The 65,206-nt window shown below is 54.3% G+C and overlaps 1 protein-coding gene across 2 annotated transcripts; it reads right to left on the bottom strand.

Annotated features, from left to right (window-relative positions):
* Window positions 1-5,218: 5,218 nt before the first annotated feature.
* Window positions 5,219-39,525, bottom strand: LOC119954624 (histone-lysine N-methyltransferase SETD1B-like). 2 transcript variants are annotated; one of them, XM_038779950.1, is made up of 5 exons: window positions 39,437-39,525; window positions 35,449-35,795; window positions 24,077-24,195; window positions 14,127-14,376; window positions 5,219-7,451 (listed from the first exon to the last, which is right to left on the bottom strand). In XM_038779950.1, the coding sequence occupies exons 3-5, from the start codon at window positions 24,188-24,190 to the stop codon at window positions 5,269-5,271; spliced, it is 2,547 nt and encodes an 848-aa protein (XP_038635878.1). In that variant the 5' UTR covers window positions 24,191-24,195; window positions 35,449-35,795; window positions 39,437-39,525; the 3' UTR covers window positions 5,219-5,268. The 2 variants fall into 2 exon arrangements, with proteins under 2 accessions (XP_038635878.1, XP_038635879.1); XM_038779951.1 differs by having other exon boundaries at window positions 35,449-35,757.
* Between the last annotated feature and the right edge of the window lie 25,681 nt (window positions 39,526-65,206).

The raw sequence follows: 65,206 nt of genomic DNA, 5'->3' as shown, positions 1-65,206 counted from the left end.
CACACAACACTATGGGAAAATTTTGTATACTAAGGGCAATTTATCAGGGCCAATCCACCTAACCTGCACATCTTTGGACTGTGGGAGGAAACCGGAGCACCCGGAGGAAACCCACGCACACACGGGAAGGATGTGCAGACTCCGCACAGACAGTGACCCAAGCCGGAATCGAACCTGGGACCCTGGAGCTGTGAAGCCATTGTGCTATCCACAATGCTACCGTGCTGCCCTGGTACCACTCCTGTTGACAGTGAGGACGAAAAGATCATTGCCAATGGCTCTGCAATTTCATCTCTTGCTTCCCATAGAATCCTTGGATATATCCCGTCAGGCCCGGGGGACTTGTCTATCCTCAAGTTTTTCAAAATGCCCAACACATCTTCCTTCCTAACAAGTATCTCCTCGAGCTTACCAGTCTGTTTCACACTCCAACAATATGGCCCCTCTCGTTTGTAAATATTGAAGAAAAGTACTCGTTCAAGATCTCTCCTATCTCTTCAGACTCAATACACAATCTCCCGCTACTGTCCTTGGTCGGACCTACCCTCGCTCTAGTCATTCTCATATTTCTCACATATGTGTAAAAGGCCTTGGGGTTTTCCTTGATTCTACCCGCCAAAGATTTTTCATGCCCTCTCTTAGCTCTCCTAATCCCTTTCTTCAGTTCCCTCCTGGCTATCTTGTATCCCTCCAGCGCCCTGTCTGAACCTTGTTTCCTCAGCCTTACATAAGTCTCCTTCTTCCTCTTAACAAGACATTCAACCTCTCTTGTCAACCATGGTTCCCTCACTCGACCATCTCTTCCCTGCTTGACAGTGATATACATATCAAAGACACGTAGTACCTGTTCCTTGAACAAGTTCCACATTTCACTTGTGTCCTTTCCTGACAGCCTATGTTCCCAACTTATGCACTTCAATTCTTGTCTGACAACATTGTATTTACCCTTCCCCCAATTGTAAACCTTGCCCTGTTGCATGCACCTATCCTTCTCCATTACTAAAGTGAAAGTCACAGAATTGTGGTCACTATCTCCAAAATGCTCCCCCACTAACAAATCTATCACCTGCCCTGGTTCATTACCAAGTACTAAATCCAATATGGCCTCCCCTCTGGTCGGACAATCTACATACTGTTAGAAAAGCTTCCTGGACACACTGCACAAACACCACCCCATCCAAACTATTTGATCTAAAGAGTTTCCACTCAATGTTTGGGAAGTTGAAGTCACCCATGACTACTACCCTGTGACTTCTGCACCTTTCCAAAATCTGTTTCCCAATCTGTTCCTCCACATCTCTGCTGCTATTGGGGGGCCTATAGAAAACTCCCAACAAGGTGACTGCTCCTTTCCTATTTCTGACTTCAACCCATACTACCTCAGTAGACAGATCCTCCTCAAACTGCCTTTCTGCAGCTGTTATACTATCTCTAATTAACAATGCCACCCCCCCCCCCACCTCTTTTACCATCCTCCCTAATCTTGTTGAAACATCTATAACCAGGGACCTCCAACAACCATTTCTGCCCCTCTTCTATCCAAGTTTCCATGATGGCCACCACATCATAGTCCCAAGTACCGATCCATGCCTTAAGTTCACCCCCCTTATTCCTGATGCTTCTTGCGTTGAAGTATACACACTTCAACCCATCCCCTTGCCTGCAAGTGCTCTCCTTTGTCAGTTTTACCTTCCCCACTCTATCACTACACGCTTTGGCGTCCTGAATATCGGCTTCCTTAGTTGCTGGACTACAAATCCGTTTCCCATTCCCCTGCCAAATTAGTTTAAACCCTCCCGAAGAGTACTAGAAAAGCTCCCTCCCAGGATATTGGTGCCCCTCTGGTTCAGATGCAAACCATCCTGCTTGTACAGGTCCCACCTTCCCCAGAATGCGCTCCAATTATCCAAATACCTGAAGCCCTCCCTCCTACACCATTCCTGCAGCCACGTGTTCAACTGCACTCTCTCCCTATTCCTAGCCTCGCTATCACGTGGCACCGGCAACAAACCAGAGATGACAACTCTGTCTGTCCTGGCCTTTAACTTCCAGCCTAACTCCCTAAACCCGTTTATTACCTCCGCACCCCTTTTCCTACCTACGTCGATGGTACCAATGTGCACCACGACTTCTGGCTGCTCACCCTCCCCCTTCAGGATCCTGAAGACACGATCCGAGACATCCCTGGCCCTGGCACCCGGGAGGCAACATACCTTCCGGGAGTCTCGCTCGCGACCACAGAATCTCCTATCCATTCCCCTAACCATTGAGTCTCCTATTACTATTGCTTTTCTATGCTCCCCCCTTCCCTTCTGAGCCCCAGAGCCAGACTCAGTGCCAGAGACCTGGCCGCTGGGGCCTTCCCCCGGTAGGTCATCCCCCCAACAGCATCCAAAACGGTATACTTGTTTTGAAGGGGAATGGCCACGAGGGATCCCTGCACTGTCTGCCTGTTAGTTTTCTTTCTCCTGACTGTAACCCAGCTACTCTTGTCCAGTACCTTGGGTGTGGCTACCTCCCTGTAACTCTTCTCGATAACCCCCTCTGCCTCCTGGATGATCTGAAGTTCATCGAGCTCCAGCTCCAGTTCCCTAACACGGTCTCTGAGGAGCTGGAGTTGGGTGCACTTCCCGCAGGTATAGTCAGCGGGGACACCGGTGATATCCCTCACCACCCACATCCTCCAGGAGGAGAATGCAACTGCTCTAGCCTCCATCCCCTCTGACCTTACAGAATATAGCTGCCCCGTGGACCAACTGGAACTCCGCCCTCCGACCCTGCTCCCAGTCAGCTGCAGTCTCTGTAAACTCCCGACTCCCTTCTCGCTCTTTGAGGAAATGAAATGGAAGGAGCTCCTTACTCCCTCCTCACCTAACTCCCTCAGTCACCAAACTCTCACTATCGCACTCAAATGCGCCAAAGTCCTGGCCAGGTTATAATTTCCGTGGGTCGCAATGTGGGGCAGGAGCCGGGTCTGGATCGGCAGAGCCGAGTCCGGAGCATAACGGAGGGGGACGAACCCGAGGAGATCGTTTGCTCACCCCCCCCCACCCTTCCCCCTCCTCCCTCTCCACCCCGCTCTCCCGGCTGGGCAACCTACAACACGTGGCACCATCTGCGGGGGGGGGAGGGGGGGGGGGGCTGGGGGTGGTGTTGCTAGTGGGTAAGGAGGGGTCGGCCATTTTCGACACGGAGAAACATCTCAGCTTGGAAGATGGCCGATCTTCGGTATTCCCGAGCTAGGCAGGGCTTGTGCAGGTTAGGTGGATTGGCCACTGGGGGATTTGTAGAAATGTGAGCTGTAAAACCGGCTAATCTTTTGAATACTGTCCACGACTGTGTCGAATGTTACTGCAAGTACTCTTACTGATATGCGGGTACACTCAGCGAGTTTGAAACAATCTCGTAACTGAGACCAGACGTGACGTAGGGAGTTTGAACGTTGGATAAAAGTCGTGGGAAAGATAATTAATACATTTGGGATAATTGATTGTCTAATTAATCAATCGCCTGTTAAGTGACTGACACTTTCCTGAATGAATAAGGGAGTCTCAGCTGAGAATTAGAACCAATGAAACTAAGGGGCTAAACACAGATAAGGATTCCCTTCAGAATGTGATCAGTTTAACTGATTAGAGAGAGGAACTTTCGCCGTCGGAGAATCCGTGAAGCATTCGTAGAAATTATTTTTCAGGCCCTTTGTTGAAATGACTTTTTAATTTTGTAAATCTGAAGTCACTTTTATCTTGAAGTTATTGCTTTTGCTCGTTGGTGTCTCAAGGACATTTAAAAGCAAGCAGGAAAAAGTATTTCCAGTTACTTCCGTGTGAATGTACCAAAATGTGTTCTCAAAGAAATAAACATTACTTTACCCTCATTCAACAGGACTGAGAACTTATCTATGAGCGAGAGAGAAGGCGAATCTTGTGCTGCTACGATCAATTGTCCCTTAGTGCCCAGGGATGTCCAGGTTAGGTGGATTGGCCATGATCAATTGTCTCTTAGTGCCCAGGGATGTCCAGGTTAGGTGGATTGGCCATGATCAATTATCCCTTAGTGCCCAGGGATGTCCAGGTTAGGTGGATTGGCCATGATCAATTGTCCCTTAGTGCCCAGGGATGTCCAGGTTAGGTGGACTGGCCGTGATCAATTGTCCCTTAGTGCCCAGGGATGTACAGGTTAGGTGGATTGGCCATGGTCAATTGTCCCTTAGTGTCCAGGGATGTACAGGTTAGGTGGATTGGCCATGATCAATTGTCCCTTAGTGCCCAGGGATGTACAGGTTAGGTGGATTGGCCATGGTCAATTGTCCCTTAGTGCCCAGGGATGTACAGGTTAGGTGGATTGGCCATGATGAATTGTCCCTTAGTGCCCAGGGATGTACAGGTTAGGTGGATTGGCCGTGATCAATTGTCCCTTAGTGCCCAGGGATGTACAGGTTAGGTGGATTGGCCACGATCAATTGTCCCTTAGTGCCCAGGGATGTACAGGTTAGGTGGATTGACCGTGGTCAATTGTCCCTTAGTGCCCAGGGATGTACAGGTTAGGTGGAATGGCCATGATCAATTGTCCCTTAGTGCCCAGGGATGTACAGGTTAGGTGGATTGGCCGTGATCAATTGTCCCTTAGTGCCCAGGGATGTACAGGTTAGGTTTGAAGGTTCGGTCCAGAGAGAACGGGCCGAGTGGCCTCCTTCTGCAGTGCGGTGATCCCATGGATCGGACGGTCAGCGTTGAGTACATGTGGGGGGGTGGGGGGGTGGGCGAGGGGGAGATCCCGGGAGTACGTGTGGTTGGGGGCGGGGGGGGGGGGGGGGGGGGGGGGGGGGAAGGGGGCGAGATCCCAGGAGTACATGTGAGGGCGAGGGGAATATTCCGGGAGTACGTGAGGGGCGAGGGGGATATTCTGGGAGTACGTGAGGGGCGAGGGGGATATTCCGGGAGTACGTGCGAGGGCGAGATTCCGGGATTCCATGCAAAACGAGTCAGTGGGAAAAGTAAAGTTTTTTAATCGTCAATTCAGATCCGACCTCGGGTGTGGCGTCGAGAGGGGAGGGGTGGGTGCGCTGTGGCGGAGGTGGGGGGGCGGGGGGGGTGGCCATGGGGTGATTGGATCTCCACAGCCGCTCCCCTGCCCGCACACCCACAAATACACCCTCCGCTGCGGCCCTCACCCCCCCCCCACCCCACCACCGCCCCCCCCACCCCCACCCCCACCCCCTCCCACCGCCTCAGCCCGCCACCCCTCCGCACCGGATAGCACGGGTTCCTATTTCTTCCTCTTGCGCCACTCCCACCAGCGTTTGCGGAGTAACTGGCGGGCGGCCTCCAGGCCCGAGAAGTAGAAGAGGGCCCAGAACTCGCGGTCGGAGGCTGGCACCCAGAGCAGGCGGGAGTCAGGCACTGCCAGGCGCAGGCCGGCGGGCGAGCTGTCCGCGGTGGCCAGGCTGGGCGAGGCCGAGAGGAGATCGATCAGGGCCTGTTCCTCAGGCTCCGGTTGCAGGATGGCCGAGAGGCCTGCCGCCCAGGGCGAGGGCGAGCTGGCCGGCCGAGGGGGGGAGGAGGGACGGCGAGACCGGGCCCGGCAAGGCGGCCCGCCCCGGGGGGGGCCGGTGGGGGGCGGCCGGGCGCCGGGGTGAGGGCGGGAAGCGGCAGGGGGAGGGGTGGCTGGCAACTGGCTCTTGCCTGCGTCGCCGGCGTGGAGCAGCAGCAATCCCGGCCGGTGGGCCAGGGCCTGGAAGTGCTCGAAGACCCAGAGGGAGGTGTTGGCGCGGCTCAGGGCAGTGGGATCGAGCGGTGCGCGGTGCCGCGGGGCGGGCGGTAGCTGGTCGGCCTTCACTGCGTCGCCTCGGGCCCGGGGTAGGCCGAACGGGCCCGAAGCCTGGGGCTCGCCACCCGGGCTGTGGCCCTGGCGCATCCCCTTTTCCTTCTCGTCCGCACTCGCGGTGCTCTCCTCCTCATCCTCCTCCTCGTCATCCTCGTCCTCCTCGTCCTCCTCGTCCTCCTCGTTGTCCTCGTCCTCCTCCTCCTCCTCGGTTTGGTCGCAGTCGCGCGAGTAGGCCGCCGGGCTGGAGTTGGAGAGCGCGGGCTGCGAGGACATGTCTGACTCCCTCGAGGTGACCTCCACGAGGCTGACGTCTGCGCCGTCCTCCCTCTGTCCGTCCTCCGGACCCAGGTCTGAGTCTCCGCCAAGGGTGGGTAGGTTCCCGTCCGACACCGGAGCCGCCGTTGCCTGGGAGACCGGGTTCCGGGACTGCTGGGAGTCGCCGGTCGCCGGAGAGAGTGACGTGCTTTCTTCTGCGTGGCTGCCCTGTTCCTCGCCTCCTGCCGACGTTGAGCTTCCAGAAGCTTCCTCCTCCTCCTCCTCCTCCTCCTCTGCTGGCTCCGAAGGCTCCTCCAGCTGCCTGACGGCCAGCGGGTCCCCGCCTTTCAGAGCTGCTGCTGCTGCTGCTGTAGCCGTCGCCATGGTGACGCACCGGCCTGCTGCCATTGTGACCCAGGAAGCTTCCATAACAGCCCTCCTCCTCCTCCTCCTCCCCTCCTCCTCCTCCCCCTCCCGCCCCAGAGCGAGTGGCAGGTCCCAATCGAGGGGCCAGCGGAGGGAGTCGAAGGCCCTCGGCGGTCGGGGGCGAGGGTCGTCGCTCTCGGGCCTGCTGCTGAGGTCTGAGGAGTCGTAGGAGATGGAGGAGGAGGAGGAGGAACAGAGGGGGCAGGAGGGAGCGGGGGAGAAGGGGGAGTGAGGTGGCAAGCATGCAGGCACCACCGAGGGACTGCCATCAGGGCGAGGAAGAGAGGGGGAGTCCATCTCGACTCCAGGGGACTCCACCCTGCTCCTTGGCAACTCCAGTAACTGGGCCAGACCGAGGGAGGAAACGTCGGACGCCGGGCTCTTCAGGGCCGCCGAGGGGCTGGACGGTGTCCCTGAGGGGGCTCCACATTGGGGGCTGGGGGCTGAGTGGATGCTGGGGGGCGAGAGAGTCCTGGGGTTGCTGCAAAGCACCCCACACCCGGGCGAGGCTTCTTGACTAGGCCGCAGGCCTGGATCATCTGGAGCTCCGCAGGGGTCACCCTGGGGCCACGGCACTGCGGTGCGGTGGGTTTCCCCGGAGGGAAGGCAGCTGGTCCACAGGGGGTACCTGGGGATCGGGATTGCTGGGGTCAAAGGGCAGGCCAGGCCTTTCTCCTGCTGCACGGTGGTCAGTGTCAGCGTCAGGCTCCGCAACTCTGGCCGAAGGGCTTTCAATTCAATGGTGGTGGTGCGCACAGATGGAGCTCCGGGCTGCGGAAGGGGGAGCGGACCGAGGAGCGGGCAGCAGGGGGCCTGGCTGACGGCAACGCCAGACGGTGGTCGGAGGGGGGAACCAGGGGGATCCGATGGCTTGGGCCTCGTAGACTGGACTTCCTTAGGGGTGGATTCAAAGAGATCGATATTGGGTTCTTCCAAGTCTGCATCTAGAGGCAAGATAGATCGGATTAGGCAACTCAGGAATATCATCAGCTATCTATCTACCTGCACCATTCACAGCAATTAACCTCATGTCTCCCCGTATCGCTCAATCCCCACCTACCCACCTTCTCCCCGTATCCCTCAATCCCAACCTACCCACCTTCTCCACGTATCCCTCAATCCCCCACCTACCCACCTTCTCCACGTATCCCTCAATCCCCCACCTACCCACCTTCTCCCCGTATCCCTCAATCCCCACCTACCCACCTCCTCCCCGTATCCCTCAATCCCCCACCTACCCACCTTCTCCCCGTATCCCTCAATCCCCACCTTCTCCCCGTATCCCTCAATCCCCACCTTCTCCCCGTATCGCTCAATCCCCACCTTCTCCCCGTATCACTCAATCCCCACCTTCTCCCCGTATCCCTCAATCCCCACCTTCTCCCCGTATCGCTCAATCCCCACCTTCTCCCCGTATCGCTCAATCCCCACCTTCTCCCCGTATCACTCAATCCCCACCTTCTCCCCGTATCGCTCAATCCCCACCTTCTCCCCGTATCCCTCAATCCCCCACCTACCCACCTTCTCCCCGTATCCCTCAATCCCCACATACCCAACTTCTCTCCGTATCCCTCAATCCCCCACCTACCCACCTTCTCCCCGTATCCCTCAATCCCCCACCTACCCACCTTCTCCCCGTATCCCTCAATCCCCCACCTACCCACCTTCTCCCCGTATCCCTCAATCCCCACCTACCCACCTCCTCCCCGTATCCCTCAATCCCCCACCTACCCACCTTCTCCCCGTATCCCTCAATCCCCACCTTCTCCCCGTATCCCTCAATCCCCACCTTCTCCCCGTATCGCTCAATCCCCACCTTCTCCCCGTATCACTCAATCCCCACCTTCTCCCCGTATCCCTCAATCCCCACCTTCTCCCCGTATCGCTCAATCCCCACCTTCTCCCCGTAGTCGCTCAATCCCCACCTTCTCCCCGTATCACTCAATCCCCACCTTCTCCCCGTATCGCTCAATCCCCACCTTCTCCCCGTATCCCTCAATCCCCCACCTACCCACCTTCTCCCCGTATCCCTCAATCCCCACAGACCCAACTTCTCTCCGTATCCCTCAATCCCCCACCTACCCACCTTCTCCCCGTATCCCTCAATCCCCCACCTACCCACTTTCTCCCCGTATCCCTCAATCCCACACCTACCCACCTTCTCCCCGTATCCCTCAATCCCCCACATACCCACCTTCTCCCCGTATCCCTCAATCTCCCACCTACCCACCTTCTCCCCGTATCCCTCAATCCCCCACCTACCCACCTTCTCCCCGTATCCCTCAACCCCCACCTACCCACCTTCTCCCCGTATCCCTCAATCCCCACCTACCCAACTTCTCTCCGTATCCCTCAATCCCCCACCTCCTCCCCGTATCCCTCATTCCCCACCTACCCACCTTCTCCCCGTATCCGTCAATCCCCCACATACCCACCTCCTCACCATCTCCCTCAACACCCCACCTACCCACCTTCTCCCTGTATCCCTCAATCCCCCACCTACCCACCTTCTCCCCGTATCCCTCAATCCCCCACCTACCCACCTTCTCCCCGTATCCCTCAATCCCTCACCTACCCACCTTCTCCCCGTATCCCTCAATCCCCCACCTACCCACCTTCTCCCCGTATCCCTCAATCCCCCACCTACCCAACTTCTCCCCATCTCCCTCATTCCCCCAGCTACCCACCTTCTCCCCGTATCCCACAATCCCCCACCTACCCACCTTCTCCCCGTATCCCTCAATCCCCCACCTACCCACCTCCTCCCCGTATCCCTCAACCCCCATCTACCCACCTTCTCCCCGCATCCCTCAATCCCCCACCTACCCACCTTCTCCCTGTATCCCTCATTCCCCCACCTACCCACCTTCTCCCCGTATCCCTCAATCCCCCACCTACCCAGCTTCTCCTCGTATCCCTCAATCCCCACCTACCCACCTTCTCCCCGTATCCCTCAATCCCCACTACCCACCTTCCGGTATCCCTCAATCTCCCACCTACCCACATTCTCCGCGAATCCCTCAATTCCCACCTACCCACCTTCTCCCCATATCCCTCAATCCCCCACCTACCCACCTTCTCCCCGTACCCTCAATCCCCCACCTACCCGCCTTCTCCCCGTATCGCTCAATCCCCACCTTCTCTCCGTATCCCTCAATCCCCCACCTACCCACCTTCTCCCCGTATCCCTCAGTCCTCCACCTACCCACCTTCTCCCCATATCCCTCAATCCCCCACCTACCCACCTTCTCCCCGTACCCTCAATCCCCCACCTACCCGCCTTCTCCCCGTATCCCTCAATCCCCCACCTACCCACCTTCTCCCCGTATCCCTAAATCCCCCACCTACCCACATTTTCCCCGTATACCTCAATCCCCCACCTACCCAACTCCTCCCCGCATCCCTCAATCCCCACCTACCCACCTTCTCCCCGTATCCCTCAATCCCCCACCTACCCACCTTCTCCCCGTATCCCTCAATCCCCACCTTCTCCCCGTATCGCTCAATCCCCACCTTCTCCCCGTATCGCTCAATCCCACCTTCTCCCCGTATCACTCAATCCCCACCTTCTCCCCGTATCGCTCAATCCCCACCTTCTCCCCGTATCCCTCAATCCCCCACCTACCCACCTTCTCCCCGTATCCCTCAATCCCCACATACCCAACTTCTCTCCGTATCCCTCAATCCCCCACCTACCCACCTTCTCCCCGTATCCCTCAATCCCCCACCTACCCACCTTCTCCCCGTATCCCTCAATCCCCCACCTACCCACCTTCTCCCCGTATCCCTCAATCCCCACCTACCCACCTCCTCCCCGTATCCCTCAATCCCCCACCTACCCACCTTCTCCCCGTATCCCTCAATCCCCACCTTCTCCCCGTATCGCTCAATCCCCACCTTCTCCCCGTATCGCTCAATCCCCACCTTCTCCCCGTATCACTCAATCCCCACCTTCTCCCCGTATCCCTCAATCCCCACCTTCTCCCCGTATCGCTCAATCCCCACCTTCTCCCCGTATCGCTCAATCCCCACCTTCTCCCCGTATCACTCAATTCCCACCTTCTCCCCGTATCGCTCAATCCCCACCTTCTCCCCGTATCCCTCAATCCCCCACCTACCCACCTTCTCCCCGTATCCCTCAATCCCCACATACCCAACTTCTCTCCGTATCCCTCAATCCCCCACCTACCCACCTTCTCCCCGTATCCCTCAATCCCCCACCTACCCACCTTCTCCCCGTATTCCTCAACCCCCACCTACCCACCTTCTCCCCGTATCCCTCAATCCCCCACCTACCCACTTTCTCCCCGTATCCCTCAATCCCACATCTACCCACCTTCTCCCCGTATCCCTCAATCCCCCACATACCCACCTTCTCCCCGTATCCCTCAATCTCCCACCTACCCACCTTCTCCCCGTATCCCTCAATCCCCCACCTACCCACCTTCTCCCCGTATTCCTCAACCCCCACCTACCCACCTTCTCCCCGTATCCCTCAATCCCCACCTACCCAACTTCTCTCCGTATCCCTCAATCCCCCACCTCCTCCCCGTATCCCTCATTCCCCACCTACCCACCTTCTCCCCGTATCCGTCAATCCCCCACATACCCACCTCCTCACCATCTCCCTCAACACCCCACCTACCCACCTTCTCCCTGTATCCCTCAATCCCCCACCTACCCACCTTCTCCCCGTATCCCTCAATCCCCCACCTACCCACCTTCTCCCCGTATCCCTCAATCCCTCACCTACTCACCTTCTCCCCGTATCCCTCAATCCCCCACCTACCCACCTTCTCCCCGTATCCCTCAATCCCCCACCTACCCAACTTCTCCCCATCTCCCTCATTCCCCCAGCTACCCACCTTCTCCCCGTATCCCACAATCCCCCACCTACCCACCTTCTCCCCGTATCCCTCAATCCCCCACCTACCCACCTCCTCCCCGTATCCCTCAACCCCCATCTACCCACCTTCTCCGCGCATCCCTCAATCCCCCACCTACCCACCTTCTCCCTGTATCCCTCATTCCCCCACCTACCCACCTTCTCCCCGTATCCCTCAATCCCCCACCTACCCAGCTTCTCCTCGTATCCCTCAATCCCCACCTACCCACCTTCTCCCCGTATCCCTCAATCCCCACCTACCCACCTTCCGGTATCCCTCAATCTCCCACCTACCCACATTCTCCGCGAATCCCTCAATTCCCACCTACCCACCTTCTCCCCATATCCCTCAATCCCCCACCTACCCACCTTCTCCCCGTACCCTCAATCCCCCACCTACCCGCCTTCTCCCCGTATCGCTCAATCCCCACCTTCTCTCCGTATCCCTCAATCCCCCACCTACCCACCTTCTCCCCGTATCCCTCAGTCCTCCACCTACCCACCTTCTCCCCATATCCCTCAATCCCCCACCTACCCACCTTCTCCCCGTACCCTCAATCCCCCACCTACCCGCCTTCTCCCCGTATCCCTCAATCCCCCACCTACCCACCTTCTCCCCGTATCCCTAAATCCCCCACCTACCCACATTTTCCCCGTATCCCTCAATCCCCCACCTACCCAACTCCTCCCCGCATCCCTCAATCCCCACCTACCCACCTTCTCCCCGTATCCCTCAATCCCCCACCTACCCACCTTCTCCCCGTATCCCTCAATCCCCCACCTACCCAACTTCTCCCCATCTCCCTCATTCCCCCAGCTACCCACCTTCTCCCCGTATCCCACAATCCCCCACCTACCCACCTTCTCCCCGTATCCCTCAATCCCCCACCTACCCACCTCCTCCCCGTATCCCTCAACCCCCATCTACCCACCTTCTCCGCGCATCCCTCAATCCCCCACCTACCCACCTTCTCCCTGTCTCCCTCAATCCCCCACCTACCCACCTTCTTCCCATATCCCTCAATCCCCCACCTACCCACCTTCTCCCCGTATCCCTCAATCCCCCACCTACCTACTTTCTCCCCGTATCCCTCAATCCCCACCTACCCACCTTCCCCCCGAATCCCTCAATCCCACACCTACCCACCGTCTCCCTGTGTCTCTCAATCCCCCACCTACCCACCTTCTCCCCGTCTCCCTCAATCCCCCACCTTCTCTCCGTCTCCCTCAATCCCCACCGACCCACCTTCTCCCCGTGTCCCTCAATCTCCCACCTACCCACCTTCTCCCCGTATACCTCAATCCCTCACCTACTCACCTTCTCCCCGTATCCCTCAATCCCCACCTACTCACCTTCTCCCCGTATCCCTCAATCCCCCACCTACCCACCTTCTCACTGATCCATCAATCCCCACCTAACCACATCCTCCCCATATTGCTCGGAATTGTAATTCTGTCAATATTATCGAGTGATATGAACCAGCAGAGGCCATTCGGTAACTCTGTTCTCTGCTGCTATTCTGTCAGATTATTGATTGTTAGATTCGGAACCGGGTCCACCAGTAACACAAATCTCCCAGATTCAGTTTGAATAATACTCCAGATTCAGTCTGCGGGCATTTGGAATTAATTGGCCAGAGACTTAATTTGCTCACTCTCCACAGTGCTCCCAGTGTGGTCTAACTGAGGGATATGGAGACCAGAACTGTGCACAGTGCTCCCAGTGTGGTCTAACTGAGGGATATGGAGACCAGAACTGTGCACAGTGCTCCCAGTGTGGTCTAACTGAGGGATATGGAGACCAGAACTGTGCACAGTGCTCCCAGTGTGGTCTAACTGAGGGATATGGAGACCAGAACTGTGCAAAGTGCTCCCAGTGTGGTCTAACCGAGGGATATGGAGACCAGAACTGTGCAAAGTGCTCCCAGTGTGGTCTGAGGGATATGGAGACCAGAACTGTGCACAGTGCTCCCAGTGTAGTCTAACTGAGGGATAAAGGGACCAGAACTGTGCACAGTGCTCCCAGTGTGGTCTAACTGAGGGATATAGGGACCAGAACTGTGCACAGTGCTCCCAGTGTGGTCTGAGGGATATGGAGACCAGAACTGTGCACGGTGCTCCCAGTGTGGTCTAACCAAGGGATATGGAGACCAGAACTGTGCACAGTGCTCCCAGTGTGGTCTAACTGAGGGATATGGAGACCAGAACTGTGCACAGTGCTCCCATGGTCTAACTGAAGGATATGGAGACCAGAACTGTGCACAGTGCTCCCAGTGTGGTCTAACTGAGGGATATGGAGACCAGAACTGTGCACAGTGCTCCCATGGTCTAACTGAAGGATATGGAGACCAGAACTGTGCACAGTGCTCCCAGTGTGGTGTAACTGAGGGATATGGAGACCAGAACTGTGCACAGTGCTCCCATGGTCTAACTGAAGAATATGGAGACCAGAACTGTGCACAGTGCTCCCAGTGTGGTCTAACTGAGGGATATGGAGACCAGAACTGTGCACAGTGCTCCCAGTGTGGTCTAACCGAGGGATATGGAGACCAGAACTGTACACGGTGCTCCCAGTGTGGTCTAACTGAGGGATATGGAGACCAGAACTGTGCACAGTGCTCCCAGTGTTGTCCAGGTAATATTCCACACAATGCTCCGAGGGGTATATGGTGACTGCATTAACTCTTCCGGCATTACTTCTGTCAGGCCCAACCAACAACCCAAGCACCCATACCATGGAGGATGCCGTCTTGCACAGGTCGCTGGGCACCGGGTGAGGTCTGTGCATCGGAGAATCGCTGAGGTCCGGTTTCCTTCTCTTCGGAGTGAAGGGAGAGAGTCTGGGTGCAGACGGACTTGTTCCCCCCCAGCTCCCGGATTGCCAGGCCATAGAGTTCCAAAAGACCGTACTGTGTCCAGTCCTCCGACAAGGGCAGCTCGAGGTGGAAGAGCTGGGAGTCACACTCGTTGGCATCATCGGAATCCTGGAGGGAAGAGAAAATTGGAGGGAACACCCAACAAACCATTAACGTGGCAATCATCACTCACAACCTGACCACTCACAACCAGCTGTTCGGAAACTGCAGAGGGAGCTTTACTCTGTATCTAACCCCGTGCAGTAGCTGTCCTGGGAGTGTTTGATGGGGACAGTGTAGAGGGAGCTTTACTCTGTATCTAACCCCGTGCTGTACCTGTCCTGGGAGTGTTTGATGGGGACAGTGTAGAGGGAGATTTACTCTGTATCTTACCCCGTGCTGTACCTGTCCTGGGAGTGTTTGATGGGGACAGTGTAGAGGGAGCTTTACTCTGTATCTAACCCCGTGCTGTAGCTGTCCTGGGAGTGTTTGATGGGGACAGTGTAGAGGGAACTTTACTCTGTATCTAACCCCGTGCTGTACCTGTCCTGGGAGTGTTTGATGGGGACAGTGTAGAGGGAGCTTTACTCTGTATCTAACCCCGTGCTGTACCTGCCCTGGGAGTGTTTGATGGGGACAGTGTAGAGGGAGCTTTACTCTGTATCTAACCCCGTGCTGTAGCTGTCCTGGGAGTGTTTGATGGGGACAGTATAGAGAGAGCTTTACTCTGTATCTAAACCCGTGCTGTACCTGTCCTGGGAGTGTTTGATGGGGACAGTGTGGAGGGAGGTTTACTCTGTATCTAACCCCGTGCTGTACCTGTCCTGGGAGTGTTTGATGGGGACAGTGTAGAGGGAGCTTTACTCTGTATATAACCCCGTGCTGTACCTGTCCTGAGAGTGTTTGATGGGCACAGTGTGAGGGAGCTTTACTCTGTATCTCACCCCGTGCTGTACCTGTCCTGGGAGTGTTTGATGGGGACAGTGTGAGGGAGCTTTACTCTGTATCTAACCCCGTGCTGTACCTGTCCTGGGAGTATTTGATGGGGGCAGTGTAGAGGGAGCTTTACTCTGTATCCAACCCTGTGCTGTACCTGTCCTGGGAGTGTTTGATGGAACAGTGTGAGGGAGCTTTACTCTGTATCTAACCCGTGCTGTACCTGTCCTGGGAGTGTTTGATGGGGGCAGTGTAGAGGGAGCTTTACTCTGTATCTAACCCCGTGCTGTACCTGTCCTGGGAGTGTTTGATGGGGACAGTGTAGAGGGAGCTTTACTCTGTATCTAACCCCATGCTGTACCTGTCCTGGGAGTGTTTGATGGGGATAGTGTAGAGGGAGCTTTACTCTGCATCTAACCCCGTGCTGTACCTGTTCTGGGAGTGTTTGGTGGGGACAGTGTGGAGGGATCTTTACTCTGTATCTAACCCCGTGCTGTACCTATCCTGGGAGTGTTTGATGGGGACAGTGTAGAGGGAGCTTTACTCTGTATCTAACCCCGTGCTGTACCTGTCCTGAGAGTGTTTGAAGGGGACAGTGTAGAGGGAGCTTTACTCTGTATCTAACCCCGTGCTGTACCTGTCCTGGGAGTGTTTGACGGGGACAGTGTAGAGGGAGCTTTACTCTGTATCTAACCCCGTGCTGTACCTGTCCTGGGAGTGTTTGATGGGGACAATGTGGAGGGAGCTTTACTCTGTATCTCACCCCGTGCTGTACCTGTCCTGGGAGTGTTTGATGGGGACAGTGTGAGGGAGCTTTACTCTGTATCTAACCCCGTGCTGTACCTGTCCTGGGAGTGTTTGATGGGGACAGTGTAGAGGGAGCTTTACTCTGTATCTAACCCCGTGCTGTACCTGTCCTGGGAGTGTTTGATGGGGACAATGTGGAGGGAGCTTTACTCTGTATCTAACCCCGTGCTGAGAAAATGCTGGAAAATCTCAGCAAGTCTGGCAGCATCTGTAGGGAGGTAACCGAGCTAACGTTTCTAGTCCGATGACTCTTTGTCAAAGCTAACAGACAGACAAAGTGGGAAATATTTATACTGTGGAGTGAGAATGAAAGATGAGCCATAGCCACAGAAACCCAGGGAAACTTGGTGCTAATGGCCACAGATACCAAAGGGAAAGAGTGTTAATGGCAGTCCTCAGAGAGAACAAAGGATGTGAAAGGTCAAACAGCAGAGAAACTAACATCAGAGGGTAAACTGTAGGTGTGGGTGGGGGGGGGGGGGGGGGGAAGAAAAGGGGAGAAAGGGTAAGGAATGGTGGATAAGATTGGAGGGGGGGGGTGTAAATATATATTAAGAAAGACATGAAAGAAAGAAATGATAAGAGCCAATTAAAATAAAATAGGATGAAAACAAATGAGTCCTTTTGGGGTAGAGCTAATCATCTGAAGTTGTTGAATTTGATGTTCAGGCCGGAAGGCTGTAGTGTGCCTAACCGGAAGATGAGATGTTGTTCCTCCAGTTTGCGCTGTGCTTCACTGGAACATTGCAGCTGGCCAAGAACAGACATGTGGGCATGGGAGCAGGGTCTTGTGTTAAAATGGCAAGCAACAGGAAGGTCAGGGTCCTGAATGCGCACAGACCGAAGATGCTCAGCAAAGCGATCACCCAGTCTGCGTTTGGTCTCTCCGATATAGAGGAGACCATATTGGGAGCAGCGAATGTAATAGGCCAGATTGGAAGAGATGCAAGGGAAACGCTGCTTAACCTGGAATGAGTGTTTTGGGTCTGGGATGTTAAGCATGAAAGAGGTAAAGGGGCAGGTGTTACACCTTCTGCGATAGCATGGGAAGGTGCCATGGGTGATGGGAGAGGTACTGGGTATGGTGGAGGAGTGGACTAGATTGTCTCGGAGGGAACGGTCTCTGCGGAATGCTGACAGAGGGAGTGAAGGGAGGATGTGTTTGGTGGTGGCATCACGCTGGAGTTGGCGAAAATGGCGGAGGATTATGCTTTGCTTACGGAGGCTGGTGGGATGAAATGTGAGAACGAGGGGGACTCTATCCTTGTTCTGGGAGGGAGTGGAGGGGGTGAGGGTAGTGGCACAGGAGATGGACCGCACACTGTTGAGGGCCCTGTCAACGACTGGAGGTGGTAAATCACGGTTGAGGAAGAAGGAACACATTTTTGAAGCACCATTTTGGAAATTAGCAGCAATCGGAACTCTACCCGGGTCCCCTCCCACAACTCCTTCACCGATACATTGATGACTATTTTGGTGCCGCTTCATGCTCTCGCCCAGACCTGGAAAAATTCATCATCTTCGCTTCCAGTTTCCACCCATCCATCACTTTCACCTGGACAATCTCAGACACTTCCCGTCCTTTCCTTGATCTTTCTGTCTCCATTTCTGGCAATAGACTATCTACTAATACCCACTACAAGCCCACTGACTCCCACAGCTATCTGGACTACAGCTCTTCGCCCCCTACACCCTGTAAGGACTCCATCCCTTTCTCCCAACTCCTTCTCCTCCGTCGCATTTGTTCCGACGAAGCCACTTTCCAAAATGGTGCCTCGAAAATGTGTTCCTTCTTCCTCCACCGTGATTTCCCACCTACAGTCATTGACAGGGCCCTCAACAGTGTGCGGTCCATCTCCCCCGCCACTACCCTCGCCCCCTCCCAGAACAAGGATAGAGTCCCCCTCGTTCTCACATTTCATCCCACCAGCCTCCATATGCAAATCATAATCCTCCGCCATTTTCGCCAACTCCAGCGTGATGTCACCACCAAACACATCCTCCCTTCACTCCCTCTGTCAGAATTCCGCAGAGACCATTCCCTCCGAGACAAACTAGTCCACTCCTCCACCATACCCAGTACCTCTCCCATCACCCATGGCACCTTCCCATGCAATCGCAGAAGGTGTAACACCTGCCCCTTTACCTCTTTCATGCTTAACATTCCAGGCCCAAAACACTCATTCCAGGTTAAGCAGCGTTTCACTTGCATCTCTTCCAATCTGGTCTACTGCATTCGCTGCTCCCAATGTGGTCTCCTCTATATCGGAGAGACCAAACGCAGACTGGGTGATCGCTTTGCTGAGCATCTTCGGTCTGTGCGCATTCAGGACCCTGACCTTCCTGTTGCCATTTTAACACAAGACCCTGCTCCCATGCCCACATGTCTGTTCTTGGCCAGCTGCAATGTTCCAGAGAATTGCAACGCGAACTGGAGGAACAACATCTCATCTTCCGGTTAGGCTCGCTACAGCCTTCCGGCCTGAACATCAAATTCAACAACTTCAGCCCCACCTCAACCCATTTGTTTTCATCCCATTTCATTTTAACCGTCTTTTACCATTTCTTTCTTTCTTGTCTTTCTTAATATATATTAAACGCCCCCAATCTTATCCACCATTCCTTACCCTTTCTCCTCTTTTCTTCCCCCCCCCCCCACCCCCCCCCCCCCCCCCCCCCCCCCCCCACCCACACCTACAGTTTACCCTCTGATGTTAGTTTCTCTGCTGTTTGACCTTTCACATCTTTTGTCCTCTCTGGGGACTGCCATTAACACACTTTCCCCTTTGGTATCTGTGGCCATTAGCACCCAGTTACCCTGGGTTCCTGTGGCTCTGACTCATCTTTCATTCTCACTCCACAGTATGAATATTTCCCACGTTGTCTGTCTGTTAGCTTTGACAAAGAGTCATCGGACTCGAAACGTTAGCTCGTTTCTCTCCCTACAGATGCTGCCAGACTTGCTGAGATTTTCCAGCATTTTCCCTTACGTTTCAGATTCCAGCATCCGCAATAATTTGCTTTTATTTATTATTATTTATGTAGTTGGAGCTTTACTCTGTATCTAACCCCGTGCTGTACCTGTCCTGGGAGTGTTTGATGGGGACAGTGTAGAGGGAGCTTTACTCTGTATCTAACCCCGTGCTGTACCTGTCCTGGGAGTGTTTGATGGGGACAGTGTAGAGGGAGCTTTACTCTGTATCTAACCCAGTGCTGTACCTGTCCTGGGAGTGTTTGATGGGGACAGTGTAGAGGGAGTTTTACTCTGTATCTAACCCGGTGCTGTACCTGTCCTGGGAGGGTTTGATGGGGACAGTGTACAGGGAGCTTTACTCTGTATCTAACCCCGTGCTGTCCCTGTCCTGGGAGTGTTTGATGGGGACAGTGTAGAGGGAGCTTTACTCTGTATCTAACCCCATGCTGTACCTGTCCTGGGAGTGTTTGATGGGGACAGTGTAGAGGGAGCTTTACTCTGTATCCAACCCTCTGCTGTACCTGTCCTGGGAGTGTTTGATGGGGACAGTGTAGAGGGAGCTTTACTCTGTATCTAACCCCGTGCTGTACCTGTCCTGGGAGTGTTTGATGGGGACAGTGTAGAGGGAGCTTTACTCTGTATCTAACCCCGTTCTGTACCTGTCCTGGGAGTGTTTGATGGGGACAGTGTAGAGGGAGCTTTACTCTGTATCTAACCCCGTGCTGTACCTGTCCTGGGAGTGTTTGATGGGGACAGTGTAGAGGGAGCTTTACTCTGTATCTAACCCCGTGCTGTACCTGTCCTGGGAGTGTTCGATGGGGACAGTGTAGAGGGAGCTTTACTCTGTATCTAACCCGGTGCTGTACCTGTCCTGGGAGTGTTTGATGGGGACTGTGTAGAGGGAGCTTTACTCTGTATTGAACCCCGTGCTGTACCTGTCCTGGGAGTGTTTGATGGGGATAGTGTAGAGGGAGCTTTACTCTGTATCTAACCCCGTGCTGTACCTGTCGTGGGAGTGTTTGATGGGGACAGTGTAGAGGGAGCTGTGTGTGTAACCTCTGTCCTTTGCTGAGGTAATCGGTGTGCGATGAGGGTGATGCTGCAGATTTGGTATACGTGGTGTACAAAATGCATTATCGGCAGTGACATTGAGCTAAACAATGGAAATTGGGACAGTGTGGACATTAATACGGAATATTCCGAGTGTCGGAAAACAGAGAGGAGTGCTTAAGGGAAGATATTTGACCTGGAAGTTTCAATAAGCGGTATTCCCCGGGGTCTGAGTTGGGACCCTTTTGGTTGAGATGGATTTACCGTGAAGATTAGAGCATGAGGTAGATTTTGGAACTCGTATCATGCTTAGAAAGTCTGTTTACACCTGTCAAAGATTAACCGGGGCGAAGGAGGGGTGTGTTAAAGTGAACCTTTTCAACTTTATTCATCTGTTCACATTGTTATGGGAGCGGTGTTTTCAGAACCCCAAAATGTACCATGGAGTTCAACCAACCTCTCCCTTTAATGTATTGTTGCTTTTGAAGTACACGGCTTGTTCCCCAGGTGTGGTATTACAATTATGGACACGTGGGATTTTAAACACAAAACAATGTTTATTCCATGAATTCAACTTAACCTTTTTAAATAAACATTGGATCCCTTACCACCCCTTACTTCAAAGATAACCCCAAAAATAATACAACACTAAATAATCCCTCAAAATGTTCCTTCAAACCTTCAAAATACTTAACACCTTTAAGCAGAAACACATCAGGTTAAAGACATTACTATTATGAGTTTAAATCACCCAAATGATTCAGAGATAGTCTTTCCTGGCAGAGATCACAGCAGACCCAGCTCACTGCAAACACAGACACACCCAACTTTTTTCCTCAAAACTGAAACTAAAAGCAGAAGTGAGGTCAGCTCAGCTCCCCCCCCCCCCCCCCCCCCCCCCCCACCCTCTGACATCACTTCAGTAATATGAGCTGCCCGATTTCTTAAAGGTACACTGCTTAAACATTCATTTCTTAAAGGTACTCTCACATGACAATAGCTAATCGCGCGTCCGTTAATCAAAACCTTGCCATCGGCCAAACTGAGACCATAATGTGCAGAGCTGGAACGGGAGTGCCTGAGTCCCGTGGCGACGGATTCGAGCGGAGTGTTCGAGAGCGAATTGAGAAAACGAAGAGACGGGGGAACATAAAAAATAGGAGCAGAAGGAGGCCGTTCGGCCCTTCGAGGCTGCTCCGCCATTCATTATGGATCATGGCTGATCATCCAACTCCACAGCCTAATCCCGCCCTCCCCCCATTTCCTTTGACCCTCTTCGCCCTAAATGCGATATCCAACTGCTTCTTGGAAACATTCAATGTTTTGGCCTCAACTACTCCCCGCGGTACCGAATTCCACAGGCCGACTTCTCTCTGGGTGAAGACATTTCTCCTCATCTCTGTCCTAAATGGTCTACCCCGTATCCTCAGACTGTGACCCCTGGTTCTGGACACCCCCCACCATCGGGAACATCCTTCCTGAATCTACCCTGTCCAGTCCTGTTAGTTTGATACGTTTCTATGAGATTTCCCCTCATTCTTCTGAACTCCAGCAAATACAATCCTGACCGATTTAATCTCTCCTCATACCATCCCAGGAATCAGTCTGGTAAACCTTCGCTGCTCTCCCTCCAGAGCTAGAACATCCTTCCTCAGATAAGGAGACCCAAACTGCCCCCAATACTCCAGCTGTGGCCTCACCAAGGCCCTGTATATTTGCAGCAACACATCCCTGCTCCTGTACTCAAATCCTCTCGCTGAGAAGGCCAACAGACCATTGGCCTTCTTGACCGCCTGCTGTACCTGCACGCTTACCTTCAGCGACTGGAGTACGAGGACACCCAGGTCCCGTTGCACATTCCCCTCTCCTAATTTATGGCCATTCAGATAATAGTCTGCCTTCTCGTTTTGCTACCAAAGTGGAGAACCTTGCATTCACACTGCATCTGCCATTAATTCACCCACTCACTCAGCCTGTCCAAATCACACTGAAGGATCTCTGCATCCTCCTCACAGCTCACCCTCCCACCCAACATGGGTGTCAGCTACAGGGTCACGGGGAGAAGGCAGCGTGGGATTAGTTGATTGGTCCGTTCAGAGTCTTCAAGATGGGCAGTTAGGTGGCGGATGCAGATCAGTGCTGAAACTGAATTGGACCCAGCCACATTAACAGTCTGGCTACCAGGGCAGGTCAAAGGTTAGGAATCCTACGACTAGTAACTCACCTCCTGTCCCTCTTCAAAGCCTGTCCACCATCTACAAGGACACAAGTCAGGAGTGTGATGGGACCCTCTCCACTTGCCTGGATGAGTGCGGCTCCCAACAACACTCGAGAAGCTCGACACCATCCAGGACAAAGCAGCTCCCGCTCGATTACTCCCCCTAGCACAAACATTCAAACCCTCCACCACCGACAAACAGCGGCAGCCGTGTGTACCATCGACAAGGTGCACTGCAGCAACTCACCAAGAGGCTCCTCAGGCAGCACCTTCCAAACCCATGACCACTACCATCTGGAAAGGACAAGGGCAGCAGATACCTGGGAACCCCACCACCTGGAGATTCCCCTCCAAGTCACTCACCGCCCTGACTGGGAAATATATCGGCCGTTCCTTCACTCTCTCTGGGACAACATCCTGGAGCTCCCTCCCTAACAGCACAGTGGGTGTACCTACACCTCAAGGACTTCAGGGGTTCAAGAAGGCAACTCACCCACCACCTTCTGAAGGGCAACGTCAGACCTCAGCCTGGAATACTGTGATCCGTTCTGGGAGTCACACTAGAGGAAGAAGGTGAACGCATTGGAGAGAGAGCGCAGAAGAGGATCTGAAGAATAGTTACAGGGATGAGAAATTTCATTTGTGTGGAGCGATCGGAGAGATTGAGGACTGTTCCCCTCGGAGCACAGAAGCACAAAGGGACTTGGGAGCCCTTGCTCACGATTCTCTTAAGGTTAACGTGCAGGTTCAGTCGGCAGTTAGGAAGGCAAATGCAATGTTAGAATTCTTGTCGAGGGGGCTAGAATACAAGACCAGGGATGTACTTCTGAGGCTGTACAAGGCTCTGGTCAGACCCCATTTGGAATATGGGAGCAGTTTTGGGCCCCGTATCTAAGGAAGGATGTGCTGGCCTTGGAAAGGGTCCAGAGGAGATTCACAAGAACGATCCCTGGAATGAAGAGCTTGTCGTATGAGGAACGGTTGAGGACTCTGGGTCTGTACTCGTTGGAGTTGAGAATGATGAGGGGGATCTTATTGAAACTGACAGGTTACTGCGAGGTCTGGATAGAGTGGACGTGGAGAGGATGTTTCCACTTGTAGGAAAAATTAGAAGCAGAGGACACAATCTCAGACTAAAGGGACGATACTTTAAAACAGAGATGAGGAGGAATTTCTTCAGCCAGAGGGTGGTGAATCTGTGGAACTCTTTGCCACAGAAGGCTGTGGAGGCCAAATCACTGAGTGTCTTTAAGACAGAGATAGATAGGTTCGTGATTAATAAGGGGGTCAGGGGTTATGGGGAGAAGGCAGGAGAATGGGGATGACAATATCAGCCATGATTGAATGGCGGAGCAGACTCGATGGGCCGAGTGGCCTAATTCTTCTCCTCTGTCTTCTGGTCTTATGTAGAGGAGAAGGCGGAGAGAAGGTTGGATTGAGAACTTCAATATGATGAAGGGGCTGGGCAGAGTCAATCAGGAGAATTAGTACCTGCTCGAAAGAGGATCAGAACCGAGGGAAAGAGAGTGAGGGGGGGGGGGGAGGGGGGAGACCAGATTTAAAGTGATTTTCAAAAAGGAAGCCAACGAGACAAGGAGAAAAATCTTTTTCACTTGGCGAGTGCTTCGAGGTAGCGACTGGGCTGCCTAGAAGTGTGGAGGAGGCAGCTTCAATCGAAGGCCTGATCTCAAACCAGAACAACAGACAACCCTGGCGTTAGGCCGCAAATGAAGCCTGAGCCTTTCCTGCGTCTTGTGTGGGGCTTGCGCTGACCCAGGCCAGCGGAGGCGCGGCATCACAGACAACCCAGCCCCGTAGGAGCCTCGAGGCAACGACTGACTTACCGGAGGACAGTTGTTGCAACACAGCAGCCTCACAAAGGAACGCGTGAGGGGGAAGCAGGACTTTCGACTGCATGGCGGCCTACTCGAGTCCGACTTCCTGTCCCCCTGTCTCATCTTATCTGCAAAAGAGAGAGACAGTCAGAGAATGAACGGCAGCCTGCAAATCACAATCTAACCACATGCTGTACCTGTCCTGGGAGTGTTTGATGGGGACAGTGTTGAGGGAGCTTTACTCTGTATCTAACCCCGTGCTGTACCTGTCCTGGGAGTGTTTCATGGGGACAGTGTAGAGGGAGCTTTACTCTGTATCTAACCCCGTGCTGTACCTGTCCTGGGAGTGTTTGATGGGGACAGTGTAGCGGGAGCTTTACTCTGTATCTAACCCCGTGCTGTACCTGTCCTGGGAGTGTTTGATGGGGACAGTGTAGAGGGAGCTTACTCTGTATCCAACCCCGTGCTGTACCTGTCCTGGGAGTGTTTGATGGGGACAGTGTAGAGGGAGCTTTACTCTGTATCTAACCCCGTGCTGTACCTGTCCTGGGAGTGTTTGATGGGGACAGTGTAGAGCAGGGGTGGGCAAACTACGGCCCGCGGGCCGCATGCGGCCCGCCAAAGGTATTTCTGCGGCCCACCAAGTCATTAAAAAAAAAAAAAAAAATTTTTTTTTTTAAAAAAAATTTTTTTTTTTTTTTTTTTAATTTTTTAAAAAAAAGTTAATGGGTGGGGGGGCTGTTGGGTTACTTACTGGTATAGGGTGGATACGTTGACTTGAGTAGGGTGATCATTGCTTGGCACAACGTCGAGGGCCGAAGGGCCTGTTCTGTGCTGTACTGTTCTATGTTCTATATGAGGCGCCCAGAATCATAACCGGGTGACGTAATTATTTTACTTAATATACTATGCGGCCCTTTGTGAATTGTGAATTTCTGAATGCGGCCCTTGCACGGAAAAGTTTGCCCACCCCTGGTGTAGAGGGAGCTTTACTCTGTATCTAACCCCGTGCTGTACCTGACAGGGACAGTGTGGAGGTAACAATGCGGCGCTTCTTCAGTACTGACCCTCTGACAGTGCAGCACTCCCTCAGTACTGACCCTCTGACAGTGCAGCACCCCCTCAGTACTGACTCTCTGACAGTGCGGCACTCCCTCAGTACTGACCCTCTGACAGTGCGGCGCACCCTCAGTACTGACCCTCTGACAGTACGGCACTCCCTCAGTACTGACCCTCTGACAGTGCAGCACTCTCTCAGTACTGACCCTCTGACAGTGCGGCACTCCCTCAGTACTGACACTCCGACAGTGCAGCACTCCCTCAGTACTGACGCTCCGACAGTGCAGCACTCCCTCAGTACTGACCCTCTGACAGTGCGGCACTCCCTCAGTACTGACCCTCTGACAGTGCAGCACTCCCTCAGTACTGACCCTCTGACAGTGCAGCACTCCCTCACTACTGACCCTCTGACAGTGCGGCACTCCCTCTGTACTGACCCTCCGGCAGTGCAGCACTCCCTCAGTACTGACCCTCTGACAGTGCAGCACTCCCTCAGTACTGACCCTCTGACAGTGCGGCACTCCCTCAGTACTGACCCTCTGACAGTGCGGCACTCCCTCAGTACTGCCCCTCTGACAGTGCGGCGCTCCCTCAGTACTGACCCTCTGACAGTGCGGCACTCCCTCAGTACTGACCCTCTGACAGTGCAGCGCTCCCTCAGTACTGACCCTCTGACAGTGCGGCATTCCCTCAGTACTGACCCTCTGACAGTGCGGCGCTCCCTCAGTACTGACCCTCTGACAGTGCGGCACTCCCTCAGTACTGACCCTCTGACAGTGCAGCGCTCCCTCAGTACTGACCCTCTGACAGTGCGGCACTCCCTCAGTACTGACCCTCTGACAGTGCAGCGCTCCCTCAGTACTGACCCTCTGACAGTGCAGCGCTCCCTCAGCACTGACCCTCTGACAGTGTGGCTCCCTCAGTACTGACCCTCGGTCAGTGCGTCACTCCCTCAGTCCTGACCCTCTGACAGTGCGGCACTCCCTCAGTACTGACCCTCCGACAGTGCGGCACTCCCTCAGTACTGACCCTCCGACCGTGCGGCACTCCCTCATTACTGACCCTCTGACAGTGCGGCACTCCCTCAGTACTGACCCTCTGACAGTGCAGCACTCCCTCAGTAGTGACCCTCTGACAGTGCAGCACACCCTCAGTACTGACCCTCTGACAGTGCGGCACTCCCTCAGCACTGACCCTCTGACAGTGCAGCACTCCCTCAGTACTGACCCTCTGACAGTGCGGCACTCCCTCAGTACTGACCCTCTGACAGTGCGGCACTCCCTCAGTACTGACCCTCTGACAGTGCGGCACTCCGTCAGTACTGACTCTCTGACAGTGTGGCTCCCTCAGTACTGACCCTCTGACAGTGCGGCACTCCCTCAGTACTGACCCTCTGACAGTGCAGCACTCTCTCAGTACTGACCCTCTGAAAGTGCGGCACTCCCTCAGTACTGACACTCCGACAGTGCAGCACTCCCTCAGTACTGACGCTCCGACAGTGCAGCACTCCCTCAGTACTGACCCTCTGACAGTGCGGCACTCCCTCAGTACTGACCCTCTGACAGTGCAGCACTCCCTCAGTACTGACCCTCTGACAGTGCAGCACTCCCTCACTACTGACCCTCTGACAGTGCGGCACTCCCTCTGTACTGACCCTCCGGCAGTGCAGCACTCCCTCAGTACTGACCCTCTGACAGTGCAGCGCTCCCTCAGTACTGACCCTCTGACAGTGCAGCACTCCCTCAGTACTGACCCTCTGACAGTGCGGCACTCCCTCAGTACTGACCCTCTGACAGTGCGGCACTCCCTCAGTACTGCCCCTCTGACAGTGCGGCGCTCCCTCAGTACTGACCCTCTGACAGTGCGGCACTCCCTCAGTACTGACCCTCTGACAGTGCAGCGCTCCCTCAGTACTGACCCTCTGACAGTGCGGCATTCCCTCAGTACTGACCCTCTGACAGTGCGGCGCTCCCTCAGTACTGACCCTCTGACAGTGCGGCACTCCCTCAGTACTGACCCTCTGACAGTGCAGCGCTCCCTCAGTACTGACCCTCTGACAGTGCGGCACTCCCTCAGTACTGACCCTCTGACAGTGCAGCGCTCCCTCAGTACTGACCCTCTGACAGTGCAGCGCTCCCTCAGCACTGACCCTCTGACAGTGTGGCTCCCTCAGTACTGACCCTCGGTCAGTGCGTCACTCCCTCAGTCCTGACCCTCTGACAGTGCGGCACTCCCTCAGTACTGACACTCCGACAGTGCGGCACTCCCTCAGTACTGACCCTCCGACAGTGCGGCACTCCCTCAGTACTGACCCTCTGACAGTGCGGCACTCCCTCAGTACTGACCCTCTGACAGTGCAGCACTCCCTCAGTAGTGACACTCTGACAGTGCAGCACTCCCTCAGTACTGACCCTCTGACAGTGCGGCACTCCCTCAGCACTGACCCTCTGACAGTGCAGCACTCCCTCAGTACTGACCCTCTGACAGTGCGGCACTCCCTCAGTACTGACCCTCTGACAGTGCGGCACTCCCTCAGTACTGACCCTCTGACAGTGCGGCACTCCGTCAGTACTGACTCTCTGACAGTGTGGCTCCCTCAGTACTGACCCTCTGACAGTGCGGCACTCCCTCAGTACTGACCCTCTGACAGTGCGGCACTCCCTCAGTACTGACCCTCTGACAGTGTGGCACTCCCTCTGTACTGACCCTCTGACAGTGCGGCACTCCCTCAGTACTGACCCTCTGACAGTGCGGAACTCCCTCAGTACTGACCCCCTGACAGTGCGGCACTCCCTCTGTACTGACCCTCTGACAGTGCGGCGCTCCCTCAGCGCTGACCCTCTGACAGTGTGGCACTCCCTCTGTACTGACCCTCTGACAGTGTGGCACTCCCTCTGTACTGATCCTCCGACAGTGCGGAGCTCCCTCAGTACTGACCCTCTGACAGTCCGGCACTCCCTCTGTACTGACTCTCTGACAGTGCAGCACTCCCTCAGTACTGACCCTCTGACAGTGCGGCGCTCCCTCAGTACTGACCCTCTGACAGTGCGGCGCTCCCTCAGCACTGACCCTCTGACAGTGCGGCACTCCCTCAGTACTGACCCTCTGACAGTGCGGCACTCCCTCAGTACTGACCCTCTGACAGTGCGGCACTCCCTCAGTACTGACCCTCTGACAGTGCAGCACTCCCTCAGAACTGACCCTCTGACAGTGCAGCACTCCCTCAGTACTGACACTCTGACAGTGTGGCTCCCTCAGTACTGACCCTCTGACAGTGTGGCACTCTCTCAGTACTGACCCTCTGACAGTGCAGCACTCCCTCAGAACTGACCCTCTGACAGTGCAGCACTCCCTCAGTACTGACCCTCTGACAGTGCGGCACTCCCTCAGTACTGACCCTCTGACAGTGCAGCACTCCCTCAGTACTGACCCTCTGACAGTGTGGCACTCCCTCTGTACTGACCCTCTGACAGTGTGGCACTCCCTCAGTACTGACCCTCTGACAGTGCGGCACTCCCTCAGTACTGCCCCTCTGACAGTGCGGCGCTCCCTCAGCGCTGACCCTCTGACAGTGCGGCACTCCCTCAGTACTGACCCTCTGACAGTGCAGCGCTCCCTCAGTACTGACCCTCTGACAGTGCGGCATTCCCTCAGTACTGACCCTCTGACAGTGCGGCGCTCCCTCAGTACTGACCCTCTGACAGTGCGGCACTCCCTCAGTACTGACCCTCTGACAGTGCAGCGCTCCCTCAGTACTGACCCTCTGACAGTGCGGCACTCCCTCAGTACTGACCCTCTGACAGTGCAGCGCTCCCTCAGTACTGACCCTCTGACAGTGCAGCGCTCCCTCAGCACTGACCCTCTGACAGTGTGGCTCCCTCAGTACTGACCCTCGGTCAGTGCGTCACTCCCTCAGTCCTGACCCTCTGACAGTGCGGCACTCCCTCAGTACTGACACTCCGACAGTGCGGCGCACCCTCAGTACTGACCCTCTGACAGTGCGGCACTCCCTCAGTACTGACCCTCTGACAGTGCAGCACTCTCTCAGTACTGACCCTCTGACAGTGCGGCACTCCCTCAGTACTGACACTCCGACAGTGCAGCACTCCCTCAGTACTGACGCTCCGACAGTGCAGCACTCCCTCAGTACTGACCCTCTGACAGTGCGGCACTCCCTCAGTACTGACCCTCTGACAGTGCAGCACTCCCTCAGTACTGACCCTCTGACAGTGCAGCACTCCCTCACTACTGACCCTCTGACAGTGCGGCACTCCCTCTGTACTGACCCTCCGGCAGTGCAGCACTCCCTCAGTACTGACCCTCTGACAGTGCAGCGCTCCCTCAGTACTGACCCTCTGACAGTGCAGCACTCCCTCAGTACTGACGCTCTGACAGTGCGGCACTCCCTCAGTACTGACCCTCTGACAGTGCGGCACTCCCTCAGTACTGCCCCTCTGACAGTGCGGCGCTCTCTCAGTACTGACCCTCTGACAGTGCGGCACTCCCTCAGTACTGACCCTCTGACAGTGCAGCGCTCCCTCAGTACTGACCCTCTGACAGTGCGGCATTCCCTCAGTACTGACCCTCTGACAGTGCGGCGCTCCCTCAGTACTGACCCTCTGACAGTGCGGCACTCCCTCAGTACTGACCCTCTGACAGTGCAGCGCTCCCTCAGTACTGACCCTCTGACAGTGCGGCACTCCCTCAGTACTGACCCTCTGACAGTGCAGCGCTCCCTCAGTACTGACCCTCTGACAGTGCAGCGCTCCCTCAGCACTGACCCTCTGACAGTGTGGCTCCCTCAGTACTGACCCTCGGTCAGTGCGTCACTCCCTCAGTCCTGACCCTCTGACAGTGCGGCACTCCCTCAGTACTGACCCTCCGACAGTGCGGCACTCCCTCAGTACTGACCCTCCGACCGTGCGGCACTCCCTCATTACTGACCCTCTGACAGTGCGGCACTCCCTCAGTACTGACCCTCTGACAGTGCAGCACTCCCTCAGTAGTGACCCTCTGACAGTGCAGCACTCCCTCAGTACTGACCCTCTGACAGTGCGGCACTCCCTCAGCACTGACCCTCTGACAGTGCAGCACTCCCTCAGTACTGACCCTCTGACAGTGCGGCACTCCCTCAGTACTGACCCTCTGACAGTGCGGCACTCCCTCAGTACTGACCCTCTGACAGTGCGGCACTCCGTCAGTACTGACTCTCTGACAGTGTGGCTCCCTCAGTACTGACCCTCTGACAGTGCGGCACTCCCTCAGTACTGACCCTCTGACAGTGCAGCACTCTCTCAGTACTGACCCTCTGAAAGTGCGGCACTCCCTCAGTACTGACACTCCGACAGTGCAGCACTCCCTCAGTACTGACGCTCCGACAGTGCAGCACTCCCTCAGTACTGACCCTCTGACAGTGCGGCACTCCCTCAGTACTGACCCTCTGACAGTGCAGCACTCCCTCAGTACTGACCCTCTGACAGTGCAGCACTCCCTCACTACTGACCCTCTGACAGTGCGGCACTCCCTCTGTACTGACCCTCCGGCAGTGCAGCACTCCCTCAGTACTGACCCTCTGACAGTGCAGCGCTCCCTCAGTACTGACCCTCTGACAGTGCAGCACTCCCTCAGTACTGACCCTCTGACAGTGCGGCACTCCCTCAGTACTGACCCTCTGACAGTGCGGCACTCCCTCAGTACTGCCCCTCTGACAGTGCGGCGCTCCCTCAGTACTGACCCTCTGACAGTGCGGCACTCCCTCAGTACTGACCCTCTGACAGTGCAGCGCTCCCTCAGTACTGACCCTCTGACAGTGCGGCATTCCCTCAGTACTGACCCTCTGACAGTGCGGCGCTCCCTCAGTACTGACCCTCTGACAGTGCGGCACTCCCTCAGTACTGACCCTCTGACAGTGCAGCGCTCCCTCAGTACTGACCCTCTGACAGTGCGGCACTCCCTCAGTACTGACCCTCTGACAGTGCAGCGCTCCCTCAGTACTGACCCTCTGACAGTGCAGCGCTCCCTCAGCACTGACCCTCTGACAGTGTGGCTCCCTCAGTACTGACCCTCGGTCAGTGCGTCACTCCCTCAGTCCTGACCCTCTGACAGTGCGGCACTCCCTCAGTACTGACACTCCGACAGTGCGGCACTCCCTCAGTACTGACCCTCCGACAGTGCGGCACTCCCTCAGTACTGACCCTCTGACAGTGCGGCACTCCCTCAGTACTGACCCTCTGACAGTGCAGCACTCCCTCAGTAGTGACACTCTGACAGTGCAGCACTCCCTCAGTACTGACCCTCTGACAGTGCGGCACTCCCTCAGCACTGACCCTCTGACAGTGCAGCACTCCCTCAGTACTGACCCTCTGACAGTGCGGCACTCCCTCAGTACTGACCCTCTGACAGTGCGGCACTCCCTCAGTACTGACCCTCTGACAGTGCGGCACTCCGTCAGTACTGACTCTCTGACAGTGTGGCTCCCTCAGTACTGACCCTCTGACAGTGCGGCACTCCCTCAGTACTGACCCTCTGACAGTGCGGCACTCCCTCAGTACTGACCCTCTGACAGTGTGGCACTCCCTCTGTACTGACCCTCTGACAGTGCGGCACTCCCTCAGTACTGACCCTCTGACAGTGCGGCACTCCCTCAGTACTGACCCCCTGACAGTGCGGCACTCCCTCTGTACTGACCCTCTGACAGTGCGGCGCTCCCTCAGCGCTGACCCTCTGACAGTGTGGCACTCCCTCTGTACTGACCCTCTGACAGTGTGGCACTCCCTCTGTACTGATCCTCCGACAGTGCGGAGCTCCCTCAGTACTGACCCTCTGACAGTCCGGCACTCCCTCTGTACTGACTCTCTGACAGTGCAGCACTCCCTCAGTACTGACCCTCTGACAGTGCGGCGCTCCCTCAGTACTGACCCTCTGACAGTGCGGCGCTCCCTCAGCACTGACCCTCTGACAGTGCGGCACTCCCTCAGTACTGACCCTCTGACAGTGCGGCACTCCCTCAGTACTGACCCTCTGACAGTGCGGCACTCCCTCAGTACTGACCCTCTGACAGTGCAGCACTCCCTCAGAACTGACCCTCTGACAGTGCAGCACTCCCTCAGTACTGACACTCTGACAGTGTGGCTCCCTCAGTACTGACCCTCTGACAGTGTGGCACTCTCTCAGTACTGACCCTCTGACAGTGCAGCACTCCCTCAGAACTGACCCTCTGACAGTGCAGCACTCCCTCAGTACTGACCCTCTGACAGTGTGGCTCCCTCAGTACTGACCCTCTGACAGTGTGGCACTCTCTCAGTACTGACCCTCTGACAGTGCGGCACTCCCTCAGTACTGACCCTCTGACAGTGCAGCACTCCCTCAGTACTGACCCTCTGACAGTGTGGCACTCCCTCTGTACTGACCCTCTGACAGTGTGGCACTCCCTCAGTACTGACCCTCTGACAGTGCGGCACTCCCTCAGTACTGCCCCTCTGACAGTGCGGCGCTCCCTCAGCGCTGACCCTCTGACAGTGCGGCACTCCCTCAGTACTGACCCTCTGACAGTGCAGCGCTCCCTCAGTACTGACCCTCTGACAGTGCGGCATTCCCTCAGTACTGACCCTCTGACAGTGCGGCGCTCCCTCAGTACTGACCCTCTGACAGTGCGGCACTCCCTCAGTACTGACCCTCTGACAGTGCAGCGCTCCCTCAGTACTGACCCTCTGACAGTGCGGCACTCCCTCAGTACTGACCCTCTGACAGTGCAGCGCTCCCTCAGTACTGACCCTCTGACAGTGTAGCGCTCCCTCAGCACTGACCCTCTGACAGTGTGGCTCCCTCAGTACTGACCCTCGGTCAGTGCGTCACTCCCTCAGTCCTGACCCTCTGACAGTGCGGCACTCCCTCAGTACTGACACTTCGACAGTGCGGCACTCCCTCAGTACTGACCCTCCGACAGTGCGGCACTCCCTCAGTACTGACCCTCTGACAGTGCGGCACTCCCTCAGTACTGACCCTCTGACAGTGCAGCACTCCCTCAGTAGTGACCCTCTGACAGTGCAGCACTCCCTCAGTACTGACCCTCTGACAGTGCGGCACTCCCTCAGCACTGACCCTCTGACAGTGCAGCACTCCCTCAGTACTGACCCTCTGACAGTGCGGCACTCCCTCAGTACTGACCCTCTGACAGTGCGGCACTCCCTCAGTACTGACCCTCTGACAGTGCGGCACTCCGTCAGTACTGACTCTCTGACAGTGTGGCTCCCTCAGTACTGACCCTCTGACAGTGCGGCACTCCCTCAGTACTGACCCTCTGACAGTGCGGCACTCCCTCAGTACTGACCCTCTGACAGTGTGGAACTCCCTCTGTACTGACCCTCTGACAGTGCGGCACTCCCTCAGGACTGACCCTCTGACAGTGCGGCACTCCCTCAGTACTGACCCCCTGACAGTGCGGCACTCCCTCTGTACTGACCCTCTGACAGTGCGGCGCTCCCTCAGCGCTGACCCTCTGACAGTGTGGCACTCCCTCTGTACTGACCCTCTGACAGTGTGGCACTCCCTCTGTACTGATCCTCCGACAGTGCGGAGCTCCCTCAGTACTGACCCTCTGACAGTCCGGCACTCCCTCTGTACTGACTCTCTGACAGTGCAGCACTCCCTCAGTACTGACCCTCTGACAGTGCGGCGCTCCCTCAGTACTGACCCTCTGACAGTGCGGCGCTCCCTCAGCACTGACCCTCTGACAGTGCGGCACTCCCTCAGTACTGACCCTCTGACAGTGCGGCACTCCCTCAGTACTGACCCTCTGACAGTGCGGCACTCCCTCAGTACTGACCCTCTGACAGTGCAGCACTCCCTCAGAACTGACCCTCTGACAGTGCAGCACTCCCTCAGTACTGACACTCTGACAGTGTGGCTCCCTCAGTACTGACCCTCTGACAGTGTGGCACTCTCTCAGTACTGACCCTCTGACAGTGCAGCACTACCTCAGAACTGACCCTCTGACAGTGCAGCACTCCCTCAGTACTGACCCTCTGACAGTGTGGCTCCCTCAGTACTGACCCTCTGACAGTGTGGCACTCTCTCAGTACTGACCCTCTGACAGTGCGGCACTCCCTCAGTACTGACCCTCTGACAGTGCAGCACTCCCTCAGTACTGACCCTCTGACAGTGCGGCACTCCCTCAGTACTGACTCTCTGACAGTGCGGCACTCCCTCAGTACTGACCCTCCGACAGTGCGGCACTCCCTCAGTACTGACCCTCTGACAGTGCGGCACTCCCTCAGTACTGACGCTCTGACAGTGCAGCACTCCCTCAGTACTGACACTCTGACAGTGTGGCTCCCTCAGTACTGACCCTCTGACAGTGCGGCGCTCCCTCAGTACTGACCCTCTGACAGGGCGGCACTCCCTCAGTACTGCCTCTGACAGTGCGGCACTCCCTCAGTACTGACCCTCTGACAGTGCGGCACTCCCTCAGTACTGACCCTCTGACAGTGCAGCACTCCCTCAGTACTGACCCTCTGACAGTGTGGCACTCCCTCAGTACTGACCCTCTGGCAGTGCGGCACTCCCTCAGTACTGACCCTCTGACAGTGCGGCACTCCCTCAGTACTGACCCTCTGACAGTGCAGCGCTCCCTCAGTACTGACCCTCTGACAGTGCGGCACTCCCTCAGTACTGACACTCTGACAGTGCGGCACTCCCTCAGTACTGACCCTCTGACAGTGCAGCACTCCCTCAGTACTGACCCTCCGACAGTGCGGCACTCCCTCAGTACTGACCCTCTGACAGTGCGGCACTCCCTCAGTACTGACCCTCTGACAGTGCGGCACTCCCTCAGTACTGACCCTCTGACAGTGCGGCACTCCCTCAGTACTGACCCTCTGACAGTGCGGCGCTCCCTCAACACTGACCCTCTGACAGTGCGGCACTCCCTCAGTACTGACCCTCTGACAGTGCGGAGCTCCCTCAGTACTGACCCTCTGACAGTGCGGAGCTCCCTCAGTACTGACCCTCTGACAGTGCGGCGCTCCCTCAGTACTGACCCTCTGACAGTGTGGCACTCCCTCAGTACTGACACTCTGACAGTGCGGCACTCCCTCAGCACTGACCCTCTGACAGTGCGGCGCTCCCTCAGTACTGACTCTCTGACAGTGCGGCACTCCCTCAGTACTGACCCTCTGACAGTGCGGAGCTCCCTCAGCGCTGAGTGAGAACGCTGACCTCAGTCTGCGCACGGATTGTGAGCATTGACCCTGCCACACCAGCATTCTGTACCCTGAGAGTAGAAATCATTGACGTGCACTGAGAGGCAAGAAGAGTGTGGTTACCTTGCACATGGACCGCTGAGGCTGGGCCAATGCCTGCTCATTTGGGATTCGCAGGCTGCGTTCAGTTGGAGATCCGTCGAAGATTGGCGCCTTTGCGTGACGTGCCGCCCCAGCCGGGGGTTCGGACCGCGCTCTGGCTGCTTCCTGGCCGTTTTCTGGCCGGCGCTCGGGTTTCTGGGGGTCCGTGGGCCCGGCGATCTGAACCGATTGTCGGACGACTGCTCCCGCTTTAGGCCCTGCCAGTGGGGCTGTCACGTGTGACATAACGTGACGTAGCGGCTGGGGACCGATGGTGGCTGAGGTTGGAGTCTGGGAAAGCGGAAACCATACGTTTAAACATGTGAGATCTGCACAGAGAGAACCAGAACAATTAAAAACACGTCACACTTTCTGGACAATTACAGTTCGAAATATTTCAAACGTGAGGGAGAGGCGCTTATTTGCTGATGGAGACCGGCCCTGAGGGATGATACGGGGGCAAAAGCAACGCATAAAATGGCGACGCCCATCAAGGAAAAGCTCGCTTCCTACCCCGTCTGAGAAGTAGATACCAGAGCTACTTAATGTCGGATGGTCAGGACTGAGGGAGTGCCGCACTGTCAGAGGGTCAGTACTGAGGGAGTGCCGCACTGTCAGAGGGTCAGTACTGAGGGAGAGCTGCACTGTCAGAGGGTCAGTACTGAGGGAGTGCCGCACTGTCAGAGGGTCAGTACTGAGGGAGTGCCGCACTGTCAGAGTGTCAGTACTGAGGGAGTGCCGCACTGTCAGAGGGTCAGTACTGAGGGAGTGCCGCACTGTCAGAGTGTCAGTACTGAGGGAGTGCTGCACTGTCAGAGGGTCAGTACTGAGGGAGTGCTGCACTGTCAGAGGGTCAGTACTGAGGGAGCGCCGCACTGTCAGAGGGTCAGTAATGAGGGAGTGCCGCACTGTCAGAGGGTCAGTACTGAGGGAGCGCCGCACTGTCAGAGGGTCAGTACTGAGGGAGTGCCGCACTGTCAGAGGGTCAGTACTGAGGGAGTGCCGCACTGTCAGAGGGTCAGTACTGAGGGAGCGCCGCACTGTCAGAGGGTCAGTACTGAGGGAGTGCCGCACTGTCAGAGGGTCAGTACTGAGGGAGTGCCGCACTGTCAGAGGGTCAGTACTGAGGGAGTGCTGCACTGTCAGAGGGTCAGTACTGAGGGAGTGCCGCACTGTCAGAGGGTCAGTACTGAGGGAGCGCCGCACTGTCAGAGGGACAGTACTGAGGGAGTGCCGCACTGTCAGAGGGTCAGTGCTGAGGGAGCGCTGCACTGTCAGAGGGTCAGTACTGAGGGAGCGCTGCACTGTCAGAGGGTCAGTACTGAGGGAGTGCTGCACTGTCACAGGGTCAGTACTGAGGGAGTGCCGCACTGTCAGAGGGTCAGTACTGAGGGAGTGCCGCACTGTCAGAGGGTCAAAGCTGAGGGAGCGCTGCACTGTCAGAGGGTCAGTACTGAGGGAGCGCTGCACTGTCAGAGGGTCAGTACTGAGGGAGCGCCGCACTGTCAGAGAGTCAGTACTGAGGGAGCACTGCACTGTCAGAGGGTCAGTACTGAGGGAGCGCCGCACTGTCAGAGGGTCAGTACTGAGGGAGCGCCGCACTGTCAGAGGGACAGTACTGAGGGAGTGCCGCACTGTCAGAGGGTCAGTGCTGAGGGAGCGCTGCACTGTCAGAGGGTCAGTACTGAGGGAGCGCTGCACTGTCAGAGGGTCAGTACTGAGGGAGTGCTGCACTGTCACAGGGTCAGTACTGAGGGAGTGCCGCACTGTCAGAGGGTCAGTACTGAGGGAGTGCCGCACTGTCAGAGGGTCAGTGCTGAGGGAGCGCTGCACTGTCAGAGGGTCAGTACTGAGGGAGCGCTGCACTGTCAGAGGGTCAGTACTGAGGGAGCGCCGCACTGTCAGAGAGTCAGTACTGAGGGAGCGCAGCACTGTCAGAGGGTCAGTACTGAGGGAGCGCTGCACTGTCAGAGGGTCAGTACTGAGGGAGCGCCGCACTGTCAGAGAGTCAGTACTGAGGGAGCGCAGCACTGTCAGAGGGTCAGTACTGAGGGAGCTCTGCACTGTCAGTGGGTCAGTACTGAGGGAGCTCTGCACTGTCAGTGGGTCAGCACTGAGGGAGTGCTGCACTGTCAGAGGGTCAGTACTGAGGGAGTGCCGCACTGTCAGAGGGTCAGTACTGAGGGAGCGCCGCACTGTCAGAGGGTCAGTACTGAGGGAGCGCCGCACTGTCAGAGTGTCAGTACTGAGGGAGTGCCGCACTGTCAGAGGGTCAGTACTGAGGGAGCGCCGCACTGTCAGAGTGTCAGTACTGAAGGAGTGCCGCACTGTCAGAGGGTCAGTACTGAGGGAGCGCCGCACTGTCAGAGTGTCAGTACTGAGAGAGTGCCGCACTGTCAGAGGGTCAGTACTGAGGGAGTGCCGCACTGTCAGAGGGTCAGTACTGGGGGAGCGCTGCACTGTCAGAGGGTCAGTACTGAGGGAGCGCCGCACTGTCAGAGGGTCAGTACTGAGGGAGCTCTGCACTGTCAGAGGGTCAGTACTGAGGGAGTGCCGCACTGTCAGAGGGTCAGTACTGAGGGAGCTCTGCACTGTCAGAGGGTCAGTACTGAGGGAACGGCTGGTCCCAGGTGCGGATACAACAGTCCAAGAGGGCGAAGGGACAGTGTATCTAACACACTGTGACACCCGGTCCCAGAGGGGGAAAGGACAGTGTATCTAACACACTGTGGCACCCAGTCCCAGAGGGGGAAAGGACAGTGTATCTAACACACTGTGACACTGTCCCAGAGGGGGAAAGGACAGTGTATCTAACACACTGTGACACTGTCCCAGAGGGGGAAAGGACAGTGTATCTAACACACTGTGACACCGTCCCAGAGGGGGAAAGGACAGTGTATCTAACACACTGTGACACCCGGTCCCAGAGGGGGAAAGGACAGTGTATCTAACACACTGTGACACTGTCCCAGAGGGGGAAAGGACATTGTATCTAACACACTGTGACACTGTCCCAGAGGGGGAAAGGACAGTGTATCTAACACACTGTGACACTGTCCCAGAGGGGGAAAGGACAGTGTATCTAACACACTGTGACACCCGGTCCCAGAGGGGGAAAGGACAGTGTATCTAACACACTGTGACACTGTCCCAGAGGGGAAAAGGACAGTGTATCTAACACACTGTGACACTGTCCCAGAGGGGGAAAGGACAGTGTATCTAACACACTGTGACACTGTCCCAGAGGGGGAAAGGACAGTGTATCTAACACACTGTGACACTGTCCCAGAGGGGGAAAGGACAGTGTATCTAACACACTGTGACACTGTCCCAGAGGGGGAAAGGACAGTGTATCTAACACACTGTGACACTGTCCCAGAGAGGGGAAGGACAGTGTATCTAACACACTGTGACACTGTCCCAGAGGGGGAAAGGACAGTGTATCTAACACACTGTGACACTGTCCCAGAGGGGGAAAGGACAGTGTATCTAACACAGTGTGACACCCGGTCCCAGAGGAGGAAAGGACAGTGTATCTAACACACTGTGACACTGTCCCAGAGGGGGAAAGGACAGTGTATCTAACACACTGTGACACTGTCCCAGAGGGGGAAAGGACAGTGTATCTAACACACTGTGACACTGTCCCAGAGGGGGAAAGGACAGTGTATCTAACACACTGTGACACTGTCCCAGAGGGGGAAAGGACAGTGTATCTAACACACTGTGACACTGTCCCAGAGGGGGAAAGGACAGTGTATCTAACACACTGTGACACTGCCCCAGAGGGGGAAAGGACAGTGTATCTAACACACTGTGACACTGTCCCAGAGGGGGAAAGGACAGTGTATCTAACACACTGTGACACTGTCCCAGAGGGGGAAAGGACAGTGTACCTAACACACTGTGACACTGTCCCAGAGGGGGAAAGGACAGTGTATCAAAATGAGTGACGCCTTTATCCTTTAACCTGTATTAGCCGTTCCTGGAATATTCCTGCTTTCGGTTGTCTATTCTTTGACAAATTTGTGTTCTTGCTCCAGATCCTCCCCCCCCCTCCCCCGCTTCTAATCGGCCTCTCCCACCCACCCCCCTCCCAGAGAGGTTTTGTCACCCTGGGTTTCATTATGATGCCCCTGCCGTTGTGACATTGTGAGTCAGTCAGAGCAGTGAGAGGGGGTGGGGAGGGTGCAATGGTTGTCCTGGGCACAGGGCGAGTTAGTGGGCAGGGAGGGGCATGGTCACTCGGCGTGGGAGGTACGTTCCCGATTTCCCCCCTCCCACCACTCCACTTTGCTCTCCATAACCGCCTCCACATCCTACAACCCTCCCTATCTCTGTAACCTCCTCCAGCCCCTACAACCCTCCCTATCTCTGTAACTTCCTCCAGCCCATACAACCCTCCCTATCTCTGTAACCTCCTCCAGCCCCACCAACCCTCCCTATCTCTGTAACCTCGTCCAGCCCCTCTAACCCTCCCTATCTCTGTAACCTCCTCCAGCCCCTACACCCCTCCCTATCTCTGTAACCTCCTCCAGCCCCTACAACCCTCCCTAACTCTGTAACCTCCTCCAGCCCCTACAACCCTGCCTATCTCTGTAACCTCCTCCAGCCCCTACAACCCTCCCTATCTCTGTAACCTCCTCCAGCCCCACCAACCCTCCCTATCTCTGTCACCTCCTCGAGCCCCTACACCCCTCCCTATCTCTGTCACCTCCTCCAGCCCCTACACCCCTCCCTATCTCTGTAACCTCCTCCAGCCCCTACACCCCTCCCTATCTCTGTAACCTCCTCCAGCCCCTACAGCCCTCCCTATCTCTGTAACCTCCTCCAGCCCCTACAACCCTCCCTATCTCTGTAACCTCCTCCAGCCCCTACAACCCTCCCTATCTGTAACCTCCTCCAGCCCCTACAACCCTCCCTATCTCTGTAACCTCCTCCAGCCCCTACAACCCTCCCTATCTCTGTAACCTCTTCCACCCCCTACAATCCTCCCTATCTCTGTAACCTCCTCCAGCCCCGACAACCCTCCCTATCTCTGTAACCTTCTCCAGCCGCTACAACCCTCCCTATCTCTGTAACCTCCTCCAGCCCCTACAACCCTCCCTATCTCTGTAACCTCCTCCAGCCCCTACAACCCTCCCTATCTCTGTAACTTCCTCCAGCCCCTACAACCCTCCCTATCTCTGTAACCTCCTCCAGCCCCTACAACCCTCCCTATCTCTGTAACCTCCTCCAGCCCCTACAACCCTCCCTATCTCTGTAACCTCCTCCAGCCCCTACAACCCTCCCTATCTCTGTAACCTCCTCCAGCCCCTACAACCCTCCCTATGTCTCTAACCTCCTCCAGCCCCAACAACCCTCCCTATCTCTGTAACCTCCTCCAGCCCCTACATCCCTCCCTATCTCTGTAACCTCCTCCAGCCCCTACAACCCCCCCCCCTATCTCTGTAACTTCCTCCACCCCTACAATCCTCCCTATCTCTGTAACCTCCTCCAGATCCTACACCGCTCCCTATCTCTGTAACCTCCTCCAGCCCCTACAACCCTCCCTATCTCTGTAACTTCCTCCAGCTCCCTACAACCCTCCCTATCTCTGTAACCTCCTCCAGTCCCTCCAACCCTCCCTATCTCTGTAACCTCCAGTCCTACAACCCTCCCTAACTCTTTAACCTCCTCCAGCCCCTACACCTCCTCCAGTCCCTACAACCCTCCCTATCTCTGTAACCTCCTCCAGCCCCTCCCTATCGCTGTAACCTCCTCCAGCCCCTACAACCCTCCCTATCTCTGTAACCTCCTCCAGCCCCCTACAGCCCTCCCTATCTCTGTAACCTCCTCCAGCCCTACAACCCTTCCTATCTCTGTAACCTCCTCCAACCCCTACAACCCTCCCTATCTCTGTAACTTCCTCCAGCCCCCTACAACATTCCTTATCTCTGTAACCTCCTCCAGCCCCTACAACCTTCCCTATCTCTGTAACCTCCTCCAGTCCCTACAGCCCTCCCTATCTCTGTAACCTCCTCCAGCCCCCTACAACCCTCCCTATCTCTGTAACCTCCTCCAGTCCCTACAACCCTACCTATCTCTGTAACCTCCTCCAGTCCCTACAACCCTCCCTATCTCTGTAACCTCCTCCAGCCTCCCCCAACCCTCCCTATCTCTGTAACCTCCTCTTGTCCCTACAGCCCTCCCTATCTCTGTAACCTCCTCCAGCCCCTACAACCCTCCCTATCTGTAACCTCCTCCAGCCCCTACAACCCTCCCTATCTCTGTAACCTCCTCCAGCCCCTACACCCCTCCCTATCTCTGTAACCTCCTCCAGTCCCTTCAACCCTCCCTATCTCTGTAACTTCCTCCAGCTGTTGCACGTTTTACTATGGGCGTAAAACGCGTTTATTGGAGTGTATTAACACGCCTCCGAGTTCGACGTGTGCTTAACACTGCTAGGCTCTGTTCTATGTAATTATTTAGCTCTGGAGTCGCCAGTTGCCGTATAGGCAACGTCACAAGTATTCCAAGGTCAAATTCAAAGTAATAAAGACGATACACCGATTAGTCAAGTTCAAACGATCAATATTTATTATACAGTTAATAATAAATACTCATGCACACACTAAGAGACTAAGCTATAACTAAACTTAAGCAAACAGAATACTTATCTAACAGGAACAGGCAAGGTCAGAGAACGAGGCCTTCGTCCTGGTTTTGTCTGCAGCCTTCAGCAAGCGTTCTGGCACTTGGGAGTCTAGCGGGCTTGGATCGCGTAGCGAGCGTTGAACTTACGGTTTCGGCGGCTGGTGCTCAACGGCTGGAGTCAGGATACCAGGTGTCAGTCGGAGCCGGAGCACGGGTTTAACAGACCGGACAACACGAGGTCCCTATCTTTTATAGGGGTTCCGTTGTCCTTCCCTCTTCTCGGGCGGGCTCTACCTATTGGATCAATTTCTTATCGATACTGGATTAATTCCCCAATGCGAGGGGGTCTCCGTGATGGAGGGGGCGTTTCTTATGTCCTTTTGTTTGGAGGTTTCTGGTGCCTCGATGTCTGGGTCTTGATTGGAATGTGTCCATTCAGAACCAAATGTATCTATTGTGTGGGTGTTCAAGTCTGATGGCCTCATTAGCATGCAAAGCGTTTTGCCATTTGCACCTAGCTAAGGTCTTTTCACCTGAGCCCAAACTGGTTTCTGCTGCTGCAGAATGCAAACTGCTCTTTGCAGACTGCTGTTCTGGCTAAACTGTCTGTTTCCCAGCAGCCTTCCATTTTAGTTTGGCTCAGTGTCCATTTTGCGTGGCCAGCATGGCTACATTCCCTCCTTGTGATCCTCACAATCATACTATTGTGAAGGATCACCTATGTACTTTGCCTTCCTTGTGTTCTGACCTCTTGCCAGTTCCTGTTCTACTCTGTTCTAAACTATGGGAAGAAGAGAAAAAAAAATTTTAACTAACATTTCTACTTGGCCCTATGTCAAAGGGACATGCATTACTACAATTGGGAACCTCTACCTATCACTATTAACCTTAACCTTAACTTAAACATTTAATCACTCTAAACCTTAACCATTCACACCACAACATCACACTTCCCAACTCGGCAGTCGAGTATGGAACAATATAATACATGGCTGAATTTTATTTACAGAGTGTTGTAATCAGTGAGGGGTTGAGGGGTTTGGTGGAATCCGAAGATAGGGGATTGCACTCTATAGATGGGTGAGGTGCTGGAACGAGAGGCTCTCCTCTTCCATTTCCTCAACCTGAGGGTCTGCACTAGGATGATGAGGATCGCGATCACCAACAGTGATTCGATTATATAGGACATGGAGTACCACGTCATGAATTTAGTACACCAGGTCTGAACCTCGCTGATCAGAGCTGAGCACTGGGGGTTTGCTGTAATGGAAACATTTACGGTGGGGGTTGTGGGGGAAACGTGTCTTGTTTCCACACATATACATATGACATTGAACAGTAATAAGTGGGCTTCCATCATTTTGCTGTTCTTCTTCTTTCTCTTCCTTCTTCCTCCGGTATTGACAATCCTGGCTTCGACCTCTGTCTCGTCCTTTGAAACCTTTGGGATCAAGCACAGTATCTGTCAATACACAGTTTAAGACCTTTACTTGTTAGTGCATCTGTCTTTCAAAACCCAATTGACCCTTTAAAATGACTGGCTAAGTCACACCCTGTGACTCCCCTCATTTTTTTTTCAAAAAGCGAATTTAAAGACCAGTATACACCTAACAATCCTTCCTTCTGCGAGCCGTCTCGCAGGCTTTGCTAGTTTACCATCCGAATGTTCCCGGACGTAAATAGCATGTGGGATGGCGGCCGAAGGGCTACCTAACGTAAAATGAAAACAAACTTGGAAACAAACATCCGAATGAGTTGCGTTTGGGCCGCGACGGGTACGAGTTGGATGGGATCCCCGGGTAGGGCGTGCTGTGCCATACCCGAGCTTGGCTGACCAAGGGTTGGTTCTCAGACAGGGCGGGTCCTCAGTGCCGTTTGTCCACTGCCTGAGTAACCTGGGAAAAACGGGTACGAATGTGTTGACCATGACTTGCGGCCTCTATTTCGCCGAATAGAGGGGCACCTGAAAAAAAACCAAGGGAGCCAAGATGCTCCAACTGAGGACATGAGCTGGTCTTCAGATATTTTAGACGATACGGTGAGCTGCTCACCAGGCTGTCACAAGTGTTACAACTTTGGAAAAGATCTCCAATCAAACCGAAGTTCTCAAAAGTATCTGCGGACAAGCTAACGTGTATGTGAGGTGGTCACAATCTTTTCAGCTGAAAAGAAGATGTCCATCCTCCAGCTGAACAATGTACATTCCTGAAACAAACAAACATAAAACGAAGACAAACATACGTGCAGGTTCCATCAGAAAGGACATCGTTTCCCTCAAACGATTCCTATCTTACATCATCTGGACACCTCACTTTGAATCTGCCTCTGTGAACAGGGTCACAAAGGGGTTGCCGTGTCGGGAGTCAGACACCGTGTCGTCCTGCTCTCCCGGATCCCACACCCTTGTGTGGATCAGGCATGCTATTTTGGAGTTGTGTGACCGGGGGTCACTCTCGTCATTGCGGACAAGTCTGTAGGAATTGTCCCTGTGCCATTGTGTAGCGTCGAGTGTGTTGTCGGGGTAGTCGGGGTCGGGTGGTGGTTCTGGGTTTTTGAGGTAGGTGACTTCCATGGGGTCACTGGAGTCGGGGTCGTAGTTGGTGCAGTGTGGGCTGTATGGCTGTGTGGCGTCGCTGTCTTCAGAGTCAGTGTCAGTCCTGTTGTCTCTGCTGTGGCAGCTTGTGGGCGTGTCGGGGCGTGGTCTGTAGTGGTCTGTGGGCGGAGTCGTGGGCGAGTCCGTTGATGAACTGGTCTGTGAGGGGGATGGTGGAAAAGTGTCTCTGGTGGGCGGGGTGAAGTGTTCTGCTGCATCCAGCAGGACATGGTGAGCATGGTTGGCCTGTGTTCCATAAGCCTTTAACTGGTTTATATGGAACCACGCGGTCTTCCCATTAGGATACTTTATTCTGTAAACGGAGGGGCTAATTTTGTCCGAAATTGAGTAGGGACCGGAATATTTTGGAGCCAAAAAACTGCTGGGGTTATAAACAGATAACATTACCTGTTGCCCAACCTGGAATTCTGTGGTGTGTACGGTCTTATTGAAACAGGCAGTCCGTTGCTGTCGGCGTTTCCCTAGCTGGACTGCGGCTGCGAGCTGTGCAGACCTCACAGTCTCAACTAGTTCTTTAACTGCCTTTTCATGTGTGAGGGCCGTCACTTCGGGGCTTGTCATGTCCAGTCCTAAAAGGAATTCTGTACCTTTCATAGGGCGTCCGGTCATGAGTGTGTGTGGTGTGTATCCTGTCGATGTGGAGACAGTGTTCCTTATGAACATAAGTGCAAATGGGAGCACTGAATCCCATGTGGAATTATTCTCTTGAACCATTTTCCTAAGGGTAGTTTTTAGGGTCCGATTCATGCGCTCCACAATCCCGCTGGACTGTGGATGATACGCAATATGGAAGTTCTGTTTGATTCCGAATATTGTCAGGACGTTCCTCATGACCCGTCCTGTAAAGTGAGATCCCTGGTCCGAATCGATACTTCGGGGTAAACCCCATCTCGTGAAGATGTGGTGGGTCAGGATCTTTGCAGCTGTCTTTGCTGTATTTGTTCGTGAGGGAAATGCCTCTACCCACTTGGTAAAGGTATCTATCACCACCAGAACGTATTTATAGCCATTCCTGCAAGGGGGCAATGGACCTATAAAGTCGATCTGGAGGTTTGTCCAAGGGCCGTTAACTGGGCGAGTATGCCGAAGTTGTGCCTTCTTAGAATACCTCTCTGGGTTATTCTGAGCACAAATCAGGCAATTCTCTATGTAGTGCGTTACATCAGTCCTGAGATTAGGCCACCAACAGAGTTGCCTGAGGTGCCTCGTTGTTGCATCAATTCCCTGATGCCCGTGTCCGTCATGGAACAAGGCAATCATCTGATTCCTGTCCTGCTGTGGGACCACATAAAGTTGGTCCTTAATGATCACACCCTCATGTGTGGTCAGTGCGTGTTTAAAGTGCTCGTAAGCAGGCACAAAGTTTCCCTTGAAAACCTCCCTGAGGTCTCCGTCCTGTTTTTGTGCTGCCACGAGATCTTTAATATCAGTCTGTGAGACTTGGACTGCGCTCACAGGGGCGCTAGCTGGTGCGCTAGCTGGGGGGGTCCATAAGTGTCCTCTCCTGGAACCTGCCTTAGCCAATGCGTCGGCTTTTACATTCCCAGGGGGTGATGACCTATGGTGGCTTCTTACTTTTATTATGCCGAAGGTCCTGTCCTTCGCTTTTGCTAAAATATGCTGGAGTAGAGGGGCTGATGGAAGGGGTTTCCCGTCTGCGGAGACAAAACCTCGTGTCCTCCACAGGGGCAGAAAATCTGTCAGGCTATTGCAGACATATAAGCTGTCTGAATATATGTCTGCTGGGCTGGGGAAAGAATCGGGGTGGTCCACTATGTACGCTATGGCTGCTAGCTCTGCTGCCTGCGCGCCTAAGTGACCTGGTAACTTAAGAGCTATCTCTTCGAGAGCGCGCCCCTGCGCGTCCTCTACATAGATGCCGCATCCTGTGATACGCTCACCATTTAAAACTGTGGAGGAACCGTCTACATAAATCCTCAAGGGTCCACACGTGTCTGTGGGCTGGGTGCTTTGTTTCGGGTTCCCTATCTTCCTGGGGGGTGTTTTGGCTAAAAAGGGTCCTGTGTTATGCAGGGGAGCTACAATTTCACAGTCATGGGGCTGTCCGGGGTATTGGAGGTTGTCTGCTAAGTATGTGTGGGTGCGTGTCCGTTTCACTGTAATGTCCCGTCCTTGTAAAAGTAGGGTCCACCTAGCTGCCCTAATCTGGCTAACTGAACCGTCCTTCAGTCGACCGTCTAGTAGTAGCTGTGTGGGTGTGTGTTCGGTTAGAATGGTGATGGGGTTGAGTCCGGTGATGTATGAGAAATACTGCACTGCCCAGAAGACAGCAAGGAGGTGCCTCTCACAGGCCGAAAATCCTTGTTCTACTGGGTCTAACAGTCGGGAGGCATAAGCCACTGGTCTTAGCTGCTCGTGCCGTTCCTGAAGCAACACGGCCGAGAGGGTCAGATCGGTGCTCGCTACCTCTATTGCGTACGGTGAAAGTTGGTCGGGGACTAGCAGCGCGGATGCTGCACTAAGGGCTCGTTTCAACTCTTCCACAGCGCCTGTATGCTGCGGAAGCCATTCCCAGGGGGCTCCTTTCTTAAGGAGGTCTGAAAGTGGGGCGGCTTTTGTCGCGAATCCGTCGATGTGGTTCCGACAATAGCCAACCAGTCCTAAAAACGACCGGAGGGCTGATACATTCTGGGGAAGGGGCAATTTGACGATCGAATCAATTCTTTTGAATTCGATCTCGCGTTTGCCGTGCGTGATGACTGATCCCAAATACATCACTTTACTTTCCAATATTTGGGCCTTTTTCGGGTTAACTTTACAGCCAATTTCAGTTAAGAGTTCCAGGAGTTCGGCCAGAAGCGAAATGTGCTCTGCCTTTGTGTCTGTCTGCAGTAGTAGGTCGTCTACATACTGTACCAGACATTCGGGTCGGGAAAATTTCTCTAATCCACTTGCCAGCTGTCGGTGGAAAATGGAGGGTGAATTGTGGAATCCTTGTGGGAGGCATGTCCACGTGTACTGCTGAGTTTTAAAAGTGAATGCGAATTTGTATTGGCACGCTTTTGCCAATGGTATTGACCAGAATCCATTACTGATGTCCAATACCGTGAAGTACTTGGCGTTGAGACCCTGCTTGAGCATGGTCTCGGGACTAGTAGCTACCGTTGGGGCTACTGCGGGGGTTACTTTATTGAGTTCCCGATAATCGATGGTCAGGCGCCATGATCCATCGGGCTTCCTCACTGGCCAAACAGGGGCATTGTTGGTGGAGGCTACCGTTCTCAGTACACCTTGGTCCAACAAGCTGCCTATAACCTTTTCTATTTCCACCTCTGCCTCGAGGGGAAATCTATACTGCTTTTGCGGTCGGGGGTCCTGTCCGGTAACATGAACTTGTCCAGTCATTCTGCCACAGTCATGACGGTGACTTGCAAATGCTGTCCTGTGTTTGTTCAGTAGGGCCTTAATTTGTCGGTCGGTGTGGAGTGTAGTCAGGTCGAATGAGTACTCTCCCACTGCGCTAATCCGATTAGCGTAGTCTCCTACTGTGAGGGTGGCTGGTGCTCTGTCTGATCTAGCCATTCGCCAGACACACTGGTTCACTGGGTCGAACGACAAGCTATGAGCGTTCATAAAATCTATCCCCAGGATGTGCTCTGCTGTCCGGGGAAGATTTACTAAAACTACGGGGTGCCTTGTGCTAATGTTCCCTAGCTGGATCGCTACGGGTGCTGTGATATGTCCCTGCTGCGAGTGTCCGGTGAACCCGCTAAGTGTGATGGTGGAGGTGGTCGGCCACGTGTCTGCGTGTGCCGTGGTTGTGGAGTTAATGGTGGTGCGGGATCCTCCTGTGTCCCACAGTAACTCTATGGGCTTCCCTTTTACTTTCGCCGTGACTACGGGCCTCCCTGATGAGTCCCATAGTGTGTCACAGACCCAAGTGGGGGAGCCCGAACACCGTCAGTTCGTCTCGTCCACATTGGTGGGTCCTGACTGTACTGCTACATTGTGGATGGGTTTTGCCTTGTTGCGGTTCAGAGTGCCTGTCTGCTGGCCTCTCTGAGATCGCTGGGGTGCTTGGCACTCTTTTGCCCAATGCCCTAACTGTCCACAGTTATAGCATTCCTGTCCTTTCTGTTGAGGGCTGCTCTTGCCTTCATTTACCCATGCGGGCTTCTGGTGCTCTCTGACTGCTTGGATATCTGCAGCAGCCTGAGCCTCTTCTGGGGATCTAACTTTTCCTTTTGCCTGAAGCGATTGCTCCCAAGCGCGGGACAATCTTTTCAGGACCCATTTTTCGTTATGGGCCTCTTCTGAGGGGTCGTAACTATTGCAAGCGCTCTGTCCTGCTTCTGTTGCGTGTGAGATAATTGTGCGCGTCCACTTAACCATGTTTTCGCGGGTTAAATGCGCTCTATCTAGCTGTCCGAAAACTGCGCTGAAGTGAATCCACAGCCTTCCTGCGAATGCTGTGGGGTGTTCGGATCTCTTCTGCCTGCACTTATTCAATCCTTCTACGGGGTCACCTCTATTGTACCCGATGGCATCTAAAATGGCAGTGTGCATCTCCTCTAGGCTGCCTCCTGCCACGTTCTGTGGGTCGGGGAGGGCTGCCACTACACTCTGGTCTAAGCTCAGCACGGTGAGCTTAACCTGCTCTCTCTCATCCAGGCCGTACATGGTAGCCTGCTGTTTTACTTTAGCGAAAAACTGGTGGGGGTCTGCGGTGGGGAGGAACGGAGTGATCTTTTCACAAGCGTCCCTTAGCTGGGTTACTGTTAAAGGGGTGGTGTAAGTTATGTCTGGGGCGCCTTCTGATTCGGCTTTCCTTTGTGTGGTTACGGGATTCATGGGTGCGGTTATGATCTGAGCTGTGGGGGGTTGGGGTGCCTGTCGTTTCTGCTGAGCTGCGGGCGCACATGTTCCCTGAACATAACGCTGCGCTGTCTCGCTTAATTCCTGCCAATCTGGGGCATTTTCCCCATCTAACTGTGCTCCAAAGGTGCTTTGGAAGCCATTCTGCACCGAAAGCAGAGATTGCAGTTCCGCAATCTGTTTCCTGCATTTCGCGTGGTCAACTGTGCTTTGTCTTTGTTCGGTCGTTGCAGCATGGAGTGCTCTCAAAGCTGCTTTGAGATCGGAGCATTGCCTCTGCAATGCCTCCACCTGCTTTTCCGATTCCTGTCTTATCAGAACGGCACGTTGCACGTCCTGATAGGCTTTCTCATACTGGGTCTGGGAACTGTTCAGATGAGCTAGACAAGACTGGTGAGCCCTCTTGGCATCATCCACCTCTCTACCCTTCTCTGCCAACTTCCCTTTTAATTCCAGGTTTTCTTTCTCGATGTCCCTGACATCGACCTTACTCATTCGGTTCCTTTCCTCTAAATCTGTCCGGAGCGTCCTGATGACCTCCTCTGCGCCTCGCAACTGTGCCAAGCAGGACACAATCGCCATCGGCTTGCGTGCTTTGCCTAAACTCTTTTTGTGTATTTGAGAGAGGTTCTCCCACCAAGTATGACCTATACTTCCAGGACCTGTCTCCTCATTTGCACAAAACTCTTTCCAAAGGGGCCATCCCTTTCCTTGTAAATATTTGCGGAGTTCCAGCTCCCACGTGGGACACTGGCCTACTCTGCTACTGCTGCTGGTCGCTGCGACCACAAACTTTGCTGGATCCATCAGACGTTCCATTGCCTGCATGGCCATTTCCTCTGACTCTCTTTTTATAATTTGGAACAGGGGGTTGCTGGGGTGGTGTTTCGAGAAAAGGGTACGGCTTACGCTATTTTCCGATCACAAAACTACCGAAAGTTTGTCGCAACAAAAAGCTTTCAGTTTTACCTTACAGCCCTGTTAGTACGCATGCACTAAAACACACTTCCGAATTTCGCTTATTATTTTGAACACCTTGAATACTTGTGATCTCTTTCTTTCTCTGCAATTTGGAGTTCTAATTCAAATTTCAGGGTCCTGGACACTGTGGTGTTTCCACTTACAACAGGGTCCCGGCGGATGTCGCCACTAAATGTTGCACGTTTTACTATGGGCGTAAAACGCGTTTATTGGAGTGTATTAACACGCCTCCGAGTTCGACGTGTGCTTAACACTGCTAGGCTCTGTTCTATGTAATTATTTAGCTCTGGAGTCGCCAGTTGCCGTATAGGCAACGTCACAAGTATTCCAAGGTCAAATTCAAAGTAATAAAGACGATACACCGATTAGTCAAGTTCAAACGATCAATATTTATTATACAGTTAATAATAAATACTCATGCACACACTAAGAGACTAAGCTATAACTAAACTTAAGCAAACAGAATACTTATCTAACAGGAACAGGCAAGGTCAGAGAACGAGGCCTTCGTCCTGGTTTTGTCTGCAGCCTTCAGCAAGCGTTCTGGCACTTGGGAGTCTAGCGGGCTTGGATCGCGTAGCGAGCGTTGAACTTACGGTTTCGGCGGCTGGTGCTCAACGGCTGGAGTCAGGATACCAGGTGTCAGTCGGAGCCGGAGCACGGGTTTAACAGACCGGACAACACGAGGTCCCTATCTTTTATAGGGGTTCCGTTGTCCTTCCCTCTTCTCGGGCGGGCTCTACCTATTGGATCAATTTCTTATCGATACTGGATTAATTCCCCAATGCGAGGGGGTCTCCGTGATGGAGGGGGCGTTTCTTATGTCCTTTTGTTTGGAGGTTTCTGGTGCCTCGATGTCTGGGTCTTGATTGGAATGTGTCCATTCAGAACCAAATGTATCTATTGTGTGGGTGTTCAAGTCTGATGGCCTCATTAGCATGCAAAGCGTTTTGCCATTTGCACCTAGCTAAGGTCTTTTCACCTGAGCCCAAACTGGTTTCTACTGCTGCAGAATGCAAACTGCTCTTTGCAGACTGCTGTTCTGGCTAAACTGTCTGTTTCCCAGCAGTCTTCCATTTTAGTTTGGCTCAGTGTCCATCTTGCGTGGCCAGCATGGCTACAAGCCCCCTACAACCCTCCCTATCTCTGTAACGTCCTCCAGCCCCCTACAACCCTCCCTATCTCTGTAACCTCCTCCAGCCCCTACAACCCTCCCTATCTCTGTAACCTCCTCCAGCCCCTACAACCCTCCCTATCTCTGTAACCTCCTCCAGCCCCTACAACCCTCCCTATCTCTGTAACCTCCTCCAGCCTCTACAACCCTCCCTATCTCTGTAACTTCCTCCAGCCCCTACAACCCTCCCTATCTCTGTAACCTCCTCCAGCCCCTACAACCCTCCCTATCTCTGTAACCTCCTCCAGCCCCTACAACCCTCCCTATCTCTGTAACCTACTCCAGCCCCTACAACCCTCCCAATCTCTGTAACCTCCTCCAGCCCCTACAACCCTCCCTATCTCTGTAACCTACTCCAGCCCCTACAACCCTCCCTATCTCTGTAACATCCTCCAGCCCCGACAACCCTCCCTATCTCTGTAACCTCCTCCAGCCCCTACAACCCTCCCTATCTCTGTAACCTCCTCCAGTCCCTACAACCCTCCCTATCTCTGTAACCTCCTCCAGTCCCTACAACCCTCCCTATCTCTGTAACCTCCTCCAGGCCCTACAACCCTCCCTATCTCTGTAACCTCCTCCAACCCTGAGAACCCTCCCTATCTCTGTAACCTCCTCCAGTCCCTACAACCCTCCCTATCTCTGTAACCTCCTCCAGCCCCTACAACCCTCCCTATCTCTGTAACCTCCTCCAGCCCCTACAACCCTCCCTATCTCTGTAACCTTCTCCAGCCCTACAACCCTCCCTATCTCTGTAACCTCCTCCAGCCCCTACAACCCTCCCTATCTCTGTAACCTCCTCCAGGCCCCTACACCGCTCCCTATCTCTGTAACCTCCTCCAGGCCCTACAACCCTCCCTATCTCTGTAACCTCCTCCAGCCCCTACAACCCTCCCTATCTCTGTAACCTCCTCCAGGCCCCTACACCGCTCCCTATCTCTGTAACCTCCTCCAGGCCCTACAACCCTCCCTATCTCTGTAACATCCTCCAGCCCCTACAACCCTCCCTATCTCTGTAACCTTCTCCAGCCCCGACAACCCTCCCTATCTCTGTAACTTCCTCCAGCCCCTACACCCCTCCCTATCTCTGTAACCTCCTCCAGCTCCTACAACCCTCCCTATCTCTGTAACCTCCTCCCGCTCCCCCAACCCTCCCTATCTCTGTAACTCCCTCTAACCCCGACAACCCTCCCTGTCTCTGTAACCGTCTCCAGCCCCTACAACTCTCCCTATCTCTGTAACCCTCTCCAGCCCCTATAACCCTCCCTATCTCTGTAACCTCTTCCAGCTCCTACAACCCTCCCTATCTCTGTAACCTCTTCCAGCCCCTACAACCCTCCCTATCTCTGTAACCTCCAGTGTCTACAACACTCCCTATCTCTGTAACCTCCTCCAGCCCCTACAACCCTCCCTATCTCTGTAACCTCCTCCAGCCCCTACACCCCTCCCTATCTCTGTAACCTACAACCCCTACAACCCTCCCTATCTCTGTAACCTCCTCCACTTCCCTCCAACTGTCCCTATGTCTGTAACCTCTTCGAACCCTCCAAGATCTCTGCACTCCTCCAATTTGGACCTCTCTGACATCCCCTAATTTTGTTTCCCTGTCGCTCTCTCTCTCTCTCTCTCACTCTCTCTATCGCTCTCTTTCTCTCTCACTCTCTTTCTCTGTCTGCCTCTCTCTTGTTCTCACTCTCTCTTTCTGTCAATCTCTCACTCTCTCTGTCTCTGTCTCTCTCGCTTTCTCTCCTAGCACACTGGTCTAAATCGCTGGCTTTGAAAGCAGCCCAAGGCAGGCCAGCAGCGTGGGTTCGATTCCCGTACCAGCCTCCCCGAACAGGCGCCGGAATGTGGCGACTAGGGGCTTTTCACAGTAACTTCATTGAAGCCTACTCGTGACAATAAGCGATTTTCATTTCTGTCTTTCTGTCTGTCTCTCTCTCTCCTCTTTGTAGATGCTCCTTAGGAAACAACCCCTTCAATTTGAACCGAGGGGCAATTATATCGTGTCTGGCCATGCCCTCTGTCGAGTCGACACGCCAGCCCCATGTCCCTCCTCCCCGTGACCCTGCACAATCTCCCTTCTCAAACAACAATCCAATTCTCTCTGTGAGAGCCTTGACTGAACCTTCTTGCACCTCACCCTGTCGGGCACCCTTGTTCCGGATCGAGAGCAGTCTCCGTGTGAAAAGGTTTCTCCCCTATCCCCATCGCCTCTTTCCCCAATTGCCTCATGTTTGTTTCCCCCTTTCATTCCGGACCCTCCAGCCAATGGGATCGATTTCTCCCTGTCCCAGATCCCCACCCTCCTCGTGACTTTGCGCACCTCTACTCACACCTCCTCCTGACCTTCTCTCTCCCCCCCCCCCGAGAAAAACAATCCCCGATTTCTCCAATCTGTCCCCATCGCTGACGCTCCCCCCCCCCCTTGCAACCATTCCCGGCAATCTTTAGAGGTTACACTGTGGGTGATTTGAGGTTCTGCCTGCCCCGTCTGGAGTGGCTGCGACCAGCCCCGGACACGGCTGCCCAGGGCTGGGATTTCATCCTCAGACGATGAACTGTGTTGATTCCCCCCCCGGAGCATTCACGGGGCTCAATGGGCTAAATAACGCAGAGAGATCGCACAGACGCACAGGCTGGGGTTCCCTTGCCTCACAAGGATCAGTGGTCGATCTGATACACAAACACGCAATGGTTGAAGGATTCAACAGGGTTCAGGAAGCGAAATTGATTTCTAACGGGACGATCAAAGCTAAAAACAGGGAACCTGTGATGGCTGTAGGGATTTCATGTGTATTGCACTGTAGATATTTGGTACTGTAAGAGTTCAAAGCCTGGGTTCGTCGTGTGTGTTTGACTGCTGCAGTCATGTTTTTAAAGAAATCCTAGTTTGAAAGGCAATTTACATTTTGAGAGCAGGGGGTGCAATTAAACCAGGGTTAAAAAAAACGTGGGCTGACGGAATGTTGTTTTGATTAAGGGGGTCCCTGTGGAGTTAATTAGATTTCAACTCAGGCGCCTGCTGAACGTGATCATGATCCAACCGGGGAGAGAACACCTGAGGTGATTGTCTCCCTGGACGCAGGAACGGCCTTCGACAGAGTCGAGTGGAAGTACCTCATCGAGGTACTGGAGCGGTTCGGGCTCGGAACAGGATTCACCGCCTGGGTGAAACTCCTGCATGGCGACCCCATGGCGAGGATACGGACAAACACCACCGGCTCCCAGTACTTCCCGCTGCAGAGGGGCACCAGGCAGGGATGCCCGCTGTCGCCACTGCTGCTCGCGTTAGCGATAGCGCCATTAGCGATTGCGCTCAGAACAGCAAAGAACTGGAAGAGGATCCGGCGAGGAGCAGAGACCATAAAGTCTCGCTCGAAGCGGATGATGGGGGGGGGGGGGGGGGGGGGGGGCTAGCCCTCCCAAACCTAAAATACCTCAAATGTATTTTATTCCAAACATTTATCAAAACAGGTCACAGCAAATTAACACCTCGGGAAACATACTTCCCAACAATCAACTATACAGCCTGTACAGATTTTTCCTCTTTTTCACCCCCCCTCCCCCCTTCCCACGATGAACAGCTCCTCAAACACGGTCACAAACATCCCCCACCTTTCCTGAAACCCCCCTTAACTCAGACTTTATCTTCTCTAACCGCAGGAAGCTGTACAGGTCACCCAACCATGCTGCTACCCCCGGTGGCGATGCCGACCGCCACCCCAGCAAAACTCGTCGCCGTGTAATCAGAGAGGCGAAGGCCACAGCATCGGCCTTCCTCCTCCCCATCAGCTCCGGCTTCTCTGAAACCCCAAATATCACCAAAGGGTCCGGGTCCACTCCCTCCTCCACTATCCTGGCTAAGACCACTCCCACCCAGAATCTACCCAATGTTTCACAACCCCAAAACATGTGCGCAGGATTCTCTGGCCCCCGCCCACACCTCTCACACTCACCTGCTACCCCCTGAAAAAACCCACTCATTCTCACCTGAGTCATATGCACCCTGTGCACCACCTTAAACTGTATCAGACTCATCCTGGCACAAGAGGAGGTCCCGTTTACCCTTCACAGTGCCTCACTCCATACTCCCCAACTGATCTCCATTCCCAACTCCGCTTCCCATTTCTCCTTGATCTTCACCACCCGCTCGCCTCCCTGCTCCCCAGCCACTCGTATATATCCCCAATTCTTCCCTTCCACATCCAGAAGCAGCAGTCGCTCCAGCAGGGTGTATCCCGGCAATCTAGGGAACCCCTTCCAGACCTTTCACGCAAAGTCCCTAACCTGTAGATACCTGAACTCACTACCCCTCGGCAGCTCTACCCTCCCCCATAGCTCCTCCAGACTGGCGAACCCTTCCTCCAAATACAAATCCCTCACCTTGACCAGCCCCACTTCCCTCCACCTCCTGTATACACTATCCATCCCCCCCGGGCTCAAACCCATGATTCTCACACAGCGGTGTTGGCACTAACATCCCATCCACCCTAAAATGTTGCCCTCTCAGACCTGCCGCACTAGCACTGGGCAGTGACAGCAGAAAGAATAGCGAGGTGGATAAAGGAGCCGGAGGTCAAGTGGGTGCTCACACAGGAGGATTCCTGCAAAGGGACCACCCCCCCCCCCCCCCCCCCCCCCCCGGGCCCTCGCCACGGCGACACACACATCCCCACCCAAGGAACTGTCGACCAGCCCAGTGATGGTGGTAACACTTCAGTCGTAGGCATTTGGGCCTAACTAAAATGTCCGACAAAGCCCCCATCTGCACCAACCATAGGTTCGCGTCTGTGCTCACAGTCGCCTCCTGGGAGGCAGAGAGGAGGGGGGGGGGGGGAACCCTGACAGTTAGGGATTTGTACACCAATGGCAGGGTAACAACACTCGACGAGCTAACAGAACGATTCCAATTAGCAGGTGGCAACGCATTCAGCCTCAAAACTTCCTACGGAAAGAAACAAGGGCGTACCCATGACAACCGTCACTGCTAGAGGAACTGCTGGACACACACAGTCTAGGCAGAGGGAACTGTAGTGAAGTGTAGTAACGGCTGCTGGAGAGGGCCGACACGGAACTCGACACGACAAGGGAGAAATGGGAGGAAGGCTTGGGGATTCGAAATAGGGTGGGGACTCTGGAGCAAAACACTGCACGGGGTCAACTCTCCCTCTACATGCGCGAGGTTCAACCTAACGCAGCTGAAAGTGGTATATAGATAGAGCCCACTTCACTCAACTGTTCCGGGACCTGTTTGGGACCAGCAACGAGGTAGCCAGGGATAAAGAGAAAGTTGTCGCAGCACAGAAGGGAAGACGATGGGGGAGGTGGGGGGAGAGAGAGGGGGAGAGACCGGGGAAATAGAAAAATATAACCAAACGCAACAGGAGGACCAGGGGGTCACGGTGGAGGGGGGAGGGCAGGAACAACAATGGGAGCCAGGAGGGAGAAAAAAAGAGGTAAACAGGCAGGGAACGATATACCTGGGGGTCGGCAACAGCCGCAGCAAAAGCAACGAGGAAAAGGAAAGAAGAAACTTTGAAACCTCCACATAGTTAAAACTGACCTCGATGTAAAAAACTTTAAGGCTCATTGCCTCGGAGCTCACTTCTGATTGTTCTGTTCGTATTTATATTTTGTTATGTACACCAAAAAACCCAATAAACACATTGTTTTGAAAAGGATTTCAGCTCGGTGAGATGATGTCGTTGCTGGGTGGAGCTAAGGCATTTTGCAGAAAGCAGGTCAGTTCCGAGCTGAACGAAGCTGTGACCAGAAGCCAAGCAGCTTTTTCCTCACTGCGGTTCAGTTAAAAGCGACGGACAGTCTTCAAAGCAGTGCAGACTTGTCTGAGAACAAAGGGGGAGCTGAAACAAGATGGTCTACATCTGAACCTGAGGGGCACCAATATCCTGGGGGGGAGATTTGTTAGTGCTCTTTGGGGGGGTTTAAACTAATTCAGCAGGGGCATGGGAACCTGGATTGTAGTTTTGGGGTACGGGAGATTGAGAGTATAGAGGTCAGGAGCACAGATTTGACTTCGCAGGAGGGTGCCAGTGTTCAGGTAGGTGGTTTGAAGTGTGTCTACTTCAATGCCAGGAGTATACGAAATAAGGTAGGGGAACTGGCAGCATGGGTTGGTACCTGGGACTTCGATGTTGTGGCCATTTCAGAGACATGGATAGAGCAGGGACAGGAATGGTTGTTGCAGGTTCCGGGGTTTAGGTGTTTTAGTAAGCTCAGAGAAGGGGGCAAAAGAGGGGGAGGTGTGGCGCTGCTAGTCAAGGACAGTATTACGGTGGCGGAAAGGATGCTAGATGGGGACTCTTCTTCCGAGGTAGTATGGGCTGAGGTTAGAAACAGGAAAGGAGAGGTCACCCTGTTGGGAGTTTTCTATAGGCCACCTAATAGTTCTAGGGATGTAGAGGAAAGGATGGCGAAGATGATTCTGGAAAAGAGCGAAAGTAACAGGGTAGTTGTTATGGGAGACTTTAACTTTCCAAATATTGACTGGAAAAGATATAGTTCGAGTACATTAGATGGGTCATTCTTTGTACAATGTGTGCAGGAGGGTTTCCTGACACAATATGTTGACAGGCCAACAAGAGGCGAGGCCACATTGGATTTGGTTTTGGGTAATGAACCAGGCCAGGTGTTAGATCTGGAGGTAGGTGAGCACTTTGGAAACAGTGACCACAATTCGGTGACCTTTACGTTAGTGATGGAAAGGGATAAGTATACCCCGCAGGGCAAGAGTTATAGCTGGGGGAAGGGCAATTATGATGCCATTAGACATGACTTAGGATGTGTTGGTTGGAGAAGTAGGCTGCAAGGGTTGGGCACACTGGATATGTGGAGCTTGTTCAAGGAACAGCTATTGCATGTTCTTGATAAGTACGTACCAGTCAGGCAGGGAGGAAGGGGTCGAGCGAGGGAACCGTGGTTTACCAAAGAAGTGGAATCTCTTGTTAAGAGGAAGAAGGAGGCCTATGTGAAGATGAGGCATGAAGTTTCAGTTGGGGCGCTTGATAGTTACAAGGAAGCGAGGAAGGATCTAAAGAGAGAGCTGAGACGAGCAAGGAGGGGACATGAGAAGTCTTTGGCAGGTAGGATCAAGGAAAACCCAAAAGCTTTCTATAGGTATGTCAGGAATAAAAGAATGACTAGGGTAAGAGTAGGGCCAGTCAAGGACAGTGGTGGGAAGTTGTGTGTGGAGGCTGAGGAGATAAGCGAGATACTAAATGAATACTTTTCGTCAGTATTCACTCAAGAAAAAGATAATATTGTGGAGGAGAATGCTGAGACCCAGGCTATTAGAATAGATGGCATTGAGGTGCGTAGGGAAGAAGTGTTGGCAATTCTGGACAAGGTGAAAATAGATAAGTCCCCGGGGCCGGATGGGATTTATCCTAGGATTCTCTGGGAAGCCAGGGAAGAGATTGCTGAGCCTTTGGCTTTGATTTTTAGGTCATCATTGGCTACAGGAATAGTGCCAGAGGACTGGAGGATAGCAAATGTGGTCCCTTTGTTCAAGAAGGGGAGTAGAGATAACCCCGGTAACTATAGGCCGGTGAGCCTAACGTCTGTGGTGGGTAAAGTCTTGGAGAGGATTATAAAAGATACGATTTATAATCATCTAGATAGGAATAATATGATTAGGGATAGTCAGCATGGTTTTGTGAAGGGTAGGTCATGCCTCACAAACCTTATCGAGTTCTTTGAGAAGGTGACTGAACAGGTAGACGAGGGTAGAGCAGTTGATGTGGTGTATATGGATTTCAGTAAAGCGTTTGATAAGGTTCCCCACGGTCGGCTATTGCAAAAAATACAAAGGCTGGGGATTGAGGGTGATTTAGAGATGTGGATCAGAAATTGGCTAGTTGAAAGAAGACAGAGAGTGGTAGTTGATGGGAAATGTTCAGAATGGAGTTCAGTTACGAGTGGCGTACCACAAGGATCTGTTCTGGGGCCGTTGCTGTTTGTCATTTTTATAAATGACCTAGAGGAGGGCGCAGAAGGATGGGTGAGTAAATTTGCAGACGACACTAAAGTCGGTGGAGTTGTAGACAGTGCGGAAGGATGTTGCAGGTTACAGAGGGACATAGATAAGCTGCAGAGCTGGGCTGAGAGGTGGCAAATGGAGTTTAATGTGGAGAAGTGTGAGGTGATTCACTTTGGAAAGAATAACAGAAATGTGGAATATTTGGCTAATGGTAAAATTCTTGGCAGTGTGGATGAGCAGAGGGATCTCGGTGTCCATGTACATAGATCCCTGAAAGTTGCCACCCAGGTTGATAGGGTTGTGAAGAAGGCCTATGGTGTGTTGGCCTTTATTGGTAGAGGGATTGAGTTCCGGAGCCATGAGGTCATGTTGCAGTTGTACAAAACTCTAGTACGGCCGCATTTGGAGTATTGCGTACAGTTCTGGTCGCCTCATTATAGGAAGGACGTGGAAGCTTTGGAACGGGTGCAGAGGAGATTTACCAGGATGTTGCCTGGTATGGAGGGAAAATCTTATGAGGAAAGGCTGATGGACTTGAGGTTGTTTTCGTTAGAGAGAAGAAGGTTAAGAGGTGACTCAATAGAGGCATACAAAATGATCAGAGGGTTAGATAGGGTGGACAGCGAGAGCCTTCTCCCGCGGATGGAGGTGGCTAGCACGAGGGGACATAGCCTTAAATTGAGGGGTAATAGATATAGGACAGAGGTCAGAGGTGGGTTTTTTACGCAAAGAGTGGTGAGGCCGTGGAATGCCCTACCTGCAACAGTAGTGAACTCGCCAACATTGAGGGCATTTAAAAATTTATTGGATAAGCATATGGATGATAAGGGCATAGTGTAGGTTAGATGGCCTTTAGATTTTTTTTCCATGTCGGTGCAACATCGAGGGCCGAAGGGCCTGTACTGCGCTGTATCGTTCTATGTTCTAAGCTGAGAAACCCCTCCTCCTGCAGAGATACTGCCAGAGTTTCTGCATGGGTCTGACAGGAGTCAGATCTTGGCCGGGCTTCTCCGACCTTGCGCCGGGTCGGAGAATCCCGGGGGGGGGGGGGCGGGAGAGCGCAAATCTGCCCCTGCCGCCGGCTTCCCTATTCTCCCGCGCCGTTTTTCAGGGGCCGACGGGATTCCCGCCACGCCGGCGATTCTCCGGACCCCGATGGGCTGAGTGGCTGTCAGGTTTTGCCCAGTCCCGCCGGCGTGAATTACTCACCTCACACACGGCGGGTAAGTGTGCGGGAGCCATCCTGGGGGAGTAGGGTGGTGCGCGGGGGGATCCGACCCTGGGGGGCGGCCCCCACGCTGGCCTGGCCCGCGATCAGGGCCCACCAATCGGCGGGCGGGCTGCTTCCCTGGGGGCCTCCTTTACTCCCCGCCAGGCCCCTTTAGGGCTGCACCATATTACCCGGGGGCCGGCGCAGAGCAGGAAACCCCTGTGCATGCGCGGAAATACACCGGCCATTCCGTGCGTGCTCAAACTCATGCCGGCCGTTCTGCACATGCGCGGTAATACATCTGCCATTCTGCACATGCTCGGACACGCGCAGGCCCTTCGGCGCCGGCTGCCGGTGCCAACCTAGCCCTCGAGAAAGGGGAGAATTTGGACGCCGGAGTGGTTGGCGATGGTATAATAATACAGTCCATTTTTTTTTGTTCGTCTTCCTCCAACTGAAACTGCTTCTGTTCATCATTCGTGACAAAACATCGGCTATCACGCTTACTTGTCCTGCCACATATATTCATTTTGAATGAAATGGCGGTAACAATAAACTCCAGTGAAACAATCGCTCCAATAACGTCAACGTATTATGATCAGTATATATAACGGTGTCAGACGGATTGCTGGTCACATGAATGTGAAAATGTTGCAAAGCCAGCACCAAACTCAAAGGGCGCGATTCTCCCGACTTACGAAAAATCGGAGAATAGCGGGCGGCGTAAATTTTTACGGACACGCTGTTCCGACGCCCTCCCGCTATTCACCCCCCCCCACGCCCGCCTCCCGACACGAATCGCTGCCCGCCGTTTTTTTATGGCGAGCAGAGATTCTCCCCTGGCCGATGGGCCGATTTCCAAGGCCTTTGCGGCCGTTTTTACAAGCGTAAAACACACCTGGTCTGACCGTTCGTAAAAACGGCCGTAAAGTCCCAATCTCGGGAACCATGGCACCGATTGGCACGGCAGTACCACGGCCGTGCCAAGGGTGCCATGGGCCCGCGATCGGTGGGCACCGATCGCGGGCAGCGGGTACTTACCCCGCGCACTCTTTCTCCCTCTGCCACCCCGCTGGATCCATTCGCGGGGCGGCTGAGGGGCATCCCGGCCCGCGCATGCGCGGGTTTCACGCATATGCGTGATGATGTCATCCGCGCATATACGCGGATTGGAGTCGTCCAATCCGCGCATGCGCGGCTGACGTCATCTGACACGTCAGCCGTCGCTAACTCTGGCTAGCGGGCTTAACGAAATTCGCCGGAGTTCATGGCCGTGCGATGCTAGTCCCGACCGGGGAGATGAATCGGTTCCCGGTCGGGGGGGGGGGGGGGGGGGGGGGGGGGCGGAGGCTGGCGTCAAACGCGCCCGTTTTTGACGCCAGCTTCCCGGTTTTTGGTAACGCGGGAGATTCGCGCCCAAAGTCTCCTTCTCAATCGTTGAATACTTCTGGTGAGAATTTAATTTCTTTGAAAAGTAACCAACAGGCCGCTCTTGCCCTTCATCATCATCTTGAAGAAGCACCGCACCTACGCCCACATCACTGGCATCAACCGCCACTTTGAATGGTTTGGTATAATTTGGGATGGCCAACACAGGAGCAGTGGTTAACACAGCCTTCGGGCCGTCAAATGCATGTTGACACTCCGCTGTCCACTGGAATTTGTTACGCTTCTTGAGCAAGTCCATCAGTGCAGTGACCACACTGCTGAAATTTGGTACAAATTTCTGGTAAAATCCACTCATACCAAGAAACCGCATTATTTCCCGTCATCTCGAGGGTATCAGAAACTCCCCAATAACTTTTGTTCCCCTCCAAGCCAATGTCAATACGGTAGGGTGCTCTTTCCAGGAGCCGGTGCAGACTCGAAGGGCCGAATGGCCTCCTTCTGCACTGTAAATTCTATGAACTAATCTGGCTTCGCCTGCTGTGTGTGGGACAGAGCTGCAAACGTCCACCGACTTCGACTGAAGAAGCTCTTCCCAACATCCCTCCTGAACGGCCTGGCCCTAATTGTTAGTTTATCCCCTCGTGGGGTCTAACCAGGGATTTGCAAAGCTGCTCTCCTGTGTCGTTATATTCCAATCCTCGCGATAGAACGGCTAGCATTCCATTAGCCTTTTTGATTATTCTCTACACTAGTTCCTGGCATTTTAAGGATCTATGTGGCTAAACCCCCAAATCCCTTTCGACATTGGGCAGCACGGTAGCATGGTGGTTAGCATAAATGCTTCACTGCTCCAGGGTCCCAGGTTCGATTCCCGGCTGGGTCACTGTCTGTGCGGAGTCTGCACGTCCTCCCCGTGTCTGCGTGGGTTTCCTCCGGGTGCTCCGGTTTCCTCCCACAGTCCAAAGATGTGCAGGTTAGGTGGATTGGCCATGCTAAATTGCCCGTAGTGCCCTAAAAAGTAAGGTTAAGGGGGGGGGGGGTTGTTGGGTTACGGGTATAGGGTGGATACGTGGGTTTGAGTAGGGTGATCATTGCTCGGCACAACATCGAGGGCCGAAGGGCTTGTTCTGTGCTGTACTGTTCTATGTTCTATGACATTCACAGTACCTAACCTCTTTCCATTTACAAAGTACTCTGCTCGATCCTTTCTTTTGGTCCAAAATGTATAACCTCACACTGGATACATTGCATTCCATCCTCCACGATTTAGCCCATTTACCAGTTACCAATATCGCCTCACAATTTTATGCTATCATCCAGGTTGTCTACCACGCCGCCTAACTTTGTACCGTCAACAAATTTAGAGATATGACTTTTTCCCTGCCATCCTCCAAGTCATTAATGAATAATGTGAATAATTGAGGGCCCCCCCACCACCCTTCCAGGAGCAGGATTCTCTGGTGGGAGAACAGGGAGGCAAAGGCTAGGGCCTCGGCCCCTTCCCCTCCCACCCCCACCCCTCCGCCCTCCCCGTCAAGCCTGGGGAAAGACCAGAACATGTGGGTGTGGTTTGCCGGGCCCCCTTGGCACCATTCACACTTGTCCTCCACCTTCTCGTGCTGGTTAGGGTACGCCCTGTGCACTACGTTCATTGTTCGAAAGATCGATTTATTGTCACGTGTACCGACGTACAGTGAAAAGCATTTTTCTGCGGCCAAGTACGTACAGAGTAGACACAAGAATAATCAACAGAGAACATTGACAAATGGTACATCGACAAACAGTGATTGGTTACAGTGTGGAACAAGGGGTCAAACAAAGCAAATACATGAGCAAGAGCAGCATAGGGTGTCGGGAACAGTGTTCTCACAGGGAACAGATCAGCCCGAGGGGGAGTCGTTGAGGAGTCTTGTAGCTGTGGGGAAGAAGCTGTTTTTCAGTTTAGATGGGCAAGTCTTCAGACTTCTGTACCTCCGGCCTGATGGAAGGGTCTGGAAGAGGGGGCAATGCTTGGGTGGGAGGGGTCTCTGACAATACTGTCTGCCTTCCTGAGGCAGCGGGAGGTGTAGACAGAATCAATGGGAGGATGGCAAGCTTGTGTGATGCGTTGGGCTGAGTTCACCACACTCTGCAGGTTCTTGCGATCTTGGGCCGAGCAGCTGCCATACCAGGCTGTGATGCAGCCGGATAGGATTCTCTCTATCACACATCTGTAGACGCTTGTGAGAGTCGATGCAGACGTGCCGAATTTCTTTAGCTTCCGCAGGGAGTAGAGACTCGCCCGCGCTCAGCACTCTGTCCAGCAGTGAGTGTCCAGGTATCTGAGCGACTGTGACCATTTCCTTGCAGAGGAAGACCGAACAGAAATATTTTAATTCAAGGTTTTTACACAAAAAGGTGCAAAGTTTTAGGAGGCCGACACCTCAACCCAATAAACAATCACAAACCCTCCAGCCCCCCCCCCCCCTCCCCCCCCCCCCCCCCCCCACCCCCCCGACCCCAACTCCATACAACGTCGCGCCTTCTCAAAGAACCGGCTCATCCTCGCCACCGAAATGTGGGCCCGATGCACCACCTTAAACTGGGCGAGGCTTCGCCCGGCCTCCACCCATCCCAGCCCTCACCTCCCCTCCCAGCTCCTCCTCCCATTTGCATTTAAGAACCCCCACCCGGACGGCCCTTCCTCTCCATCAGCTCCTGGTAAACCTCCGACACCTTCCTGATGCAACCACCGATTCACACGACGCGATCAGGAGAAGTGAACAGTGGTTTCAGTAAGCTAGACCTGTGCCTGCCTGCGAGTGATCTCTACTGAGTGCCGCCTACAGGCTGCAGGTCTATATACCACCCCCGAGGGGGCGGAGCCACAGGCGGAGCCCACAGGGGTATCAACATAATACA

Source organism: Scyliorhinus canicula, chromosome 20 (genome assembly GCF_902713615.1).
Source record: "Scyliorhinus canicula chromosome 20, sScyCan1.1, whole genome shotgun sequence".
NCBI classification, from domain to species: Eukaryota; Metazoa; Chordata; class Chondrichthyes; order Carcharhiniformes; family Scyliorhinidae; genus Scyliorhinus; species Scyliorhinus canicula.
The sequence above is the reverse complement of the archived record's forward strand: the minus strand, read 5'-3'. Positions and strand labels throughout refer to the sequence as shown.

What these genes read in the sequence shown, in the direction of transcription:
- LOC119954624 (XM_038779950.1), bottom strand. Translation starts at nt 24,190, where the DNA reads ATGAGACAGGGGGACAGGAAGTCGGACTCGAGTAGGCCGCCATGCAGT. An exon ending in GTTGCAACAACTGTCCTCCG is followed by an intron (nt 14,377 to 24,076) that starts GTAAGTCAGTCG and finishes TCTTCCCTCCAG; the next exon opens with GATTCCGATGATGCCAACGA. An exon ending in GCAAGACGGCATCCTCCATG is followed by an intron (nt 7,452 to 14,126) that starts GTATGGGTGCTT and finishes TCTTGCCTCTAG; the next exon opens with ATGCAGACTTGGAAGAACCC.